The sequence below is a fragment of the Piliocolobus tephrosceles genome, chromosome 9 (genome assembly GCF_002776525.5).
Source record: "Piliocolobus tephrosceles isolate RC106 chromosome 9, ASM277652v3, whole genome shotgun sequence".
Lineage (NCBI taxonomy): Eukaryota > Metazoa > Chordata > Mammalia > Primates > Cercopithecidae > Piliocolobus > Piliocolobus tephrosceles.
Window position 1 is genome coordinate 14167531 of NC_045442.1, and position 70803 is coordinate 14238333.

General features: G+C 49.2%; 1 protein-coding gene across 1 annotated transcript; it reads left to right on the forward strand.

The window, feature by feature from the left end:
• Nucleotides 1–3452: 3452 nt before the first annotated feature.
• On the forward strand, nucleotides 3453–45331 carry RGS10 (regulator of G protein signaling 10). The gene is made up of 5 exons (XM_023224387.1): nucleotides 3453–3589; nucleotides 18472–18590; nucleotides 19779–19865; nucleotides 29252–29395; nucleotides 44941–45331. The coding sequence occupies exons 1-5, from the start codon at nucleotides 3541–3543 to the stop codon at nucleotides 45085–45087; spliced, it is 546 nt and encodes a 181-aa protein (XP_023080155.1). The 5' UTR covers nucleotides 3453–3540; the 3' UTR covers nucleotides 45088–45331.
• Nucleotides 45332–70803: the final 25472 nt, after the last annotated feature.

A 70803-nucleotide genomic window follows, 5' to 3' on the forward strand; every position in this document is an offset into this window, starting at 1 on the left:
TCCCTCTGAAATCTTGCATTACCAGAAGACATCCGGGTCTCTTGCTTCTTGCCTGATGTGAACGCCCTTGAACCAAAAGTGAGACCAGCAGGGGCAGAAAGGGGCTAAACTGCTTATCCTCTTCTTCTGCCACAGTTTGTTTGTGAAGGCTTGACTTAGGAGGCTAAGGAGGGAAGATCACTTGAGAGCCCAGAAGTCAGAAATCAGCCTGGACAACATAGTGAGACCCTTGTGTCTACAAAAAAAAAAAAAAAAAAAAAAGCTTCAGAAAGTGCACGCTGGACTTACAGGAAAAATGCCATTTGGATGGTGAGCACCTTCAATCCAATGCAAATCACGGTTGGAACTTAATCGTGTGTGTGTGTGCCTGTGTGTGTGTGTATGTTTGCGTTTGGCAAGTTTTAGGAGTTAGGAGGCTTTATACTTTTATACGTGGTTTTTTGCACAGTGCACTTTGAAAACTGGCTTCTGAAACTTTAGACACTTAAAACAGTTATTTACAGCAATTTCATGAGGACCATCTTTCAATGTCCCAGGCAAAAATTTTAAACTGTATAAATTAAACATTAACCATGCATTTTTTTTTTTTTTTTTTTTTTTGAGATGGAGTCTTGCTCAGTCACCCAGGCTGGAGTGCAATGGCTGGAGCACAGTTCACTGCAACCTCTGCCTCCTGGGTTCAAGCAATTCTCCTGCCTCAGCCTGCCGAATAGCTGGGATTGTGGATGCCCGCCACTACGCCCAGCTAATTTTGTATTTTTAGTAGAGATGAGGTTTCACCATGTTGGTCAGGCTGGTCTCGAACTCCTGATCTCAGGTGATCGGCCTGCCTTGGCCTCCCAAAGTGCTAGGATTACAGGCATGAGCCACCGTGCCCAGCCTTTTTCCCCTTTTTTTGGAGACAGAGTCTTGCTCTGTCACCCAGGCTGGAGTGCAGTGGTGAGATCTCGGCTCACTGCAACTTCTTCCTTCAGATCTTGGCTTACTGCAACCTCCTTCTCCGGGGCTCAAGTGATTCTTCTGCCTCAGCCTCCTAAGTAGCTGGGATTATAGGTGCCTGCCACCAGGCCTGGCTAATTTTTGTATTTTTAGTAGAGATGGGGCTTCACCATGTTAGCCAGGCTGGTCTTGAACTCCTGACCTCAGGCAATCTGCCTGCCTCCACCTCCCAAAGTGCTGGGATTACAGATGTCAGCCACAGCGTCCCGCCTTAACTATGCATCTTAATTTTTGTACTTACTATCTGATGTGCTAACAGGACAGTAAAAGTGATTTAAGGCTGCTATATTTTCCCTTTATTTAAGAGATGCCTGGGGTTCTCAGCTCAGGAGGGATTCATAGCATGTCTTAAGCCACACCAGTGTTTTTCAGGAGACGCTAGGGTGGACTTGGCAACTAGCATAACTTTGAGCTGCTGTGCCTAACTTTTACCCCTGTGTGCCAGTGTGCTTATTTCCTGTGTTAGGATTACTTGTAATTTCGTCTCAGGGAAGTTTTCTGGGTGGGTGCGTTGCACCAATTCCCTTGTTATTGTTATAAGAATGCAGTGATAGCCGGGCGCGGTGGCTCAAGCCTGTAATCCCAGCACTTTGGGAGGCCGAGACGGGCAGATCACAAGGTCAGGAGATCGAGACCATCCTGGCTAACACGGTGAAACCCCGTCTCTACTAAAAAATACAAAAAACTAGCCGGGCGAGGTGGCGGGCGCCTGTAGTCCCAGCTACTCGGGAGGCTGAGGCAGGAGAATGGCGTAAACCCAGGAAGCGGAGCTTGCAGTGAGCTGAGCTCCAGCCACTGCACTCCAGTTTGGGGGACAGAGGGAGACTCCGTCTCAAAAAAAAAAAAAAAAAAAAAAGAATGCAGTGACCTCACTTGGATCCAGGACTCTGCCAGCATTTAAAATCCTGCTCTTACGAAAGGTGAAACTCTTGCCTATAGTTAAGTATCACAGCTTGATCCCATTACAATGAGATGGAAGTTTGTCTGGGCCCGGAGCAGGAGCAGGCCAACAACAGCAGTTTAGAAGCAGAACGCCCCCCGCTGGGTCTAACCCTGTTCTTGGTCACCGCGTTCGCTTCAGGAGCCTGGAAATCCTCTTGTGGCAGAAGTGGGAGAGTGCTTGGAAATGCCCTGAGGAAAACGACTTTTAAGGGGGAATAGCGGGGAACAAAACAAGAAGCAACCACCGGACACACTTGGGGTGCAACTGGGGCTGTGGGGTGGGTAGACGGAGAGGGAAAGTGAGCAGAACTGGAAGCTCAGAATAGAAGATACAAAAGAAAGTGCCAAGTAGTGAAAAAGCTGCAAAAGGACGGGGGGGAGGGGGGGAGGGCGACTGGGGAACAGTTTAGAAAAATAGCAATTAGTACAGCTAAAAATAAAGACCAATTTAGAGACAAAGCCAGACACACAAGGAGAAAAATAAAACTCGCCAGAAAGACAATTTCTTGCAAACCAAATGTTCAAGAAAATGGGGGCTAATGACATCCCCTCTGGGGATGATCTGTAGAAGAAATGAAGTAATAGGAGACGGTGGAGCGCGCAGCGCCCAGCAGGTGACGCCGTGGGGGCCTGAGTGGTCCCGGTCGTGGAGTCTGAAGGCCCTGCCAGAGGCTGTGCCCACGTGTCCCCAAAGTTCGAGAAGTGTCCCGAGAGTGCGGTATGCGGGACAGAGCACCGCCCGGCGCTGGAAGCGGGGGGTTCCTGCGGAATTCTCTCAGGTCTCCCCGAGTCCTGGCGCCCGCGCGGCACAGCCAGGGGAGAGGGCGCCCACCCGCGGCGGCTCGGCTAGCTCAGCGCAGCGGCCCTGGGGACGACCCACACGCATTCGCCTGGCGGGAAGGCGCAGCACCCACGAAGTCGGGGAGCAGCCAGGCCCCGGCAGGCGGGGATCCTGGTGACGAGGAGGCAAAGGCCACGGGCCGGGTCGCGCCTGAACTCTGTAGAATAGCGAGGCCTCGGTTTCCCGGCCTGTGACCCAGGAGGGGACTCCGCCTGCCACCTGCGAAGGCTCGCTGAGAGCCCCGAAGCGCGGTGCGCCCGCGGCGCCGTGCCCGTTTCTCCGGGGCTGCAGGGAGAAGGCGGGAGACCGCGATGGGCGCGGGAGCTTGAAGCTGGGCGGGGCCGGCCGGGGCGGCATCTCGGGCGAGGGCCAGGGACCCCGGGACGCGCTAACCGCTTCTGCTGGGCTACTAAGTTCCCGGCGACGCGGGCTCCCTCTGGGCCAGTGCACCCCATCCCAGGCGCAGGACAGACTCCCGGCGATCGGGGGTCGCCCCGAGCTGCCCTGCCCCGCCCGGGCACCCCGGAGCGGAACCGCGAGCCCCCACCGGCGGGGGCGGGCAGGACGCACGGAGAGCGCCACGCGGCGCCTGGCTAGGAGGAGGGCGGCGGGCGGGGACCTAGCGCTCCGGGGCGGTGCTGAGCCCGCTCCTCCTCCTTGCCCTCCTCCTCCTCGCCCTCCTCCTCCTCCTCGCCTTCCTCCGGCTCAGCCGCCGCGCCGCCGGGCTGCTCCTGCTTCCTCCCCGGGCGCCCGCGGCGATGTTCAACCGCGCCGTGAGCCGGCTGAGCAGGAAGCGGCCACCGTCAGGTAAGCGGCTCCAGGGGCCCACGAGCTGGGGGTCGGGGCGCCGCTTCGCCCGCCCGGCCTCCTGCCCTCCCTCCTGTGCTCGGGCGCGGCTCGGCGGTACCTCCCAGACTGGAGCCCGGGCCGACCGCACCACTTCTCCGCTAGGTCCCGCACCTTCGCTGTCCCAGCTGCGACGGGAGCGCAGAGCTCCTCCGGGCGTCCCGGGGAGGAAGTTTGGCTGAAAGAGAAACAGCCACAGTTTTCTTTTTAGTGATGGTCTGGGAGAAAAAGGAGCGCCCAAATTCCCCAAACTTTGGAGGTGACATGGGGCTCCAGATTCTGAAAGCAGAACGGCGCGCGGGCTTCTCCCTCAGTGGGCCTCTCCGCCTCCGCTGCGGGCGTGGGTGGAAGGGTGCCGAGCGCCCGGGGGAGCACGGCTGGACCCGGGCATCCGACTGGGCGCCTGGGCCTGGGGCGCCGGGGGCCTTCGCTTCTGCAGCAAGGAGCCGAAAGGTGCGGTCGCGAGGGTGACGGAACTCCAGGATGGAGAAGAGCACCTCTGCGGTCCGTGCCAGCGAAGTTCTGACGTTAGGAAGGATTCGCCTTGGCTGTCACTCTGGGCCAGCCTGAGCCACGATCTGGGGCAACTTGATAGGGCAAAGACCCCACGGTGAAGGTGGAGCCATGCCCTTGGTTCTGGTCCTTCTACCCTTTGGCTCATCACAATAGCTACGACCTGTACAGGCCTTCGGGTGCGCCAAGGGCTTTCTCCACCGCGTTGGGTGAACTCTCCCTTCACCCCTAGGACAACCTGGTGCGCGAGAAGGGAACGGAAGCCAGGCGCTGTTAGGTAACTTGCCCCAGTCACACCCAGCAGGTGATGGGGAGGCTTTCAAACCCAGGTGCACCTGACTCTGGAGTTCAGAGGCTTTGCAGGGCTTCCCACGCCAAGATTCACTTCTGCTTGGCGCTCAGAGTCCGAACACGTTGGTGCATTTCATTTCTGCTCCTGATATTTTATGAGGGACATTGTGGTTTAGAGACTGGGACCAGAGTGGCTAGATCCGAATCTCACCTTCGCCATATTCACCAGCTGTGGGACCTCTCTGCAGAATAAGGGTCTGCAAGATGGGAATAACAGTAGCTACTCGCCTTTTTAAGCACTTAATTGGAACCTGTCTCCCATCCATCAAGTTTTCCAAATTATTGTATCTAATATGTAGGATTTCGTAGGGTTGTAATGATTGTTGCCCGGCACGTACTAAGTGCTCCATTAGCGTTAGTAGTCATGTAACCTTTTTGTGTTGCATGTGAGTCAAAGAATTCCCTTGTGGGTGTTAATGTTAACTATTCTCTATGGTTGGCACAGGAGGCCTGTGGAGCGCTGCTCAGAGCCTGGACTCGAATTAAACTCTGGGTTCTAACCTTGACTCTGTCATTCAGCAACACTGGGCAAATTACCTGATCTCTCTGTGCCTCCGTTTCAATGATGTGCTGGAACTGGCTCAAACTGGCTTGCAAGAGCCAGTTACTAAATATTCAGAAAGTTTGGGAACTGGTTGCTAAACCTTAGGTAGCTTGAAAGTAGTTATGTTGGGATATTTACATCATGAAAATCAACAAAGCTAAAAATGAAGGCTTCATTTTGACTCAGGAGAGCTGATTTCCAGCACACCCCTGAATCACTTTCTCCATCTGCAAAGTGGGTTTCATAGGATTATGGGGTTAAATACTCAAAACCATATGAAGCCCCTAGTACAATGTGTGGCACTTAATAAATGTGTAATAATTATTAGTTTTTCTCCCTTTTGCCTGTTATAAATAGAGCTGCTATGAATAGCCCTGTACACGTTACTTATTACTTTAGATTACTTTTGGGTTGAAGACTGACAAATACAACCATTGTATCCTGGGAGATACATGGATTTGGGGTGATTTTGCATGTAGCCATGTTGCACCCCAAAAAGACTGAATGCAGTTTTAGGGAATAAATTGTTTCAGGGCAACAAATTTTAAGCCTCATGAAATGTGGTTACATCACTGATAAAAAGGCAGTCTCAGGCCGAGCATAGTGGCTCACACCTATGATCCCAGTACTTTGGGAGGCTGAGGCAGGAGAATTGCTTGAGCTCAGGAGTTCCAGATAAGCCTGGGAAACACGGCAAAACCCCGTCTCTACAAAAATAAAAAATAAAAAAATTAGCCAGGCATGGTGGTGCGTGCCTATAGTCCCAGCTCCTTAGACGGCTGAAATGAGAAGATGGCTTGAGCCTGGGAGGTTAAGGCCGCAGTGAGCTTAGATCGTGCCATTGCACTTTACCCTGGGTGACAGAGTGAGACTCAAAGAAAAGGAAGGAAGGAAGGAAGGAAGAAAGAAAGAAAAGTCAGCCACTAAACATCGTGGATTGGTACTGGATGCCTCGACTCCAATAGCCTGATTTTCTTTGGAATTGTAGGTATAGGGTCTTTCCCCATTATGGAAAATAACAGAAGTTCTTACCTCACTGGTCATCACCACCAAGCCGTGGGCAAAGAAGAAGCCTAGTGAGAAAGGGGTCGTTTGGGCCTCGGGGCGGAGGTACTGAGAAGACAGCCAAGTGATTTTTGGGACCCTGTACTGATTTTTTTTTTTTTTTTTTGTAATTTTGAATTATTTTTCTTAAAGAGGATTCTCAAATTGTATGAACTTCAGGTTCCACAAAAGTCGGAGCTGCTCCTGCAGGACCCCTGATTTGGACCTGGTTGTGGTCCTGCCTCCCCCAGCACTTTCTATTTTACACTTTTCCTACCTTTCAGCAAAATCTCACTGGAGACACTGTCTTTCCGCGGAGGATTTGGAGTTCCTAACCCCTCCTTCCAAGGTTCGGAGTGGGATTTCCTTCTTCTTCTTCCTGAGGTTTCTCAGAGTGTGTTCCACCCGTCCTGTGGGTTCAGGAGGGCCTGGATAAAGTCCAGCTTCTCAGGCCTCGCCCAGACCCACTGATTCGATCTTGGGGACGGTAGGTAGGTGGGAGGGTAGGGTGCGTCTTTGACAAGCACCCCAGGGAATTCTCAGGCCAGTGAAACGTGAGGGTTCCCAACAGGTTTCTGTCCACTCACCCTGCCCAGTTATCAACCTTGCATTGTTGGTAACTGAAATATGCCCATCTGAGACGCCAAGCTGAAGCCACCTGACTCCCTACCCCTCAGCTGCACCCAGGGGTGACCTCTCAGGGGAACTCCCACCCTGCCAGGCGGGCATCAGCCTTCCCCTCAGGCCTGTCATGCAGGATCCCATTAAACCCTTGGGAACAGTTTTAAGTTTATGGCTGGGCTTGTTTTATTTAAAGATGACAGTTTGCATAGCAATTTAATGTCTTTGTTTTAACAACCCGGCTGCAGGGTAGCCTTGGCAGCTGGGGCAACTTTCTCTGCAGAACATCACTGGCCCAGGCCTGCGGGGAAAGAGGTGCCGGCTGACGGTGTTGTTTGCTATAGGTATGGTCAAGCCCATGAGCCAGCTGAGCCTCTGGGACCTGCTCTGGTCACCACCTAGTGCAGCCCAGAGCCTGGTGGGTGTGAGGTGCTCACTGTGTTTTATCTGCGTTGGCTGATTTGTATTTGAGGTGATGCCGCCTTTCTTCATGGTTAGAAAATGTAGATGCCTGGCATGGCCATTTCCTAGGGCTTCCTGGGTGAAGTGAGTCATTTCCCTCCCTGGGTTGAGTGAGTCCCCGGACGCTGGGCTCTGGGAACCTACTGCTTAAACTGCACTAAATTTATGCCCCCAGGTTTCTTCTGCTTCCCCCAGATAGCTCTTCGCTGCAGCAGCCCGGGGGTGGCAGCAGGAGCGGAGGAGGCCCTGGCAGGCAGAAGCAGTGGCCCCTTGATAAGAGCTGTCAGGCGGCATCCGCTGGAGTGAGACAGTCCCTTGCAGACTTGTGGGGACAAAATTTCCCTTCCAAGCAAGTTCCCATCTGTCTAGAGCCCTGCTAAGCACCCTCAGGTCCACCTCGCTGCCCCACTGCCCAGTGGGGGGCCACTTATCTGACTGAGTCCTTCCCAGCCCCATTTTTCTTGCTCCCTAGTCTACCCTGGAGGGACTGGACAATACCCGCTCTGTGCCTTTGCTCCCCCAGATGTCCTTTGTCCTGTCCCGAAGCCTGGGTCTCCCTGCTCCAGCAGACCCACCCTTCTAGGCCTCGCCGTCTCCCACCCTTGGCACTTGACAGAGCAGCTTGTCTGAGCAGGAGGGAACCTTTCCATTTCTCCCTGGAGGGCTGCAGAGGCCACTAAGGGGCAGGGACTTGTCCGGAGTCACCCATTGCAGAGGGGCAGAGAACTCAAGTCTTGGACCCAAGTCCACGGCCACCTAAACACAACCACCATTTAGCGACTTCGCTAAAATATATTTAAAGAATGAATGTGGAGCTGACGACTTTCCTCCCTGCCTCCATCCCTCTCTCCTTTCCTTCCCTCCCTCTGTCCCTTCCTCCCTCCCTCCCTTCTTTCCTCCCATCCTTCTTTTCTCTAGTCAGGACGTTAGAAACAAACAAAGCAATCATCAAACACCTTTATCATTTCACATAGAAAAGGACATTTTAACACCCCCAATAGTAGGAAAGATACAATCTCAGGTAAAGAGCTGTCCTGATCCTCTAGAATCTGGAGGATTCTAGATCCTCTAGAATCTTCTAGAGGTTGTCGCTCCTGGGGAGAGACACTGGGCACCTGAGGGACAGAGGTGTGAGGAAGACTATTTCACCACACTCCCTTTTGTATGTCCTGAACTGTGATCTTTTTCAAAGCAAAAACAAAACAATCAACCCAAGACTGTCCTTACTCTACCAGCACGGCTCGCTTGGTAAATATTTCCTTGTCTTCCTTCTCGTTTATTCGTGGACTAGTGAAGAAAACTTCCGACCAGCCCGTGGCACTGTGGGCAGGCGACCACCTGGGAACTTCTGGCCTCCACTCAATTCATTTTAAGTTCCATGAGAAAATGGGCCCCACCTTTCATTTCTGGCATCTTTCTCTGTGTTTTTCTCTCCCGCCAGACAACCTGGGGTTGAATCCCAGCTCATCCACTTCCTTGCTTGCTTCTTTGTAGCAAATTTTTTTTTATCTCTCTGTCTCAGTTTCCTGATGTATAAAATGGGGCCCATGAGGAAACCAGCTTCCAAGGATTGTTGTAAAGTTTCGATGAGACTTGTAAGTGCTCAGTAAATGTCAACTTTTTTTTTTTTTTTGTGATGGAGTTTCACTCTCATTGCCCAGGCTGGAGTGCAATGGCATGATCTTGGCTCACTGCAACTTCTACCTCCTGGGTTCAAGCCATTCTCCTGCCTGAGCCTCCTGAATAACTGGGATTACAGGCATGCACCACCACGCCGGCTAATTTTGTATTTTTAGGTTTCTCCACACTGGTCAGGCTGGTCTCAAACTCCTGACCTCAGGTGATCTGCCCCCCTCGGCCTCCCAAAGTGCTGAGTTTACAGGTGTGAGCCACCACGCCCGGCCTCAACTATTTTTAATAGCTATCCATCCTCCTTTCTGTGCCCTCTACCCTTAGCCTGGTGCCCGACTTTGCTCATTCCTTAGCAAATACTTATCACTATAAAATATATACTTGAGTACCAGGCATCATGCTGACCCTGAGGAAGACACAGCCCTTGCTTTCAAGAAATGCACCATCCACCTGACTGACCTTGGAGGAAAAAGGCATTTACTTTGCCTCCAGGGAGGGTGCAGGACAGATTGAGCAGAGTAGGAGAGTGAGGGCAGCTTTATGCAGAAATGTCAGGCCCCAGAGGACACACAGGGGCTTCTGGAAGTGGAGAAAATCGATGACAGGGTCTTTGTTTTCAGGCTAGGGCTGCTGGGCCATTTTCATTTTTCTGGCCTTTGCCTAGAAAGTGGAGAGTCTAGGGAGACTACAAATAACAGTTTGGCGTTCTTATTTCCTTCCCTCTGGTAGAAACTGGAAACCAGTGGCCATCTGTTGTTTAGTCCACTTAAAAGAGGATGTTGAGGCTTGTTTTTTCGTCGGACCCAAGGGTGCTCGGGAGCCCTCCAGTCTCTGCCTTTCTCACACGAGGCATCTCTGGCAAGGCAGTGGATTGTTGGTCTGCGTGGAACTTCTCAGGTGGACCCCAGAGCATGGAACGTAAGGAATGGCCCCTACCCCTTTCCATGTCGGCAGTCGCCGTGGCCCTGGGTGGGGCAGGGGCTGGGAAGAATGTGCTGTGAGGACACAGAGGTGCACAGGTGACTTTGGAGGGGCCAGAAGGAACACTTGGCTTTCTGTGAGTCCGGTGCCCTCGTGTGAAAATGCCACGATGCCCTTTCTGAGTGGAGACAACCCTCTTTCATCTGCTTTCCTTCTCCTGACTTGGATGCTGGCAATTACTGTGATTATTGAAAAACTTTTTTCACTTTTGATGTTATTTCCTGCTAACTGCGGTTCAATCACATCTCCCCAGCAGGGGAATTGCATGCAGGCGGGGTAGTTATTCTCAGCAGCTAGATACTAGAGCCGATAAACACTTAAGTAATATTTAGATACGATGTTTCCATGACCCAGTTTCTCTGGAGCCTTACACAGATCACCAGTTGTAACAAAATGACTCTCTGATTCTTAATTGGGAGGACTTTTTAAAAAATGTAATACACTTGATGTGGCACAGGTGACAAGAGGTTTTAAATAAGTTTTGTGGGGTGTGTACTTTCTTTGAAACTTCATTACAAAGTAGAGTATTTTAAAGGTGCACGCCTGTGCATGTGAGTTGTACCAAACCACTTTGGAATTTAGGGTTCATATCTCTGCCTTTTCCTGGACTTGAATGTTTAATAGCCTGTGAGTTTGAGGGAGTTCTTAGGACAAACCTTCTGAGGATGTAAGTTGACTCTGCTGTTGAGGAAACTGGATAGTGAGATATTACTAAAATATTATTTGACTTGGAGAAATTGTCTATGCAGGATAATTACATAGACCTTCCTGCAGATTAACGGCAGAAATCCATGCTGTGAGCATTCATCTCTGATGAGTGTTACAGATGCCTTTTGAGTATGGATTTCCAAGGAATTAATGTCTGGAGAAGGTCTCTGTTAGATGTGACATCATAGCATCTATAAATAATGCATCATAAAATAAGCTCCAAGCAACCAGCCCCAGCCATCTGCACCGTGATGCTTCACCCATCCTTGAAATAATGGCTTTTACTGACGCCAGAAGCCACATAGGACAGCATAAGCATAAATGGAAAACGGATATACATTGTGTTTGTGTGCTAGATGATTCCACCTGGTCTTATGTGACTTTTTTTTTTTTTTTTTTCCTGCATGGATTGGACTCTAACCCAGTTTTCTGTTTTTTTTCTCCAAAGTGTGATTGTTCTTGGTCTCTTAAAGGCTGTTGTGTTCTGGTCTCTTTGAGTACAAAGATCAGCAGATATAAAAACTAAAAATGGCAGTAGAGCCTTTGGTAAAGAGCATGTACTCTGGAGCAGGAGTACCTGGGTTTGGGCCGTGATTTCCCATTTTCTAGCTGGGACCCTTGTGAGTTACTGTGCTTCAGTTTCTTCATCTGCAAAGTGGAAATAATACTAACCACATCAGTAGGTTATTGTGAGAACTGAATTATTTAATTCAGGTAAAAGCCTGGAACAGTACCCAGCACGTTGTAAATCATTTGCAAGTTTTTCTTTTTTCTTTTTACTTTTTTGAGACAGAGTCTTGCTCTGTCACCAGGCTGGAGTGCAGTGGCATGATCTCGGCTCACTGCAACCTCCGCCTCCCGCGTTCATGCAATCCTCCTGCTTCAGCCTCCCGAGTAGCTGGAACTACAGGTGTGCACCACCACACCTGGCTAATTTTTTGTATTTTTAGTATACATGGGATTTCATCATGTTGGCCAGGATGGTCTCAACCTCTTGACCTCGTGATCTGCCTGGCCTCTCAAAGTGCTGGGATTACAGGCATAAGCCACTGCGCCAACCTTTTTTTATTTTTTTTTGAGACAGTCTCGCTCTGTCATCTAGGCTGGAGTGTAGTGGCACAATCTTGGCTCACTGCAACCTCTGCCTCCTGGGTTCAAGCGATTCTTCTGCCTCAGCCTCCCAAGTAGCTGGGACTATAGGCACCCACCACCATACCCGGCTAATTTTATATTTTTAGTAGAGACGAGGTTTCACCGTGTTGGCCAGGCTGGTCTTGAACTCCTGACCTCATGATCCGCCCGCCTCAGCCTCCCAAAGTGCTGGGATTACAGGCATGAGCCACGGTGCCTAGCCTTTTTTTTTTTTTTTTAAAGACAGATTCTTGTTCTGTTGCCCAGGTTGGAGTGCAGTGGTGTAATCTCAGCTCACTGCAACCTCTGCCTTCCAGGTTCAAGTGATTCTCCTGTCTTAGCCTCCCGTGTAGCTGGGGATTACAGGAGTGCACCACCACACCTGGCTAATTTTTGTATTTTTTTGTAGAGACATGGTTTTGCCATATTGCCCAGGCTAGTCTTGAATGCCTGGCCTCTAGTGATCCACCCACCTCAGCCTCCCAAAGTGCTGGGATTACAGGTGTGAGCCACCATGCCTGGCCCATTTGAAGTATTAACCATTATTATTAGCTAATGACAGATTAGTCTGAAAATAAATTTGCTGAAAAATATGCATTTTGCATGCAAAAAATTTGAAGATCTAAAATGATTTAAAGAGCCTAGAAGCTAAGAAAACAAAACAAAACACCAAAAACTTTTATTCAAAAGTTTTATTCGAAACTTTTTTTTTTTTTTTTTTTTTTTTTTTGAGGCGGACTCTCGCTCTGTCACCCAGGCTGGAGTGCAGTGGCGCAATCTCAGCTCACTGCAAGCTCTGCCTCCCGGGTTTACACCATTCTCCTGCTTCAGCCTCCCGAGTAGCTGGGACTACAGGTGCCCGCCATCTCGCCCAGCTAGTTTTTTGTATTTTTTAGAAGAGACGGGGTTTCACTGTGTAGGCCAGGATGGTCTCGATCTCCTGACCTCGTGATCCACCCGTCTCGGCCTCCCAAAGTGCGGGATTACAGGCTTGAGCCACCGCGCCCGGACTATTCAAAACTTTTATTGCAAAACTGTTTTATTTTTTTTTATTTTTTTTTTTTTGAGGCGGAGTCTGGCTCTGTCGCCCGGACTGGAGTGCTGGAGAGCAGTGGCCGGATCTCGGCTCACTGCAAGCTCCGCCTCCCGGGTTTACGCCATTCTCCTGCTTCAGCCTCCGGAGTAGCTGGGACTACAGGCGCCCGCCACCTCGCCCGGCTAGTTTTTGTATTTTTAGTAGAGACGGGGTTTCACCGTGTTAGCCAGGATGGTCTCGATCTCCTGACCTCGTGATCCACCCGTCTCGGCCTCCCAAAAGTGCTGGGATTACAGGCTTGAGCCACCGCGCCCGGCCGCAAAACTGTTTTATAGCTGAACTAAACAATGACAACAAAAATCAAACAGCATGATAAAATTGAAACAAACAAATATCACAAGCAGGTCTTCCCTAGCTGGAGAGATCGTAAAACTGCTGGAGAACATGCTTGACATTTTTTCCACCTATTCATATCAGTCCTGCTTTCTTGTGTAATCTGTCTGAAACGGAAGCTTTTATCAATAAAAAGGGATAGAAGAATATTGGAACTTTGTGGATCCAGGTACCAGAAGTTGGGCACCTGGGAAATCTTGGTTTTGCTTTATTCTTAAGTTCAGAAGTAAACCTGTTTTGCTATTGAGAAAGAGTATTTATTTCTTCTAATATTACTAGAGTGGTTGTAACATTTATGTATGTATGTATGTATGCATGTATGTATGTATGTATGCATGTATGTATGTATGTATGTATGCATGTATGTATGTATGTATGTATGCATGTATGTATGTATTTACTTACTTACTTTAACCTGCTTCCCCTTCCCCCTTGGTTGTAACATTTTTTTCTTTCTTTTTTTTTTTTTTCCCTGAGACAGAGTCTCTCTCTGTCACCCAGGCTGGAGTGCAGTGGTGCAATCTCAGCTCACTGCAGCCTCCGCCTCCCGGGTTCAAGCAATTCTGCTGCCTCAGCCTCCTGAGTAGCTAGGATTACCAGCACGTGCCACCATGCCCAGTTAATTTTTGTGTTCCATGTTGGCCAGGCAGGTCTTAACTCCTGACCTTGTGATCTGTCAGCCTCAGCCTCCCAAAGTGCTGGGATTATAGGCATGAGCCACTGCGATGGGCCTCTTTTCTTTTTTTATGATTTTGTTTGTTTGTTTTTTGGTTTTATTGAGACAGCGTCTGGCTCTGTCACCCAGGCTGGAGTGCAGTGATGCAATATCGGCTCACTGTAGTTTCTGCTTCCTGGGCTCGAGCGATCCTTCCACCTCAGCCTCCTGAATAGCTAGGACTACAGGCCCACACCACAATGCCCAGCTATTTTTTGGGGTTTTTTTTTGTTTGTTTCTGTTTTGTTTTGTTTGAGACAGAGTCTTGCCTGTCACCCAGGCTAGAGTGCAATGGCACCGTCTCGGCTCACTGCAACCTCCACCTCCTGGGTTCAAGCAATTCTCCTGCCTCAGCCTCCCTACTAGCTGGGATTACAGGTGCGCACCACCACGCCAGGCTAATTTTTTTGTATCTTTAGTAGAGACAGGGTTTCACCATGTTGGCCAGGCTGGTCTCGAACTCCTGACTTCGTGATCTGCCCACCTCATCCTCCCAAAGTACTGGTGTGAGTCGCCATGCCTGGCCTAATTTTTGTATCTTTTGTGGAGACTTTTTGTTCAAATGAAAACAGACACATAAACCTAATATGCAAAAATGATTAGAGTATGAAATAAAGGGTGGGGGTTGGCGATTGTCTAACAGTGAGGTCAACTCTCTTAACTCTCAGACATTCTGTTGGCTAAATGGTAATCTACTGTGTGTATTTATTTGCAAGACGGTGTGACAGTGAAAACCCAAACATGGTCTGGTTTATTATGGAAAAGAGTGTCCAGAGTTTTGGAATCCTTTCAGACCAAGGTTGAAAACTTATGGCCACAGTGGTTCTGCCATGGCAAGAGAAATTTGCAGCTGCCTAGATTGTTCCTGGAACAGTGAACTTGTGTCTCTAGATTTATTTACTTAAGAGAAGATCTGCTGGGGAAATGGAGTAAATTGTCAAACTGTTCTCTGGGCAAAGAGCAGAAGAGTAAATTAGTGGAATGCTTGGCAGAATGAACCCTGCTGCAGAAATTTCTTGTAATAATGATCTTTTAATTGGATTTATACTTTGTTGGAAAGAAACTCAGTGTTCAGGAGCTTGCCACTGCGGCATTTACAAAGAGAACAGGGAACTAATTTAATATCCACGAACTGGAGGGTCACTTTAGAAAAGCATCAGCTCCATTTGGTGATGTGTTTAAGTGAGTTTGCTTCATGGTTAGAGGAAAGGATTTGCCCAAAATAATTCTCTTATGTACTCTATTGCCAATGAGCACTGAAGCATGGTCCCTGCCGGGTTTCTGCTTTATTGATGACTGATTGATTGATTAAGACAGGGTCTGTCATCCAGGCTGAAGTACAGTGGCCCGGTCATGGATCACTGCAGTCTTGAACTCCTGGGCTCAAGCTATCCTCCCGTCTCAGTCTGTTAAATAACTGGGACTAAAGGCGCATGCCACTATGCCCAGCTAAGTTTTGTATTTTTTGTACACACAGGATTTCACTATATTGCCCAGGCTGGTCTCAAACACCTGAGCTCGAGTGATCTGCCCACCTGGGCCTCCCGAAATGCTGGGGTTATAGGTGTGAACCACCGTGCTCAGCCTAGTTTTTAAATATTTTATAGGGATGGGGTCCCACTATGTTGCTCAGGCTGGTCTTGAACTCCTGAGATCAAGCCATCATCCTGTCTCAGCCTCCCAAGTTGTTTGGATTATAGGCGTGAGCCACTGTGCCCAGCCAGCCTGGTTCTAATTTAGCTCATGTCATCTGGTGAATGTCTAAAATCCTGGTAGTTTCCCCAAGTGCTTGGATTCAGAGTCCCAGGGGATCAAGAAATCAACATGTATTTTGACCCCCCATAGAACATCAGAGATCACAGGAGCTGTCACTATTAAGTCAGTCCAGTGTGCTCTGATACAGATTTTCTCCAAAACCATTTTTAGCTGTGTGGCTCCCTAGCTGTTTGCAGCAATTAATATTTAGGAGACTTTATTTTTTAAAAAAATATCATGTAGAAGTGATTTACTTTGCTGATTTATTTATTTATTTATTTATTGAGACAGAGTCTTGCTCTGTCACCAGGCTGGAGTGCAGTGGCGCGATCTCAGCTCACCACAACCTCTGCCTCCCGGGTTCAAGCGATTCTCCTGCCTTAGCATCCCAAATAGCTGGGATTACAGGTATCCACCACCATGCCTGGCTAATTTTTGTATTTTTAGTAGAGACAGGATTTCACCATTTTGGCCATGATGGTCTCGATCTCTTGACCTTGTGATCTGCCTGCCTCGGCCTCCGAAAGTGCTGGAATTATAGGAGTGAGCCACCATGCCCGGCCTTGCTGATTTCTTAATTAAAAGTTTATTTTCTCCTAGATTCGAACTTTTTTTTAATAGAAATATGTCTCTAGTTTAAAAAAAAAAAAGTCAATGGGGAAAAAGTGTTAGTTATGGAAGTAGTTTGCTTGATGTATGGTTATTTTAGGGATGGGGAGAAAGGAACTCACATTTGCTGAGCGTCTGCTGTGTCCCAGGTGTGCTGCTAGGTGCCTAATGAGCTTCCATTTTTGAATCCTTATGATAACCCAAGAGATGGGGGATGATTTTTCAAATACACACAAGAATTTTGCCCAAGATTCTATAGTTTTGAATCGAGGAAACTGGTTTTGTTTTGTTTTGTTTCGTTTGAGTCGGAGTTTCGCTCTTGTCGCCCAGGCTGGAGTGCAGTGGCACAACCTTGGCTCAGTGCAACCTCTGCCTCCCAGGTTCAAGTGATTCCCCTACCTCAGCCTCCCAAGTAGCTGGGACTATAGGCACCCACCACCACACCCGGCTAATGTTTGTATTTTTAGTAGAGACAGGGTTTCACCGTGTTGGCCAGGCTGGTCTTGAACTCCTGACCTCAAGTGATCCACCCGTGTCAGCCCCTTAAAGTGCTGGGATTACAGGCGTGAGCCACTGTGTCTGGCTAGGAAACTGGGTTTTGAACCTGGCCCCATCTGAAGTGACATTCCATGGTTCTTCCTTGACTCCAGGAAGGGATCACATGACACAGAATGAAGCATGCTTTCATTGTTCCCTCTCCCACAGGCAGGCAAGCAGCTGAAGTGTGTTATTTGGAGATTGCCCGTCCCCCACGGGAGACTTCTCAGTGTCTTGAGTCAGAGAGTGCGGTGGAAGATGTGCAGATGCAAAGAGTTTTCATCCATTTTCTCTGTGTACCGAAATGTAAGAGGGTTGCCAAAAACCTCAGGCATCAGGATAAATGATATTTATTTATTTATTTGTTATCATTATTTTTATATGGAATCTTGCTCTGTCGCCCAGGCTGGAGTGCAGTGGCTTGATCTTGGCTCGCTGCAACCTCCGCTTCCTGGGTTCAAGCATTTCTCCTGCCTCAGCCTCCCAAGGAGCTGGGATCACCAGTGCGTGCCACCACACCCAACTAATTTTTGTGTTTTTAGTAGAGATGAGGTTTCACTCCTGACCTCTGGTGATCTGCTTGCCTTGGCCTCCCAAAGTGCTGGGATTACAGGTATGAGCCACTGCACCCAGCCTATAAATGACATTTAATGCAGTGTTTTAAAAGATCAAAATGAATGCAGAAACATCCGTGATGAACAAAATATCGAAGTTTAAATAAAGTCAGGAAAAAATAACAGTGTAATGCTGAGCCATACTGGACCCTGAAGCAAAAGGAAAAATCAGTATAACTCATCCTGCCTTTATTTAAAATTTGGAAAATTTGGGTATTTTGTTCATCATGGATTTTTTTAGCACAAATTTTGATTTTTAAAAAAAGTATTGCCTGAGGAACCGGGCGCGGTGGCTTATGCCTGTAATCCCAGCACTTTGGGATGCTGAGGTGGGCGGATCACCTGAGGTCAAGAGTTCGAGACCATCCTGGCCAACATGGTGAAACCCCGTCTCTCTTAAGAGTACAGAAATTAGCTGGGCGTGTTGCTAATCGCCTATAATCCCAGCTATTCGAGAGGCTGAGGCAGGAGAATTGCTTGAATCTGGGAGGCAGAGGTTGCAGTGAGCTAAGATTGTGCCACTGCACTCCAGACTGGGCGACAGAGTGAGACTCTGTCAAAAACAAACAAACAAACAACAAACAAGCAAACAAAGCTATTGCCTGAAATGACATTTCTCTTGATGCCTGGGTATTCTGGCAACCCTCTGACATTTTGCACCATCATGTGGGTCCAATCCTGCAATGAGTTTTTTAATCTCTATGCCAGGTAATGAACGAGGTGCTGGAGGTACAAGATGAGGACATATAGGAGCCTTCAGACTAGTGGGAGTCAGTCATGTAAATAGTCACAACAGAGCATCATAATTGTAAGTCTGTGCACAAAGCGCCATGGGGAAGCAGTTGCTGTTGAATCACGGTTCTCTGGGAGGAGAGTTTGAGGGCAACTTGAGGGCTGCCTCCAAATTGGCCAGTGGACACGAGAGTAGGGGAAGGATTTGGTGGGAAATGGCAGGTCCCTTCATCCCTCTGAGCCTCAGTTTACCCCCATCTGTAAAATGGAGGAAATAGTAGTACCTGCCTTACAGGGTTGTGTGACAAGAATGAGTCCATCATGTTAAGCACCTAGAACAGCGCCTGAGACATAACTTGGTTTATATCAGCCGTGATGGTGATGGCAGTACCGACCATTGCATGCAGATTTCTTAAAATGACAGTGTATTTTGGCCACATACGCAGTCTGAACTTTGCTTTGCAGACATCCACGACAGCGATGGTAGCTCCAGCAGCAGCCACCAGAGCCTCAAGAGCACAGCCAAATGGGCGGCATCCCTGGAGAATCTGCTGGAAGACCCGGAAGGCGTGAAAAGATTTAGGGTTTGTCTTTTTCATTGTTAATCGGGATGGATGCCGTATGTGCAGAAGTTCTGATGCATGCAGGGGAGAAATAGGCCATTTCAGCATTGTGTATCAGCTTAGCACTCTCTATGCCAGCTTGAGAGTTTAGTACTGTCAATCCCAGCTTGAGGGTGAGACTTTCTCATCTGTCATGACTGTGTTGGCAACGCTGTCACAGATGGGCAGCGTGTTTCTGGTTTTTGTGTAGTGAGGTGGGAGGGGTACAGGGTGGAGGAGAGAGAAGATACCGTGCCCATTGGTGGAATCTGTATGAGAAATTCCCAGCTCTGGGTCTCTCTGATGTGAAGGCTTGTTCTCTCGTGCTTGGAGGATTCTCAGAATGCATTGTTGACAGAGTGAGAGAGACTGGCAATGTGAACTTGGCGAAGGGACCTCTGAGAGCAGGGCTGATGAATGGGGAACTGTTGATGCCATCTAGAAATAACTTTTCTGACCAGCAGAAGCCCCCAGTGCCAGATGGAAGACCACATGTATATTTCAAGAATGAGTCCTGGTCACTTCTGTCTTTAAGTCTTGGGTCAGGAATAGGATGAGTCCTCATGCAGTTGGTCCCTGTTGGGGCTCCCTCCGCATGTGGTACTAGGCTTCTAGTTCCTGGTCACCAGGCCACTGTGAGCAGTGTTTGCAACTCAGGAGGTCTCTGCACAGCAGAGTAGCTGGTGGTGCCATGGACTGCCCAAGATCGGCCGTAAGAAAACACACATACCTCCAACTTAAAATAGTTTGTGTCGTGGTGTCTTTACACATGCTTAATGAGTTTTCTTTTCTTTTGTTTAAAAAAAAAAAAAAGAGCCTGAGTTTAGAGGCATGTACTTTGTTTAAACACTCTCTGGAAGGAACCAATATATCTTCCACTTTAATTTACTTTTTGGTAATTTATTGTCAACTTAGAAATATGAGTAAATTCCTGCTTCATTTGTACTCTTCTTTACAACGTCAAAACCATTAAGGTCAAATGCATATGAAATTATAAGCTTTAACGTTAAACATACTCATTTGCTTTTCAGAGTAGAGTTTTCAATGGGTAATTGGACCATGCTCCTCTGTTGAATTTTGCCAAATCAGTCTTTGAAGGGAAATGCCATTTGTTTTATTATTTTTTTTAGAAGTAGAATACTGTGTCACTCTTTTTCTTTGTATCCACAGGAATTTTTAAAAAAGGAATTCAGTGAAGAAAATGTTTTGTTTTGGCTAGCATGTGAAGATTTTAAGAAAATGCAAGATAAGACACAGGTATTTCCTCCACTCTGTAATCACTTTCTTGATAATCTTTTACCCTTTCCTTACAAAGTTACAACTGCCTTTCCAATAAATTCCGAAGTTGCCTAAAGAACCCCGATTCGTATTAGTTTTGGGGGACGATTTAAGCTTCAGATTAGGTATCTTGTGTTGATCGAATATTAATCTTTTTAAAAGGGTGAGTTAGCCGGGCGCGGTGGCTCAAGCCTATAATCCCAGCACTTTGGGAGGCCGAGACGGGCGGATCACAAGGTCAGGAGATCGAGACCATCCTGGCTAACACGGTGAAACCCCATCTCTACTAAAAATACAAAAAACTAGCCGGGCGAGGTGGCGGGTGCCTGTAGTCCCAGCTACTCCAGAGGCTGAGGCAGGAGAATGGCGTAAACCCGGGAGGCGGAGCTTGCAGTGAGCTGAGATCCGGCCACAGCACTCCAGCCCAGGCGACAGAGCAAGACTCTGTCTCAAAAAAAAAAAAAAAAAAAAAAGGGTGAGTTAACCCATTTTTAAATGGAGCTGTTCAAATGGATCAATATTTAAAATAAAAATAACAATTTATGTCATTTAGAGTTCCTCATTGCATAGAATTTTTTTTCATGAATAAGTTATGAGGATGTTTCCCCCAGATTTTGACATGTTATCATTTTTGGACATGGTAAAACGATACGTAGATGCGTAATGATAAAAGCACAAGGTGCATCAGAGGGATTGTCAATTATTCAGTATATCGTACTGAGCGTCCCATAGTTGGCGAGCATCCTGTGGAGAAAGTCTCTGACTGTTCTCCTGGGTAGATGCCTCCTCTTTGCCTTCATTCCTAGTGTCAGCTGGTTGAGTATAAGGGAGGGTAGATGAGATTATGGGGAAGGAGGCCTGTGCCCTGGGTGGGTTTATGAGGCCTGGCCCTGCATCTTTCTAAGAGGCTGCTGGCTAAATGCCTGCAGGAGCCAGTAAGTCATGTGAATGAAGGAGGCTCCTGGTGTGAGGCTGGAGGGAATGTTGGGGACTGGGGCCAGCTAAGGACATTCTGTCTGCCTGCACAGGCTGCGGCTGGTGGTTTAGGGCCTGTGGCTGTCTGGGCTTCCCCTGCTTCAGGTTCTGTCTCCGCCAACTTACTGACAGCGATCTCCTAGATCTTTGCTTGCCTTGGGACCCTGGGGCCTTTCTTCCCAAGGTATCTCTTATATTCCACCTAGTGCTGCCTGTTTTTCTAAAGAAGCTGGACATTTGGATCCTTATGTGAAACCAGATGATTTTTAAATGTTGGAACTAATTTTAAAAAAATTTAAAACCTTGCCTGCCAAACAAAACGTACCCACGGGCAGATGCGGCTTGTGAGTTGCCAGTTTTTGAGCCTTCGTCTCCAAAAGCTGGAATCCATGGGCCAGGAGCTGTGAGGCGTTTGCAGACAACTGCTTGGAAAATGTACATCATGGGTTTATTCAAAGGCCTTTCAGGGCGCAGACACACATCCCCCCAGATGGCACAGCACGGCCTTTTCTCTGCCACCTTCCTCTCTGGAGGTGGCAAGGGAGGATTCTAAGATGGATTCTCTTTGACTTGAATTTCCCAGGCCCACCTAGAAAGCCATTGCTGGGTGTGACCCTTGGGTTTGGCTTTCTGACTTTTTCTCTCCTCAAGGTCTCCTCTAGATGACGTTGGCCAGAGCCTCCTGGGTGGAGAGGGGCCTCAGGGGAAAGTGAGAAGCAGGTGGTGGGAGATGCTTTGGAATGCTAGGATTCAGGCTGAGGGCCTTCAGAACAAGAGCCTCGTCTTTGTCCTTTGTCCCCAGCACCGAGAACAGGGCCCGGGGACCACCATCGATAAATGCTAGACTGTGCCACTGCTGCGACCAGCCTCACCATAAAATCCTAGCTCAGAGTCAAGCAAGCAAACAGATGTCTATTCCCCTGCCTTGTTCTTTTGAGTATTAGAGGTAGGAGGGGCCTGTGGGTGGGCCAGTCCGCCCCTGCTGTGTAGACAAGGAAGTGAGGTCCTTGCACCGTGGCAGAGCTAGGACTTGAACCAGCTCCCTGAAGTCACCCATTGTTGTCTGCACCACCATGCTGCTCTGTGCTTCCGTTCAGTTGAATTCCCCAAATCTTTGTGAAGTGCCTGCTTGGTGCCTGGCACTGAACAGGAGGCAGCCCAGGGACAGACAGGTAAGCGGCTCCAGGGAAAGGGTGCCTCGAGTGGAGCAAGCCTGTGCAAGTGCGATGAGTATAGTAGAGATGGGAAGCGCTTGTGTCATGGGAGCAAGGCCGGGGCAACGGGGAGGGATCCAGGGGAAGTGGCTTTTTAGCTGAGACTTGGCATGGAGATCGGGAGGGCGTTCCTGGGAGCAGGGACAGTGTGTGGGCAGGCAGGGCTGGCGAGAAGAGCTGAGGGAAGACCACAAGGGATGAGTGGCATGTTTGAGAGGGAGGCAGCTGTGCTGTGTGCTTCAGGCTGACAGGGCAGCCACACCTGGGAACCTGGGTGCCAAGGTGAGCAGGACTGGAAAGCCCCTGCAGGACTTCAGTGGAGTGGTTGGAAGGAGGGGTCAAACTTTCCATGTGCCGCTTCCAGCCTTTCAGGTCAGGCAGGTCTGGTGCTGGGTTGCTCTGCCCTGTCCACATCCTGAAGAGAGAGCTTCCAGAACGGGCAGTCCCTTTCCATGCCTGTACCCCTGACATCCAGCACAGGACTTCTCTTCTTTTTTTGAAACAGGATCTGACTTTGTTGCCCAGGCTGGAGTGCAGTGGTGCGATCTTGGCTCACTGCAGCTCCTCCTCCTGGGTTCAAGCGATCCTCCTGCCTCAGCCTCCCTAGTAGCTGGGATTACAAGCGTGTGCTACCATGCTTGGCTAATTTTTGTATTTTGAGTAGAGACAGGGTTTCACCATATTTGCCAGGCTGGTCTCGAACTTCTGACCTCAAGTGATCCGCCTGTCTTGGCCTTCCAAAAAGCTAGGATTACAGGTGTGAGCCACTGCGCTTGGCCCAGCATAGGACTTCTTGGAAGTCTGTGTCCTTAAGCCTGGAATGTACCTGGCAATTGCTTTGGTGCAGTGAATGCCACCCTCCTGTCACTGCCTGAGAATGCAGATTGGGTGGAGGCATTGGTGACACCTGGGGTGTTTGGCCTGGAGTGTTTGGGCTCCAGTGTGAGTCACTGTTCCCATTCGAAGATGCAGGGATATGATCTGAGTGGCTAAGCAGCAGCTCGCCCGAGGCTGGGCACAGTGGCTCACACCTGTAATTCCAACACTTTGGGAGGTCGAGGTGGGTGGATCACTTGAGCCCAGAAGTTCGAGACCAGCCTGAGCCACATGGTGAGACCTTGTCTCTACAAAAAAATATCAAAAAAAAAAAAAAAAAAATTAGCTAGACATGATGGGTTGTGCCTGTAGTTGCCTGGGGAGGTCAAGGCTGGAGTGAGGTATGATTGCGCCACTGAACTCCTGCCTGGGTGACAAAATGAGATGCTGTTTCAACAACAACAAAAAATAATTCAGAGCCACATTTCTGATTCCAGGCATTCCCTAGTGAGTCCCACTGCCTAGGAAGTAAAACCAGGCAGTAAGCTCTAAATTACTACAGAAAGTGTGGGGCAGCATAGGCACCGGGAGAAGCTGCCTAACTGAATTTCCTTCTTTGTTTTTGTTTTTGTTTTTGAGATGGAGTTTTGCTCTTGTCGCCCAGGCTAGAGTGCAGTGGTGTGATCTCTGCTCACCGCACCCTCCGCCTCCCGGGTTCAAGTGATTCTTCTGCCTTAGCCTACCGAGTAGCTGGGATTATAGACGTGTGCCACCACGCCTGGCTAATTCTTGTATTTTTAGTAGAGACGGAGTTTCACCATGTTGGCGAGGCTGATCTCAAACCGCTGACCTCAGATGATCCGCCTGCCTCGGCCTTTCAAAGTGCTGGGACTACAGGCGTGAGACACCATGCCTGGCCAGTTGTTTTTAATCCTCTGTTGTGCACTTAACCTAACTGGATTTCACAGTCAAACTTATCACATCTGTTCCAGCAGGGAGACTGTGGGAGGATTTTTCTCTCTCCATCAACTAAGGCAGTTGAGGGGTCGATACAAATCCCACTCTCGCCTCCGTTGTTTTAACACCAACTTTGCGTGTCCATGTCATTTACTTGCCTGTCTTCTGGGTGGTTTGTTTTCTGGGATCTGGGGGTGGGGGGCCTCTTCTTCCCCACTGTCTCCGAGAGTCTAGACCCATGCCTGACACATGGTGAACTTCCTTCCTCTTTGTAGGACGAAGGCATTCCATTTCCTGGATCCAAGTCCTCTTCTCTCCTGAGTCATTCCCTCATTTTGGGAACAGCACACGAGAATGACTTCTTCCCTCCAGAATGACTCACAAGAGAAGAGCCCAAAACACAGCCGGCAATAGCTTCCAGAGAAGGGGGTCTGACAGGTAGATATGTAAAGACCTTGTTGAGTGAAAAATGTTATTTTTTCCCCTACTCTCCTACTTTACTGATAATCTGACAGAGCGTAGAATTCTGGGGTGAAACACACTTAGAAGTTTGAAGACATCGTCCCTTAGTCTTCTACTTTTGTTGAGAATCAGTAATTTGTATGTAAACTGTTGTGTTTTTTTTCTTTTTTTCCCTCTCCGGGATAGTACAGGATCTATTTTCTTTTCTTTCCTTTTCTATTTTTCCCTTTCCCTCCCTCCCTCCCTCTCTCTTTCTCTGCCTCTCTCTTTCTTTCTTTTTTTGATAGAGTTTTGCTCTTGTTGCCCAGGCTGGAGTGCAGTGGTATGATCTCGGCTCACTGCAACCTCTGTCTTCCAGAATCAAGCGATTCTCCTGCCTCAGCCTCCCAAGTAGCTGGGATTACAGGCACCCTCCACCACACCCAGCTAATTTTGTATTTTTAATAGAGACGGGGTTTCGCCATGTTGGTCAGGCTGATCTCAAACTCCTGACCTCAGGTGATCCACATGCCCTGGCCTTCCTAAGTGTTGGGATTATAGGTGTGAACTACCACACCCAGCAATTTTCTTTTCTTTTTGAGACAGGGTCTCACTCTGTCACCCAGGTTGGAATATAGTGAGGTCATGGCTCTTTGCAGCCTGGACCTCCTGGGTTTAAGCAGTCTCACCATGTTGCTTAGGCTTGTCTCAAAAGAAATCCTCTCTCCGGCCGGGCGCGGTGGCTCACGCCTGTAATCCCAGCACTTTGGGAGGCTGAGATGGGCGGATCACGAGGTCAGGAGATCGAGACCATCCTGGCTAACACGGTGAAACCCCGTCTCTACTAAAAATACAAAAAATTAGCTGGGCGTGGTGGTGGGCGCCTGTAGTCCCAGCTGCTCGGGAGGCTGAGGCAGGAGAATGGCGTGAACCTGGGAGGTGGAGCTTGCAGTGAGCTGAGATCGCGCCACTGCACTCCAGCCTGGGCGACAGAGTGAGACTCCATCTCAATCAATCAATCAATAAATAAATAAATAAAATTTGAAAAAGAAATCCTCTCTCCTCAGCCTCCCAAAGTGCTAGGATTACAGGTGTGAGCCACTCCACCTGGTCAGGATCTTTTCATCACTAGTATTCTAAAACTCTTCAGTCAGGGGCTTTGGAGGCAGAGGCGGGGTTCATTCATTGTGTGAATTCTTTGTGGAGCCTTATAATCTGGAAATTTGTAGTTCTGGGAAATGGTCTTATGTTGTTATTATTATTATCATCATTTTGGTAACTTTTTTTCCTTCCATTGTCTCTGGTCTCTTTTCCAATGATGACCTTTCACCGATGCATTGAGCCCTTAATTTCATGTTTTATTCTTCCTATTTAAAAAAAATTTTTTTTTTTTTTGGCTTTTGGAGATTTTGACTGTCTCTTCAGATCCTCCTATTGAGTTTTTCCTGCTTTTTTGTTTTCTCCAGACAAGGGCCCTCTAGTCTGTTCCTGGGGGGGGGCCACAAGGCTGGTATGTTCCTAAACTAAACGTATTTCTAATTAACTGTGTCAGGAGAAGTTTCCTGGGGGGTCTATACTTGGAATTTCCCTGAATCTCTTTATTCTGTTTGGCATCTCATTCTTGCCATCCTCTGTGCCTCTGTTCTGGAGCCTCCCTGGGTCTGTTTCTTTAGAAAAGAAAACTCGACTCTTCTGTTGAAGGTGGGGAGGGAGCCACCTGACTGCTCAGGGTTCGTGGTCGGGGTGGAGGACCTGGAGGTCTGATGGCTTCTTTCTGCCGCCCTCATCAATTTCACTGGGCTACCCGATGCCCTCGAGCTCCTGCCGTCTCTGGACGCGCTTCTCGTTGGCACCCCCTCCTCACCCGTGCAGGGGCTTGGGCTCATTCTTCTGGGTCTCTGCAGAGTCATCTGCTGTTCCTCCGACTGCTTCCCATTTCCTGAGCCAGTTCTTGAAAATATTCTCGTATCATTTATTGGATATTTTCTTTGCCTCATTCTCTTTCTGAAATTGGTATTAGTAAAGTTAGTGTCTTGATCTTTTCATTTTCCTAGGAATTATCTCCCACATTCCATCTCTGGAAGAAGACGGGGTGGAGAGGAACTGGAGGCCAGCAGATGGGATGGGAGTGGGGTTCGAGAGCTGGCGTCTGGCTGAGCATTGTCACAGCTGAGGCACTGCCAGGCCTCGAAGAAGGGCCCCAGCCTTGTGGGGTGCCTGGAAGGTGCTCACTGGGGTGCAGGTGCTTCATGGGCAGTCCCTGAGTTGATGAGCCCAGGTGGGACCCTTCTCTAGTGCCTGCCAGGACAGCCTCAGATGCTGGACACTTTGGGTCTCCCTAGGGAGAAAGGGGCTCTCTGGTCCAGGCTGTGGCCAGCCACGTGTGTCAGGGCCGTGGAAGAGAAGTCGGCCATCCTTCCAGGCCATAGACACAGAATCAACTCCACCAGCTCTGTTCCTGCCCTGACAGTAGCTAGAATAGGGTTAACAAAGCTCTGGAAAAATCTACCAAAATAGCTCCAGAGACTGGTTCTTCTTTTCTGCTCATGTTCTCGGTCTGGACACCAGGCCTTCCCGTGACTGGCTTGTGGTCGCCGTCTCAGGGTTTCCCTTTTCAGTCACACTTCCTAGCTCCGCCGAGATAAGCTGAGCCCTGCAGCCACTTATGGTCCGCATCTGGTCAGCCAGGGCCTCGACCCGACACTGTTCTCACACAGACTCGGGAGGGACAGCTGGTGGGAGAGGGCAGGGCTGAGATCCTCAAGGCTTGTATACCTGCAGTCACCGGAACCTACTTCCTTTCCCCCGGCCCCTTCTGCCCCACCTCAAAGACTCAAGCCATTCATTGCACTTTTCTATTTCAGAATCACTCAAGATATCCTGGATTCATGTGTGTATTTGTGTGCATGTGTGCACGTGTGTGCGTGTGTGTGTGCGTATGAATGTTCAAGGGGCGGGGAGGTCTAAAGTGATTTCTACCCCCAGACCTCTGCATGGAGTTTGCTCATCTGCCTGGCTGAAATTCTCCTTTCATGAAGTGGCTTTAAAACAGGAAGTGGTTTTCCAAAAGCGTCGCTTCCTGACGGAACGGGGGTGGTGGGAGGGAGGCTGTGGCTTCATGGAGCTGGTGGGTCTTAGAGAGGACCAGGGCCAGCTCCTAAGTGCCACCCCCTTGGGTCTCGAGGATGGCCCCCAGACCTGTCCCTTAGATAGCCACGCTTGTCTGGAGAGACTCCTGTGTCACTGAGTCTGGCATCGATTCATTGCTCCTATTGACAGTAAAGGCAGGGTGGACAGCATGGCTTTCCGTGTTCACCCAGCTGGGCCATCTCCCTGCAAGTGCTGGCGAGGCTTGCTTTCTCGCAGAACAGGACATGGCCAGGCCACGGCTTCTCAGGATCTTTTGTCCTCAGTGCCCTGAACTGAAAAATGGTTCCTCTTCCTTCCTTTCATGCACCAGCTATCAAAACCTTCTGGTGGTTTCCTCAAGGGCAGAAGGTTTGCAGAGCTTGGGATTTCCCAAACCAAGCGCCACAGCACATGTGGAGCCCCAGGTGGGCTCTTGGAGAGAAAGGCAGTTTTCCAGGCCCCCCCGCACACATATGTCATAGCTGTGTGGCTGCATTTTAGAGGCATTTGTTGTCTGCCTTGCTCTGTAGGATAAGGTCATGCTTTAGAGTCTAACGTTCAGAGAAACAGCCCCATTTTTGCTGTTGGCGAGGTATGAGCACAGGAAGTCTCCTTTCTCTAAAAGAAAATTGAGCCCTCAGGGGAAGTTCTGGACAAGGCTCCTGCGCCTGCAGCCCTGCCCTGAGGCGTGCTGTCCTAAAGACACAGTTCTTACTGTGAAGTCATCTCCTTACCATCCGTGAGTGCTCCTGAGCCCGCCTCAGTTAGTTTCGGGTGAAACAGGAAGCCGGTACCTATCAGGGCTCCTGCTTCCCAGCAGGACTGCACTCCGGACTTGAGGGCGGGCAGCGAGTGTTTTCTCCACTGCCTGTGCTCGGTATCTCGTTACCTAAAAGGAAATCACCCTGCCTCTGAAGGCCGCAGACCGCACAGCCTGGAGGGGCCAACGTGTCTTGCAGAAGTGGAACTGAGCAGAATTCAGAGGCCTTGGAGCCAAACAGTCCTAAGGCTCCCAGAAGCTCTCAGATAAGCCACGCCACTTCTCCTGACCTCTGTGTCCTCGTGGGTAAAGTGGCACTAACAGGAAAATGCCCTTTGCTGCATGTCCAGGGGATTAAGGAAATGGGATGCCTCCAAGCAGGTGTCTGCAGCCTAGTGGGCACTGGAAAACTGGTAGAGATAGGCGTACGTACTTTCACTTGATTTTTTTTTTTTTTTTTTGAGATGGAGTCTCACTCTGTCACCCAGGCTGGAGTTCAGTGGTGCAATCTCAGCTCACTGCCACCTCTGTCTCCTGGGTTCAAGCTATTCTCCTGCCTCAGCCTCCCAAGTAGCTGGGATTACAGGTGTGCACCACCATGCCTGGCTAATTTTTGTGTTTTTAGTAGAGATGAGGTTTCACCATGTTAGCCAGGCTGGTCTCGAACTCCTGACCTCAGGTGATCCACCTGCCTTGGCTTCCCAAAGTGCTGGGATTACAGGCGTGAGCCACTGTGCCTGGCCACAGGATGGTTGTAAATGGTACCGAGTGCTCTCTGTGGGCCAGGATTCTTTCTGTCATGGCTTCTGGATGGTTAATGCAGCAATTTTGTTCCAGGAGATGTGGCTGCAGGGTAGGGGCTTGGCAGTGCAAGTTATCCCATATAGAAATTCTCTCTGGAGTGGCCTGAGAGCCCCTGGGCTGTGGGGGGTGCCTTTCTCTTGCCACAGCAGCTCCTGTGGGCCTGGCTGGATGGGAGAGCAGGGCTCAGGCTGGGCCATCTCCCTGCAAGTGCTGGCGAGGCCACTATCTGTGTGGGCAGATAGCACACAGGCCCCATCTGTCTCCTCCAGATGCAGGAAAAGGCAAAGGAGATCTACATGACCTTTCTGTCCAGCAAGGCCTCATCACAGGTCAACGTGGAGGGGCAGTCTCGGCTCAACGAGAAGATCCTGGAAGAACCGCACCCTCTGATGTTCCAGAAACTCCAGGACCAGGTAACCTGACTTCCCTGCCTGCGCCTTGATTTGAAAACCTACATTAATTCCAGGCCTGGAAGAATTTAGTGAAACACCCAATGTTAGACTCCCGGGAAACCGTCTCATCTGGCCAGGGAGACCGAGGTACATTGAGGGGCCGTGGTTGGGGACAGTGGGGACTGGAATCCTAAGCTCGAGATTTGCCCCCCAGGAGTCTCCCCAGGCCTGTTTACTCTTGGTCTACACACAGTTTGGACCGGCAGGTGTATCTGCCTTCTCAATCCAGATTAGAGCGGGGGCTGGAGCTATTTGAGGAGCCTGTACTGAGAAAGCAACCTATAATTGCTGAAGGTAAGAATAGATGGAAAACTCCAGAAAGCAAGCAGGAGAACTCAAAGTGGCAGGAGAAACAGGCTGTTTCTGTGCAAATATCCAGACACTGCCACGTACTTTTAGTGGCCCCATACTGTAAGCTGTTAATAGTTCGTCATGTAGCCCGAGTCATGATGAAAAGGTTAGCATCGGGCAGCATGTTCTATGTGAATTCTGATTCACGTTTGGCTATTAAAGGGGACTTGCAGCGGGCCTCCTGGAAGTGGTGACTTTGAGCCAGTAGGAAGGATGCATGGGCATTGATTTGCCGTGGCAAAGGGAGTGGAATGTATGGTGAAAAGGCAGTTTTTGTGGCTGTAGCCATATGGGAATATCGACGCCACCCTGGTCCTCAGAATCTTTTCAAAGCTCCCTAAGACACTCTAAAGTGCAGCCAGGGTTGAGAACCTGTACAGACCCCTGTGCTCTCGGTATTCTCAATAGTGACAACACTAAGTACCATTTCGTTTTTGGTTTTGTTTTTGTTCTTTTTTTTTTGGAGACAGTCTTGCTCTGTCGCCCAGGCTGGAGTGCAGTGGCACAATCTCCGCTCACCGCAAGCTCCGCCTCCTGGATTCATGCCATTCTCCTGCCTCAGCCTCCCGGGTAGCTGGGACTACAGGTGCCCGCCACCACACCCAGCTAATTTTTTTGTATTTTTAGTAGAGACGGGGTTTCACAGTGTCAGCCAGGATGGTCTCGATCTCCTGACCTCATGATCCGCCCACGTTGGCCTCCCAAAGTGTTGGGATTACAGGCGTGAGCCACCGCGCCCGGCATTTTTTTTTTTTTTTTAGACCAAGTCTTACTCTGTCTCCCAGGATGGAGTGCAATGACTCGATCTTGGTTCACTGCAATCTCCGCCTCCCAGGTTCAAGCGATTCTGTTGCCTCAGCCTCCTGAGTAGCTGGAATTACAGGTGCCCGCCACCATGCCCAGCTAATTTTTATATTTTTAATAGAGACAGGGTTTCACCATGTTGGCCAGGCTGGTCTCGAACTCCTGACCTCAAGTGATCCACCCACCTCAGCCTCCCAAAGTACTGGGATTACCAGTGTGAGCCACTGCGCCTGGACTTTCTGGGTTTTTGGTTTTTTTTTTTGAGATGAAGTCTCACTCTGTGGCCCAGGCTGGAGTGCAGTGGCTCCATCTCAGCTCACTGCCACATCCGCCTCCTGAGTTCAAGTGATTCTCCTGCCTCAGCCTCCCTACCAGCTGGGATTATAGGCCTATACCACCATGCCCGGCTAATTTTTTGTATTTTTAGTAGGGATGGGGTTTCACCATGTTGACTAGGCTGGTCCCGAACTCCTGGCCTCAAGTGATCCACCTGCCTCGGCCTCCCAAAGTGCTGGGATTACAGGCGTGAGCCACCGTGCCTGGCCCTAACTACCATTTAGTACTGCCCATTTGAGCCTGATGCCACACATGGTGTGTACTGTCTCATTTTATCTCCAGTGAGTATTATTATTCTCATTTTGCTGATGAGAAAAGCAAGGTTCAGGGAGGTTAAGTGGTTTGTTACCATTAAGTCATGCAGGGAGCAGAAAGTGCTGGAAGCCAGATTCTTTCTAATCCAACTGCCTTCAAAGACTGTGCTCCCTGTGACCCACGTGGTCTGTGTTGCTCTGCCAGGCTCCTGGGCAGCCTCCTGATGTTTCTCAAAGCTCAGAGAGGCCCCTGGAGCAGAGGGATTGGAAAGACTTTGTGAATGCAGGTCATCCGACTTCCCAGGACTGCGGGAGCCAAGGTAGGATGAGGAATGGGAGAGTTCTGACTCCAGGAGGTAGCACTGTAGGCTCTGAGAGATCCAGCTCGCCTGCCCAACAGCTCAGAATGGAGCTGGATCTTATGACTAGGCATGCCCCTTCGACTCATTCAGTGGGAGGCTTAGCCAGCACAGAAAGGAAGAAACACAGGGGACACAGGCTGATTGTTTTTTTTTTTTTTCTTTTTTTAATGACAAAGAATTTTATTTATTTATTTATTTATTTTTGAGACAGGATGTCCCTCTGTTGCCCAGGTTGGAGCACAGTGGCATGAACACAACTCACTGCAACCTTGGCCTCCCAGGCTCAAGTGATCCTCCCACCTCAGCCTCCCAAGCAGCTGGGACCACAGGTGTGCGTCACCATTCCCAGCTAATTTTTGTATTTTTTTGTAGAGATGAGCTCTCGTTATGTTGCCCGGGCTGTTCTTGAGCTCCTGAGCTTAGGCAATTCTCCAGCCTTGGCCTCCCAAAGTGTTGGGATCACGGGCAAGAGCCACCACGCCCAGCCTCAGAAAAATTTTTAAAAATAATTTTTATTCAACTGTAAACATCACACATGCTCAAGAAAAAAGACTTGGAAAACAAAAATATAAAGAAGAAATCATTTCTTTATTGCATGATTGCACACTTGGAGATAACCACCAAATAACATTTGATCTGTAGACTTTCCATCTTTTTTTCTATAAATAACACGTATGCACATGCCCCTAACAGATGTGGCCTAATAAATGTAATAATAATGTATGTGTTTATGCACACCAAACAGATGTGCAGTCCAAACTGTTGAATGTAAAGCAAGTACTGTTATACTCTGTTGTTAAAAACCTTTTCTTGGAAGGCTGGGCTCAGTCGCTTATGCCTGTAATCTCAGCACTTTGGGAGGCCAAGGCGGGTGGATCACCTACGGTCAGGAGTTCCAGACCAGCCTGGACAACATGACGAAACCCCTTCTCTGCTAAAAATACAAAAATTAGCCAGGTGTGGTGTTGGGCGCCTGTAATCCCAGCTAATCCCAGCTACTCGGGAGGCTGAGGCAGGAGAATTGCTTGAGCCTGGGAGGCTGAGGCTGCACTGAGCCAAGATAGTGCCACTGTACTCCAGCCTGGGCAACACTGTAAGACTCCATCTCAAAAAAAAAAAAAAAAAAAAAAAAAGAGTGTTTTAATTGGATAGAGAGAAAGAGCCACGAACTTTCCTCCTAAGGCATAACTGGGTGAAAACAAGGTATTTGGAATCAGAGCCGATTTCACAGTGAGTCTCCAGGTGAAGGGCCCCTGGGTTCCATTTTGCTTTGAAAACTGTCTCTCTCCTGGTCCTTGCTGTAACTGTCAAAATGCGTGCTCAGCACTAGCCCCGGTTTTTTTCTTGCAAAGGCTCCCTTGAGAGCTGTTTTCCTGAGTGAAGGAGATTGAAGCTGAGGGGAACATGTTTGGAGCCACAAGATTTCACGGAACTTTCAAAAGCCTCTCCTGCGGCTTTGGCTTTGCTGAGCGCTGCTGGGCTTCATGGTGGAGGCACAGAGCAGCCCCTTCCCGTGTGTTCAGCACCACGGCCCTGGGACTTAGCTCCTCATCACCACGTGCGTGTCGGGCTCCGCTGCTCTCTGAGCTTCTAGGAGGGCAGCTCTGACTTTGTAGGGCACAGCTGGAACCTAGAAGGACTGGAAAATCTTCCCTGAGCCCCAGGCTGGATGAGCCCACTCCATGCACCCTGTTTAAAGGAGAGCTTCAAGAGTTTTCAGTCAGGTCCTGTTTATTCTTGCTTTGCACACAGTTCTAACAGGTTTTTCGGTTCATAGCAGATTTGAAGTTGTGGTAGAGACTATGGAGGGATGAGCAGCAAGAGGTGACCACTGACAGCTAGGGAGGACACAGAAATGACACCGAGCACAAGCACGGCACCGAGGCCTGAGCCCCTGGGCGTGGGGACCTCCAATGCCACACGCCACACCATGGGCATCCCTGTGCTATTGGACGGTGACATGATAAGTGAACCTGGTGACCCCAAACCATCCAGTAGAAGTTAAATTGAGGTCAGCGTATTATGTGAAGAATGCATTATTCATTTTAATGAGCACTTCATCACAAACTTTTTTTTTGTGATGAAGTCTTGTTCTGTCACCCAGGCTGGAGTACAATGGTGCCATCTCTGCTCACTACAGCCTCCGCCTCCCGGATTCAAGTGATTCTCCTGCCTCAGCCTCCTGAGTAGCTGGGATTACAGGCGTGTGCTACCAGGCTAGGCTAATTTTTGTATTTTTAGTAGAGATGGCATCTGACCATGTTGGCCAGGTTGGTCTCAAACTCCTGGCCTCAAGTGATCCACCCACCTCGGCCTCCCAAACTACTGAGATTACAGGTGTGAGCTACTGTGTCCAGCCAAAGGCATCTTAAGAGAAGCTTGAAGGGCTTAAAACTTTGCTACCTGGGAAATTCATGTAAGCAGCAAGATGATTCTCTGATTTAATTCAGTTCTGCAAGCTTGGTGTGCCCAGCCCTTTGGTGGCAAAGCCAGGAGAGGCAAAAGGTGGTACTGTGGGTATTTCCCTAGTACGTTAGCCTAGAGTCAGAGGTTGCTGTTGGACAAATTTAGTTTGGAGGAAGCAGGAAGGAAAGGGGGCTACCTTACAAAAAAATTCTTCAGGGAATTGCAGTTCCTTACAGTGTCTTTTCTTCTTTAAAAACATCTATTCCGGCCGGGCGCGGTGGCTCCTGCCTGTAATCCCAGCACTTTGGGAGGCTGAGTTGGGCAGATCACGAGGTCAGGATATCAGGACCATCCTGGCTAACACAGTGAAACCCCATCTCTACTAAAAATACAAAAAATTAGCCAGGGTGGTGGCGGGCGCCTGTAGTCCCAGCTACTCGGGAGGCTGAGGCAGGAGAATGGCGTGAACCTGGGAGGCGGAGGTTGCAGTGAACCGAGATTGCACCACTGCACTTTAGCCTGGGCGACAGAGTGAGACTCCGTCCCAAAAAACAAACAAACAAACAAAAACATCTGTTCCTGGGAGATTTGATTCAGTCCTGGTTGGTCTGCTGGTTTGTGGATTTGTTGTTTTATTCATTCCTTAATGCTACAATTATGAATTGAGGCCCTACTCTATACCAGGGACTGTGCTAGGAACTGTGTGTACAACAGGGAAATTAGCATCCACCACACCAAGGAGGGCAGAGAAAGATCAATGCTAAGAAGGAAATGCAGCAGGAGATGGGCTGAGAGGGACTGGGAGGGGCCTGCTAGGGTCGGTGCTCAAGGAGGGCTCCCTGGAGAGGTGACTGGGACCTGAATGGCAAGCGGGATCTGGATGAGAGGACCTGGGAGCCAGGACCTTCCAAGGAGAGGCAAGCGCAAAGGCCCCCAGGCAGGGGCAGCAGGTACGTTGGGGGTCAGTGTTGTCATCGGAATGCAGCAAATGAGGGGGTGGTGGAAGCTCAGTTGGGAGGGACTGGCTGGGTCAGGCCCCAAGGCTGTGGCAGACAGTTTAATTGCAGGGATGTGAACAGTGGCTGTTTATAGAATGTGCTGGTTGAGCTGGTAAGTCTTGGACCTCTTAGAACCTGAGCACCTTGGCTCAGGTCCCTAGCTCAGGGCTGTGCCTGTCCCACTCCAGCTGGGCAAGAGAAGGTGGATGGCTCAGTGCAGAGCCAGCTCTATTACTAGAAAGTCAGCTGTGAAACCCTGACCTCCTGACCTTGGCTCACCATTTGTATGGTGGGTGGGAGTGGCCTGACCTCTGCCCCTCCCCACTTTCCCCTTCCCCCTCTCCCCCATCCAATACTCGCTGGATATGGAGCTGCCAGATTCATCACCGTTATGACAGTGCATGAGCTTGGCCCTGAGCACCAGAGGCAGAAGTGGGGGCTTCTAGTCCAGCCTTGCCTCTGTCTGACGCCAGGAGGGTTCTGTTTCTTACTGTGGCTTCCAAGTCCTCGTCTGTAATATGGGGCTTTGAGCAAATCCTCTGCTACCTCTCTGAGTTGTGCTGCAAAGCAGCGTATGAGCGTTCAATGCCCTGGTGTTAAAAAGTCACTCTCTGATAACCACAATCTTATTTCCTTAGATCTGACTCCCCCTGCTGCCCCTACCCCAACTTCTTTGACTTTATTTATTTATTTTTTTGAGTCAGGGTCTCACTCTGTCACCCAGGCTGGAGTACAGTGGTGTGATCTTGGCTCACTGCAGCCTTGACCTCCTGGGCTCAAGCAATCCTTCCACCTCAGCCTCCCAAGTAGCTGATACTGCAGGCAAGTGTCACCAGGCTCGGCTATTTTTTAATTTTTATTTTTTGTAAAGATGGGGTCTCACTATGTTGCCCAGGCTGGTCTCAAACTCCTGGCCTCAAGCAATCCTCCCGTCTTGGCCTCCCAAAGTGTTGGGATTGGAGGCATAAGCCACTGTGCCCAGCCTTCTTTCACTTTAGAATTTAGTTACTGTGAGATTGCGGGCAAGACTTGCTCCCTCTCTGTGCCTGGCTTTTCTCATTTGTGAAGCGGGGGTATTCATGAACTGACCTCAAGTGATGTGCCCACCTCAGCCTCCCAAAGTGCTGGGATTACAGGCATGAACCTCTGTGCCCTGCCTATTTTAATTTTTTTTATGCTGGGGCTCCCCCTGTCATCCAGGCTGGAATACAGTGGCACCATCATGGCTCACTGTAGCCTTGACCTCCCAGGCTCAAGCCATCCTCTAACCTCAGACTGCCGAGTAGCTGGGACTATAGGCGTGTGCCACCACGCTTGGCTAATTTTTAAAATATATTTTTCTAGGGGTGGGGTCTTACTATGTTGCCCAGGCCAGACTTGAACTCCTGGGCTCAAGCAGTCCTCCAGCCTTGGCCTCCTAAAGTGTTGCTATGATTACAGGCGTGAACTTGACAGTGTCTGGCCTAAAATTATCTTAAATTGTTAAATTAGTACATGCTCATTGTTAAGATAAAAAAAATTCATGTGTCCAGGAGGGTATGAAGTGAAAAGTTAAGATCCCCCAGTGTTGCCCCTCCCTCTCTCTCCCTAGCGGGAAATCAATGCCATCATTGGTCCTTTCAGGCTCTACTCAAACATTGAAGAATGGAACACATTAAAGTCTGCTCAGTGACTTACAGTTGTTCCATATGAAAGATTTAAAACAAAATTCTCCTCTGGCACATTTCTTAGCCCCAGTTTACACATCTTTCTTGCTCAGAAGCCTTTGGTTTAAGTTCTATAGCACAGCATGGTCTGGAACAGCCATGAGCTTGATGAAGATAAAAAGGTCCAGATCATTGCACATGGCAGCTTCGTGGCTTTCTCAGTCCATGGAAGAGAAGGGCACAGGTTTGGGGGAGTGAGGTGCTCATTCTTCTTCCATGAATATCACGGGTCCCCATGCCTACACTTAAAAGCAGATTTTGGGCCAGGCGCAGTGGCTCACGCCTATAATCCCAGCACTTTGGGAGGCCGAGGCAGGTGGATCAGCTGAGGTCAGGAGTTCGAGACTGGCCTAGCCAATATGGTGAAACCTCGTCTCTATGAATAATACAAAAAAATTAGCTGGGCTCAGTGGTGCACACCTGTAATCTCAGCTACTCAGGAGGCTGAGGCAGGAGAATCACTTGAACCCAGGAGGCGGAGGTTGCAGTGAGCCGAGATCGTGCCATTGCACTCCAGCCTGGGTGACAAGAGTGAAACTCCATCTCAAAATACATAAATACATAAATAAATAAATAAGCAGATTTTGTGTCTATTAGGATGCCTTCCCCAGGCTTTGGGTCTGGTGCTAAACTCTAGCCTGGAAAAGCAGAGATGAGGTGGACTTCTCCACTCAAAAAGAAGTCCTTAGCCTCTGGTGCTTACAAAAAAAATGGAAAACTAGCACTTTGGGAGGCTGAGGTGGGTGGATCACCTGAGGTCAGGAGTTTGAGACCAGCCTGGCCAACGTGGTAAAACCCTGTCTCCACTAAAAATACAAAAATTAGCTGCACATGGTTGCATGTGCCTATAATCCCAGCTACTTGGGAGGCTGGGGCAGGAGAATCGATTGTACCTGGAAGGGAGAGGTTGCAGTGAGCTGAGATCACGCCACTCCACTCCAGCCTGGGCGACGGAGTGAAACTCTGTCTCAAAAAAAAAAAAAAAAAAGGAAAAGGCTTGGGTGAGATGCCAGTGCTCCCAGCCACATCCTTGACAGAGAAAGGAGCCATGAATGGGGTCCCTTTTTAGCAATGCAGTTTCTTTTGAGTTTCCCCAGAAAGTAAGAGGTGAGAAATGCTTCCTTTTTCAACATAAGTAAGAGGGGTGGACCAGCTATTGAGGGCCTAGGAGGGTGAAAGAGGGGCTGTCCGGCCTGTGGCGGACATTTGGGGGCCCATTCTCTACCCTGCTCTATTATTTCTCCAAACGGGACCTGGGCCTGAGTGCCCCTGCATGACCCTGGTCCCCTCTCCTGGGTGGTGGCAGAGGCTGTGGTGGTGGCCAGAGCAAGGGACTTAGGATGTGTCAGTCTTATGGGTACCAGGTGACATTTGCTCCAAAAGATCAAACGCAGGGCAGAAATGGGTATTTTCCAGCATGCTCCGCCAGAAAAGGCAGGTGTGGTTTTTTTATTCAAACGGAAGGAGGGTTGGCTGTCTGCGTACACCATAGCCATCTGCCTCACAAGGGTCAGGGCGGGAAGGGCAGTATTCGAGATACTTTGAGATGTTTCTTGCAACTTTAAAATGGTATTTGGTGCTGGGCACGGTGGCTCACGCTTGTAATCCCAGCACTTTGGGTGGCTGAGGCAGGAGGATGATGAGGTCAGGAGATTGAGACCATCCTGGCCAACATGGTGGAACCCCATCTCTACTAAAAATACAAAAATTAGCTGGGTGTGGTGGCACATGCTTGTAATCCCAGCTACCTGGGGGGCTGAGGCAGGAGAGTTGCTTGAATCAGGGAGTTGGAAGTTGCAGTGAGCCGAGATCGCGCCACTGCACTCCAGCCTGGTGACAGAGTGAGACTCTGTCTCAGAAAAAAAAAAAGGTATTTGGGGGAAGAGGAGGGGAGAGTGGCACTCAGAGGAGCATTCAACTCCCCTTCTGATAGCAAAAGGCAAAATTAAAATGCCTTCACCCCCAGCAGAAAGTGAGTCATGTCATTTGGGCCTGGAATTTGAGTCCTATGGACTGCAGGAAAAAGCGAACAATCGGCTCCACCCGTGTGACGGCACTGAACCCGTGAGCTTGGGAGGGGATTTCATCCAAGCAAGGTCTCTCTGATCCTGTTGTGTCCAGACTCCTTGTGGATTTCCAATCCCACCCCTGGCACACTGTCGTCTCTGGCTGGTCTGTCTATGAAGCTGGAGCGCCATGTGAGACAACAGAACCTTCTGTGTGGCCCGTCCTGGCGCTCTGGGGCAAGGGCTGACTTGAGCTGCTTCGTCTGCTCATCTGCTCTCTGCCAGCTGCCCTCAGACCTCCTCCTGGGTGCAGCCCGTTCCCACTTGAAAGGGAGGTGGTCTTTACTTGAGGGGGTGCGTACATGCCTGTTTGCGCCTTGCCCCACAGCCTTGTCAATGCCCAGCCACTTCTGAGGGCTGGAGGGACAGGAGCTTCCTTTTTTCTGCCTTTGTGTCTCCTCGCATGGGTACACAAGCCCGTCTGTAGTCCATGTGTGTGGAGAGAGGACACATTCTAGAGCCACAATTCAGAGACGGCGGTGCTTCCACCTTCTTTCAGCGATTTTCATGTAAAAACGAAACCAAGTTCTTAAAGCAAATATGATATCCACTAATTAAACTTGCATTGCCTTAGGAATGATGTTTTCTTCTCGTGCCTGAAATAACACGGCGGAGGGTTTTGAAGAGAAGAGAGGATGCATGTTTTGTTTAGGTCTTCTGTACTCGACTTCTGAGAAGTGTTAGAATATTTATTAGGCTTGAAATGCAATGAATGGAGACAGACGCAACATTCACAGAGGGGACTCCAAGGCTTGTTGAGCTCCTCGTTTCTGCACAGCTGAGTATGCGTCAGGGGGACGTCCTTTCCTGGAGCGGCACATTTTGAACAGTCTGAAGTTGGAGCACTGCATGGATATTTTTCTTTCAGGAAGGCAAATCCTGCTTAGTCATGGCCATGTCTGGGATCTGGAGAGGAGGTGGTTTGGTGATATAAAGACCTGGTTTTGCAGGACGGTTGTACAGAGTTGCACATCTGCAGGAAGCCTCCCTCCTCGTTTTTGTCCGAATCTCACTTCCAGCAGCCTGTAGGATTGGATCCCAAGGCAACGATGCTAAACAGTTTACAGTCTAGGCCTGCAGCTCGCAGATGTGGGGCTGCCAAAACCCCAAACCTTGCTAAGCCGCAGCTGTCTTGGCCAAAAAAATTTTAAAAAAAGATACAGAATGCAGCTCAGCTGCCAACTTGAGTTTTCCACTTCACCAGCAGCCGCTCGTTGGACGGATGGCTGCCTCAGCTCTGCTCCTGTGTCTTCTAGTCACCTGCAGCCTCCCGCTTAGCCCAGATGGCTCCATTTTCTTCTTTCTCTTCCTTATGGACACTTAAGGAGTCTGACCATGTTGTTCAGGTGCCCATCACAGTCCAACCCTGGTGAGGTCATTTCTCCCCCTCAGGGAGCCCTGCTTGTTGGAACTGTCTGGGACCCCTAGGCCCATCTCTTTTTCTGTGTTTGAGCAGGGGTGAGGTAAAATCAAAAAGATGACTTGATGAGCCTCCTTGGGCTGTCGTAAGCAATGACCCCAAGCCAAGTGGCTTCAAACAGCAGAAACACATTCGCTCAGCAGAAACATTGAAAATCTGACATCACGGTGTTGGCAGGGCCCTGTTCTCCCAAAGGCTCTGGTGGGCGGTGGGGGGGGGGGGGTTGGGGGGTACTTCCTTGCCCCTTCAGCTTCCAGACTGCTGGTGGCTGCCGGCACTCCTTGGCTCATGGCTGCATCACCGATGTCTGCCTCTGCCTTCACATACCTTCTTCCCTCCGTGTGTCTCTCTGTGTCCCCACCTCTTCTGATAAGGACACCCAGTCCTTGGATTTAGGGCCTACCCTAAATGCAGTGTGATTTCATTTTGAGACCCCTTTCCAACCCTCTTTGCAAATGAGGTTAATTCTGAGAATCCAGGTGAACATAAGTTTAGGGAGCACTACTTACCCCACTACTGACCTTTAGGGACATTTATTTCTCACTTAGACACATGGATACACTCTTAAAGAATGTATTTGGAGCCAGGTGCGATGGCTCACGCCTGTAATCCCAGCACTTTGGGAGGCCTAGGAGGGTGGATCACCTGAGGTCAGGAGTTTGAGACCAGCCTGGTCAACATGGTGAAACCCCGTCTCTACTTAGCTGGGTGTGGTGGCGCACGCCTGTAATCACAGCTACTCAGGAGGCAGAAGTGGGAGAATCGCTTGAACCCGGGAGGCAGAGGTTGCAGTGAGCCAAGATTGCGCCACTGCACTCCAGCCTGGGTGACAGAGTGGGACTCCATCTCAAAAAAACAAACAGCAAAAACAAAAAAGAACATATTTGGGATCATTGTTTTTAGACAGGGTGTGTTTTTAAAATTTAGTATCAGTCATTTAACATTCACGGGCAGTTTTCCATGTTACTCTCTTTGCAGCCCTCGTTTTTTTTTGTCCTGCCATGCGAGTGGCAGATGGCCTCATGGTCAGGAGTAGGGGCTCTGGAGCCTGCCAGGGCTGGCCTCCCGCCCTTCTCTTATGCTCACTGTTATGAGCTGACCTGTGCTCCCCTCCCTAATTCATATGTTGAAGTCCTAATCCCCAGAATGTGACTTTATTTAGAGATAGACCTTTAAAGGGGTAATTAACATTAAACGAGGACATGGAGGTGAGCCCTAATCCAGTCTGACTGGTGTCCTTGTAAGAAGAGGAGGTAAGGATACACATGCACCGGGGAGACCCTGTGAAGACGCAGGGAGAAGGTGTGGTCTACAAGCCAAGGAGAGCGGCCTCAGGAGAAACCAACCCTGACCGCATCTTGACTTTGGACTTCTAGCCTCCGGAACTGTGAGGAACCCCTAAGCCCCTCATGTCCTCCTCTGTCAAATCAGGGTCTTCAGAGTGCTGGAGGGAGGATTGAAGGAAAGAATGCCCACACGCTGCCCAGCACGGGGCTGGAGGGCACAGCGGCCGGGTACTAGCTGGATTCATTTCCCCAGCCTCTGCTGCTGCGCAGCGAACAGTTTCTGTTCAGTCAGTGGTAAACATTTACTGGACCCCAGTTACAGCTCTTTTCCCTATGACAGATGAGGTTCTGGCCAGTACCTGGGCAGACTATCTCTGGCCGCTTTCTTGGAAGAAAGTTGTAGGTGCATTTTTTTTTTTTTTTTTTTTTTTTTTTGAGACAGGGTCTGACTCTATCACCCAGGATGGAGTACAGTGGCATGATCCTAGCTCACTGCAGCCTCAACCTCCCCAGGCTTAGGTGATCCTCCCACCTCAGCCTCTTTAGTAGCTGGGACTGCAGGTGGGTGCCACCAAGCCCCGCTAATTTTTATATTTTTGGTAGAGACAGGATTTTGCTATCCCCTGCTCAGCCTCCCGGAGTGCTGGGGTTTCAGGCATGAGCCACCGCGCCTGGCCTTAGTTGCATTCTCCATCCTCTAAGTCACCTTTGCTGAGCCCCGTCCCAGGAGCACCCTGTTACTGCATGCTCCTGAGCCAGGCCCAGGGGGTCCTTGGCCGGTGGCAGTCAGAAGTCTGCCTGCGCACCCCATGTAGAGCAGTTGGGCTTCCCACAGCCCAGGCACATGCAGGCTTTGGGGCTGACATCCTCTCTTTCTCCAGCCTGTCTGGGTCCAACGGCCACAGCCGCCTCCCAGTCACTGCAGCAGCATGGGAGATGGGCAAGGGCTCTCAGAGGACAAAACTCTGCCTGAGGGACTTCTGTACTTGTAGGGCATTTCACACCTGCCCCAGTAGGGAGTGGCCCTTATGCTCTTAATAAATAGTTTGCAGCCCCCTCCCCTTAGGCTTGCTGGCAGCCTCCGGATCTCAGGGTCGAGTCCTGCCAGCCCAGTGCAGTCCCTGAGCTTCCTCCCAGCTGAAGCAACCTCCTTCCCTCCCCCTCCTCCTCTGCCCTGGGTGCCCCCAACGCCAGCCTTTTTTCTTCTCTGCTTTGAAGTCTGAGCCTCAGAGCCACTACAGGCAAACAGGATGTTCCTCTCCCACGTGCAAAGACTTCACACGAGACGCCTGGGTCGCACCGCATCCTGCTCAGGGTGGCGGGTCCCATCTGCGTGGACCTGGGGTGGGAGTGGGCACAGGACTGAGGCTGGGTGCCAGCCGGGACCCTGGTGCCACTGGTTTCATTAGTCACATTTGGGCATTCATTGCAAACTTTGAACTAGGTAAGCCTCGAAAAGTTTTCCTTGGGGGCTCTTGTGCTTGGAAGGGCTGAATAAGGCAGATGGTGATGCTTGCTTAGCACCTTGGTGGGACACCCTGAAGGAGTAATGGTGTTTCTCATCCCCCATCTCACCCCTGGCTATGATTTTTGTATCTTCTGGGATTAAATTTTTTTGTGTGTGTGTAAACCTCAGAAAATTACAGTCATACCTGGAATTACAGGATGGCTACAAGATAGACGACTGCTCTAGCGTGGCATGGGACAGGGCCTTAAGGAGGCAGGGCCTTGCTGAGCAGCTGGACGACTCGGGCAATACTAGAAGGGCACCAGGGGATGGGCAGGCGCTAGTTTAACAGTTTAAAGAAAACCTAAAGTCCCAGGTCTTTCTCTGGGTTGTGGACTCTGTTTATAGCACAGTGACTCAGGCGGTTCTGCTATGGTTGAAGCCATCTTGGGAAGATGAAGGTGTAAAATTTGAGGGTTCCAGTTCCCTCCTGAAGCACTTCCTATCTGCCAAGCAGATGTTCCGAGTCCTTTGAGTCCCTCTGATGTTTATTTATTTTTTATTTTATTTTATTTATTTATTTTTTTGAGACAGAGTCTCGCTCTGTTGCCTAGGCTGGAGTGCAATGGTGTGATCTCAGCTCACTGCAGCCTCTGCCTCCCAGGTTCAAGTGATTCTTCTGCCTCAGCCTCCCAAGTAGCTGGGGTTACAGGCATGTGCCACCACGCTCGGCTAATTTTTGTATTTTTAATAGAGACGGGGGTTTCACCATGTTGGCTGGGCTGGTCTTGAACTCCTGACCTCAAGTGATCCACCTGTCTCCACCTCCCAAAGTGCTGAGATTACAGGTGTGAGCCACCGTGCCCGGCCCCCTCAGATGTTTCATTTATATAATAGTGTATGTGTGTTGGGAGAGGGCAGCCTTAAAATATGTCAGGGTTTTACCATCCACTTGACAACCGCGTCTGGCAGTCAGCGACATTCTAGACATCTCTGGAACTTTCCACTTGGTTGTTCCGTGTACCAGGGTGAACTGTGTGGGTTTTTAGTTGCAGAGTATACTGAAAGTTAAGTGGAAAGGTCTGAGAGAGGGGGAGAGAGAGAGAGAGAGAGAAAGATGAGGGGTGGGAAAGAGATCATACTCCTCAACAGCTGGAAAAGGCTTTGTGCTTCTCCTTTCCCTGCCCCTTTCCTGGGACAAGGGAGGAGGGCAGATGGCACAGGATTGGGTAGGAGTGGGGGCAGATGAATGCTGGTCACAAGGACCATGGCCCAGAAGAGGTTCAGTGGCGGCCAAAGGAAGCTACTGTGCCTGTGGACAGCCTTCTGGGTGTCTGCTGTACCGGCAGGGCAGCCCTCTAATCTGGGGCACTTCAGCTCTGTCCGGCGTCTTCTTCGCTCACCTGACATACCTTAGACTTGTTTCATTCTGGGGATGTGCCCCCCAGCCCGTCTGATGGCACAGATGTTGGCCTGCTGCAGCTGGCTGCTCTGTTCTTTATTTGGGGCCTGTTCCTGTGCTGAGATCATAGTTTGACTGTCCTGCCCTGCAGTGAGCATGCCTCATTTTGACTCTTGGCACAATAATAGGTTTGTTTGAGATCTCGGATGCCAGACTTACTGGGAGTCTTAACAATACTGGCATCATGTGATATATCAGTGATCTTTTTAACACCACTGCCTCTACAGAAGTGGTTTCTGTCCGGCTGCCTTAAGCTCTTGGAGAAATACGTCCTTGTGTTATCTAGGCAAATAAAGGGGAGAGTCTTGAAGGACTTCTTAGTACAAGGGTCCGAATTAGTGCTGTGTGAATCTATATTTCCGTGGAAAATAAAGGCATATTTGTTCATGTGACTGTCTATATATTCCATTGAGATTATTGCATAATGACCAAAAATCTCCAGGAGATCTGCCTTGTCTAGCAGATGGCTTATTTGAGCTTTCTTAGTGTGTTCTTTGCACGTATTAGTATTCTTTGGCACATGGTAGGTATCTAATACTTACTTGATGAGATGATTTATGACCTGGATTAGCCTCAGCCTTCAGACTCTTTCTTCTTTTCCTCCGTAGATCTTTAATCTCATGAAGTACGACAGCTACAGCCGCTTCTTAAAGTCTGACTTGTTTTTAAAACACAAGCGAACCGAGGAAGAGGAAGAAGATTCGCCTGATGCTCAAACTGCAGCTAAAAGAGCTTCCAGAATTTATAACACATGAGCCCCCAAAGAGCCAGGACTGGCAGCTTTAAGAAGCAAAGGAACTTCCTCTCAGGACCGTGCAGGGTTTATCGTTGCTTTGTTATTTGTAAGGACTGAAATGTACAAAACCATTCCATAGGATATGTGTGTTTTATTAACTGCTTCACCAGTAAATTTTGCATGATGGCTAAGCTAACATAAAAAAATAATAATAATAACTTGGAAGTTTTAGTTCACAAAACAGAGATTCCTTCAACACTGGACACATTGAGCATTTTGTAGCTTAATTAAGCCTCATGTAAGGCCGCAGGGTGAAACACATCACTACCTTTTACCTTGTAAGTGTTTGCTCTACCTCTCTGGTGAGTGGATGCATGTCCACACGTCACTTGGTAAATTAACTCAAGCATGCATTGATCCGGCAAACCCAGGCTCCCAAGGGTATTGTCTGCCAGTCGCCTTTTGGGTTAAATATTTCTCGAGAGCAAGTTCAGTGCTGGAAAAAGAAAATGAATCACTGACAGCCTCTAAAGATTTGGGAAACTTGTGTGTGAGTTTCATCAAAGGGTTATTATTTCTTGTGTGTGGGTTGGTCCCGGTTTTGACCACAACCCGTGACATTTCATGCAACGCAGATAAATAGTTCATCTTGACAGAAACAAGATCTCAACCAGGAGGGAAAAGAAACACAAGTGGGAGATTGTTCAGGGTCCCCCTGGAGAGTCAAGGTGTTGTCGAATGGCATTGTAACACAGGTACGTGCTGAGGATGGAGTTGGTGGGGCTCTTCCTTTCTCCTGTACCCATCGTGGACACATCATAATCCTTTCCTCTCTGCTCCCGCAGAACTTACTAACTCTGGCTTGAGACTAACTCTGGCTTGAGACTTCAACAGGAAAAAGAAATGCTGCCTTTCAGCCTGCTCTTCTTGGGTGGGGAGGCTGCGAATGGGCCACGCTTGGGCCAGGCTGTCCCCGCCAGCCCAGGAACTCCACTTTTAGAGCAGAGCCTACCAGAGCCAAGGTCAGGCTCAGTTCCCTTCGGTGAATTGTTCCTGCTATTTGTAGGGGGTTGGGTACTGCCACCAGGCCTTTTCCAGGATGTTTGCTAAGCCCTTTCTATTTGTACAAAGTGACCAGCTTCTGTTGCGTGTGAGTCTCCCAACTCAGACTTTCCTGTTTGCAAAATTCCCTAGTGTTGAAGGTGGCTGTATAATTTATCAATCAAACTAGGATACTTTTCTGAGAGAAGAGGGGTTGAGCTTAATAATTAGACTGGGATAATGCCTATTACAAGCCCTAATCTGGTTCTATTCTGGGTCGCAGTTACCCTACTGATGGCTGTCCCCCACATGAGCTCTTGGGCAGCCCCCCGGATTCCCTACCCTCGCTGTCTAGACACTGTGGTCAAATGTTTCCTGCTCTTCCATCCAGGGCCTGGGAAAGGGATGGCCTTCAGGGAGCCGTTCACCGCCAAGCACTAAATAACCCAACGACATTCATCAGAAACAGCAAACAGAGGCTTCTCCACCCTCCTCAGGTACTTCCCAGACAGGCCTACTCTGCACCTGTCTTCTCTCTGCCTATTTCCAGAACCTAGGAAGGAGACGGTGATACTGAGAATGACACCCAAGGGCCCTGTGATCAGAGAAATTCAGTTCATTGTCAAGCAGAGCAGATTGGCGCTTTATGTATGTATGTGTGTATGTATTTATTTATTTTTGAGACAGAGTCTTGCTCTGTCACCCAGGCTGGAGTGCAGTGGCACGATCTTGGCTCACTGCAATCTCTGCCACATGGGTTAAAGCGATTCTTCTGCCTCAGCCTCCTGAGTAGCTGGGATTACAGGCACATACCACCATGCCCAGCTGATTTTTGTATTTTTAGTAGAGACGGGGTTTCACCATGTTGGTCAGGCTGGTCTTGAACTGACCTCATGATCCTCCCGCCTTAGCCTCCCAAAGTGCTGGGATTACAGGCATGAGCCACCGCACCAGGCCTATTTTTTAATTTTTGAGATGGAGTGTCACTCTGTCTCCCAGGCTGGAGTTCAGTGGCATGATCTCAGGTCACTGCAACCTCCACCTCCCAGGTTCAAGCGATTCTTGTGCCTCAGCCTCCCAAGTAGCTGGAATTACAGGCACCCACCACCATGCCCAGCTAATTTTTTGCATTTTTAGTGGAGTCGGGTTTTCGCCATATTGGCCAAGCTGGTCTTGAACTCCTGACTTCAAGTGATCTGCCCCCTCAGCCTTCCAAAGTGCTAGGATTACAGGTGTGAGCCACTGCACCTGGCTAGATTGATGCATTTTTAAAGAGTAAAGATTAAAAACAACACAGGTTCTCTAACTTAGCTTTCAGTTTTTTTTGTTTGTTTGTTTTTGAGACGGAGCCTTGCTCTGTCGCCCAGGCTGGAGTGCAGTGGCCGGATCTCAGCTCACTGCAAGCTCTGCCTCCCAGGTTTACGCCATTCTCCTGCCTCAGCCTCCCGGGTAGCTGGGACTATAGGCACCCGCCACCTCGCCCGGCTAGTTTTTTGTATTTTTTAGTAGAGACGGGGTTTCACCGTGTTAGCCAGGATGGTCTCTATCTCCTGACCTTGTGATCCGCCCGTCTCGGCCTCCCAAAGTGCTGGGATTACAGACTTGAGCCACTGCACCCGGCCAGCTTTCAGTTTATTAACCGAATGCAGTTCGGTTATTCAGGGATGCAGGGGCAACTCACTGCACCACTGCAGACGTAGGGAGTCTTCAGGGTGACCTGACTGGCTGCCTTTGGAGAGCCTGTCGTGGGCAGATCTCAGAGACTGGTGGGCTAGGAAGCCGCTCTCTGGCTTTTCCCCTTTTACCAATGGGCGCAGAGACCCTTTGAGATGGCCGTCTCTTTCTAAGAGTTTGAATAAAACAAATAGCCAGTGTTAGCCAGAAGATCAGCCATTAAAAGAATATTCTTCCCCCTGCCCCCACTTAGGAGTTGCCTGAAAAGCTGAAAGGCAGCGGGGTGGTGAGCCTCAGAGCTTAATCACTGCTTACTCCTACTAGTGTGAACTCATGCCACTCTGTCTGGCTTGCTCCTGCCTGATCGCCTACATCTATGCCAGTTGCAGCACTGAGGCATATGCAGAATTTAGTGTCCTGAAGCAATTGCAAACATGAAGCTGAAGTGTAGGGGATCCACATAGCCAAACAAATGCTTCTACCCAGCCCTTTGCTTTCATCCCTATGCCCATCCATTCATTGATTAGGGTTGAAATTGTGTCTTCGGCTGGGTGTGGCGGCTTGCACCTGTAATCCCAGCACTTTGGGAGGCCGAGGTGGGTGGATCACCTGAGGTCAGGAGTTTGAGACCAGCCTGGCCAACATGGTGAAACTCTGTCTCTACTAAAAATACAAATATTAGCCGTGCATGACTGCACATGCCAGTAATCCAGCTACTCAGGAGGTAGAGGCAGGAGGATCACCTGAATCGGGAGGCGAAGGTTGCAGTGAGCTGCACTCCAGCCTGGGTGACAGAGCAAAACTCTGTCTCAAAAAAAAAAAAAAAGAAATTGTGTCTTCAATGTGCCAGGGACTGTGCTAGGTGCCAAGATTCAGGGGGGCAATAAAGCAGCAGTGGTGAGCTGTGCTCCGGCAGGGTTTACAGATGTATGAAAATACAGGTTTTCTTACTGTTCAGGCCTAATGAGGCCAACAGATCAGGAGACAACTGCCATTGGAGAGACAATTTGTTACTCACAGTTCCTAAGCAGAGGCGGCATGCAATAATCATGCAGGGCCACATGGGGGAAGCACCAGGGTCAGGAGGCAGCCCAAGGGGAAAACATGGGCAAGAGCCTTTACTGTGGTTTCTTTGGAAAAGGCAAGCAGGGTAAACAGGCTTCAGATGGGCTGGTTTGAGTCATTTCAGCAGGTTCTGGGGTATAGGGACTATCCCTAGTTGTCTGGCCAGACTCTGGGGTGCTTAAGGCAGATGGGTAATGGCCTCCAGGGTGACAGCCTGATCAAGGAGGCATCTGGGTTACATCTCTGGATTCATGGCTTTGCACATTAAAGGCACACTCAGTTGTTTACTATCTCCAGGAATTAGGGGGCCCTGCCTGGGAGGGGCAGTGTCTCCAGTGTCAGCAAGGCCCCGAGTGAGCATTGGAATAAAAAGACGTGCTAGAGGCCCGGAACAGTGGCTCACGCCTGTAATCTCAGCACTTTGGGAGATCAGGGCGGGCGGATCACCTAAGGTCAGGAGTTTGAGACCAGCCTGGCCACCATGGTGAAACTCCGTCTCTACTAAAAATACAAAAATTAGCTGGAGTGGTGGCACACACCTATAATCCCAGCTACTAGGGAGCCTCAGGCAGGAGAATCACTGGAACCTGTGAGGCAGATGTTGCAGTGAGCCGAGATCATGGCACTGCACCCCAGCCTGGGCCACAGAGCGAGACTCCATCTGAAAAAAAAAAAAAAAATGACATGCTTAATACAGCCATCTGCAGGGGTCTCAGACTCCCAGTCTGCAGGCCGTAGATTCATTTTGCTGTTTCATGGGGTGTAAATTTTAAATCTTTTTGCAAATGCCTGAGGCAGAGCGTGATTGTAATCTCTAGTTGGCTGCAGGTCCCACCGTTCCCTATTGCCTTACCTTAGACCACTCCCATATTTGTGTTATCTGCTGGCTCCATAGTTTGTACTCTGATTTCTAGTTCTCATGTGCAGAGAGCACAGCCTGGGTGGCCTTTGCAGTCATTCATTATACCTTCAAATCCACTCTGCTTACTTGCTGGCTTTCTGAGAGTAAGTTGCACACCGTTTCTAACCTTGGTCCTGCACTGCCCCACCTTCTCAATTGCAGAACTCCCCTCTGAGGTGTGAGGGGAATCACATCACACTTGTGGAACCCCTTTCCAAGTGCTTCTTTCCCATCATGTCATCGCAAACCCTTAAAAAGTTGGGGGACAGCTATTCCTCCTGTTTTAGAGATGGGAACACCAAAATGGATGACATGACTCATCTGAGCACATGCTTGTGAGTGGCAGAGGCTGCGACAGGAGCCAAACCTTCTGTCTCCTACCCAGCTCCCTTTTTGGTCCATCCTTTGCCTGGACAGGGCCCCTGAGAAGTCCAGGGCTGGGGTGAACATTGGCCTTTTGGGAAAGATGCTCATCCACTCACACAACAGATATTTAATGTGCACCTACTATATCCAGGTCAAATACTAGACACAGGAATGTAGGGGTGAAAGAATGAGGCATTAACCCTGCTCTTGGAGAGCAACTGGCCAGGAGAGGACATGAGGTCTGCATCAACAACTGCCATCAGAAAGAAAGTGACCAGCCCCTGGGAGAGGGACCGATGGCTGGTTGGGCTCATCTCTTCAGTTTACGAGTGGGGTTGTTTTGCCTTTCCCATAAATGTCAGGATGTTAAGCTTCATGTTGACACTGGCAGTGAAGTGATTCTTTCAAACAATGTGAGCATGAGTGCTCTGTTCTTCAGGGGATAAGCTTTTTACTTCAGTTTTAAGTGAACTCCAGACAATCAAGTGACAGTCAGTTAGCTAAGTTCCCGTCATGGCTTGCTAATGAGGACACGTGTCCTTTTGTGTGTGATAGAACTAAGGGCTGATTAATTGGTACCCAACTCTCAGGCCATGGCTCTGAATTTGGGAGGATGCTTTGTTTACAAGCTTTGCAAACTACTCATGACTCACATTCTGTCATTATTTACTTTCATTTTGGCTGCAGATGTTCTAGAACTTGCATTTATTTAAGTGCGAAATGGTCTTGTAACATTAGCTTCCAGGGTTTTAAAAACTGTTTTCTTCACCAGGTTAGTTGTGTCCAATGCAGTGAGTCCTGTAAAAAGTCTGGTGCCTGGGCAGGGAGGGAAGAAGCTTCACGCACAGCCGGAGCCAGGGGTAGAATCACTGTGTTGAAATGGTCCCTAAACCTTGGGCAGAGCCCAGGCCTACCCTTGGATTGCCACAGACACTACAAGCTTTGCAAGTCCAAAGTTGCCCAAGTCTCTGAGTGCGGATCAGGAGCTTGAACAACTTTGCACTTGCAGGTGAGGGTCTCAGGGTGAGCGTCTTGCACGGGTGCCCTGTGCTGCACGCTTGTCCAGAGGAGCCCTTTTCCTGATGCCCACAAGGCCACTGGGTAGGGGCAGCTGGAAGTGGCCTGATAGTCTCCTCTGTCCTGCAGTTCGACATCTGATCATCAGTAAGTCCTCTAGATTCTTCTCCAAAATATAGCTTCACCGTGTCCATGCCTCCCGTCTCCATGGCCACGGGCCCTGACCAGGTCACCTCATCTCTTGCTCGGAGGATCCTCCTCCTAGCTGGTCTGTCCACCTCACTCCACACCCCTGCTCCTCATCTCCATCTAGTATACTTTTTTTTTTAAGAGACAGAGTCTCAGTCTGTTGTCCAGGTGGGAGGGCAGTGGTGTGATCGTAGCTCACTGCAGCCTCAAACCCCTGGGATCCAGTGATCCTCCCACCTCAGCCTCCTAAGTAGCTGGTGCTATAGGCACACACCACCACACCTGGCTAATTTGTTTTATTTATATATATATATATAGATACACACACACACACACACACATATATATATGTTTGTTTGTTTGTTTTTTATAGATGGGGTCTCCCTATGTTGCCCAGGCTGGTCTTGAACTCCTCACCCTAAGCGATCCTCCAGCCTTGGCCTCCTAGAGTGCTGGGATTACAGATGTGAGCCGTTGGGTCTGGCCTAGTATCCAGCTTGTAAAAGAACAAACCTGGCCATACTGCTCACTCTGCTTAAGCCCCTTTTGTGCCCTTTTCTTGTTCTCAGCATAAAAATTCAGATCATAACCGAGGCCTGGGAGATGTAGCTCAGCCCCACCTCACCCTCCATCCTCTGCAGTTGGCCCTTTGCAGCCTCGCAGGCCTGAAGCCGACCGGGAGCAAGGCAGGATGTTGCTTCCCGCAGCCTTTGTCTGGGCCACAGCCAGTGCACAGAGTGGCTTCCTCCTGACCCTGGTGTGGCCAGCCCCTTCTCATCCTTCAGGTCTCAGGCTGTGTGTTAGCTCCTGAGGAGGGGACCAAATCCCTCGAGGCAGCCCCTCCTCCCTCATGCTCCTGCACAGCCCCTTCAGAGCCCAGGTCTGACTGTTAGCAGTTTGGGCCTCTCCCCACAAGAACAGGGACCAGGTCTCTCTCCTGTGCTCCCAGCAGCCAGCCTGGTGCCTGGCCCAGGGTAGCCACGAGCAGGCACTCCAGAAATGTTCCTGGAGTGAGCAAATTAATACCACATGGGTCAGGATCTAAAATTTTGGTTGACCTCATTCACAGCCTGCCACACCAGGGTTGCCCATTGGTCATGGCCAATCCATGTCATTGTCACAAAAACACAGATTGGAGGCCGGGTGCAGTGGCTCATTCTTGTTATCCCAGCACTTTGGGAGGCTGACATGGGCAGATCACTTGAGGTCAGGAATTCTAGACTAGCATGGTCAACATGATGAAACCCCGTCTCCACTAAAAATACAAAAATTAGCTGGGAATGGTGGTGGATGTCTATAATCCCAGCTACTCGAGAGGCCGAGGCAGGAGAATTGCCTGAACCTGGGAGGCAGAGGTTGCAGTGAGCCAAGATTGTGCTAGTGCACTACAGCCTGGGTGACAGAGCGAGACTTTAACTCAAAAACAAACAAATAAACAAACAAACAAACAAGAAAACAGATTGGAGGGAGAGAAGCCCACCCTTTCATGAGCACCTCCCCTGTGCGCAGGAGGTGTGACTTCCACTGTGTCAGTGGAGAAGTGAGCTCCAGCAGCACTGAACCTGCACTAGGTCACCACAACTCATAGTCAGTGGGGCTAGGACTGGAACCCAGGTCTTTTGGATCCCCACAGCCCACTATCCATCACTATGCCAGGCTGGGCTTATCCAGCTCAGGAAAATCTTTGGTCATTACAGCTAGAAAATGTGACTGTGTCTCTGTTCTCCCAGGGAGAAGGCTGCTACCCAGCCAGTCTCATCCCATTCTAGCCTTTCTTCTATGGATACACAGAGGGCCCCGGCCCCAGTCAGGGAGGCAGAGTCAATGCTTCTTTAAAAAGCCTGGTTTGTGTTTGCAACCAGTTTTGCTTTTTGTTTTTGTTTTTGCCTTTAGGAATATATCATGGGCATCTTTCCAAGCCAATAAACATAATTATATACAATCCAAAAAAAAGTCCTGTTTTGAGATTATCTAGGAAAGATAAATGTTTCCCTTGTGCTAATTCCAGCACCGTTTATATGCTGCTTTGCAACACAGGCAAACTGTTTTCTTCTTCTTTAAGCATTTAAACTCTGTTTTTTAAACTGTTATGGCATGCAGATCGCGAAGAGTAACAGATGTCTGCCTGGTAGACTTGTTTCCCAGGAAAAGAATCTGCTGCTTCTTGGTCTCCAGAGGAAGGATGACTTTGCAAGTATGTGGCTTTCGGTCTCCTGCTGCCCCTCTCACCCCCATAAGAATGGGGGAAGAAATAGAGCGCCGCAGGCTGCCTCATAAATATCTGTGTCTACAGATCCTGGCTGATTGCAGAGGCAGAGGCGAGACTCCGAACTCCCAGGAGGCTGTCCCCGTCCCTCCCAGAGGGGTATTTCTCTCTTTTTTCCTAAGGGAGCGGGGTCACTCATCATGACTTAAAAACATGAAAATATGGGTCCACCTTTACTAAATTTGCAGGTTTCCCCAGAACCTTAGCACTAAAAGAACTCTGTCAACTATCATCATTATTATTATTTTTGAGACGGAGTCACGCTGTATCACCCAGACTGGAGCACAGTGGTGCGATCTTGGCTCACTGCAACCTCTGCTTCTGGGTTCAATCGATTCTCCTGCCTCAGTCTCCCGAGTAGCTGGGATTACAGGTGTGCGCCACCATGCCCGGCCAATTTCTGTAGTTTTAGAAGAGACAGGGTTTCATCATGTTGGCCAGGCTGGTCTCAAACTCCTGACTTCAGGTGATCCGCTCACCTCAGCCTTTCAAAGTGCTGGGATTACAGACATGAGCCACTGTGCCTAGCTTCATTGTTTATTATTATTATTATTTACTGTTGGTTAGCATGAGAATTGTGGTTATGTTCATGTCATGAAGTTCAACTGCCTAAATTTTATCCCAGCTCTCTCGCTTATTAGCCCTGTGAGCTTGCATAAGCCACCATGGATGTTTTCAAGCTCAAGTTTTCTCATGTATTAGATGGGATAATATTGGTCCCTATGCCTTAGTCTGTTTCGGCTGCTGTAACAAAATACCTGGGTAACTTATAAACAACAGATATTTATTGCTCACAGTTCTGGAGGCTGGGAAGCCCAAGATTAAAGACACTGACAGATGAGGTGTTTGGTGAGAGCCTGTTTCTCATCAGTGGTGACTTTTATGTCCTCACATGCTGGGCACATGCTCAGCTAGAAAGGACAAGCAAGTTCCCTAGGGTCTCTGGGCACTGATTCCCATTCATTCAGGTGTCGACCCAGAGCCCTCATGACCTAATCACCCGCAAAAGGCCCTGTCCCTTTCCTTTCCTTTCCTTTCTTTCCCTCTTTCTTTCCCTCTTTCTTTCTTTCTTTCTTTCTCTTCTTTCTTTCTTTCCTTTCTTTCTTTCTTTCCTTCTTTCTCTCTTTCTCTCTTTTTTTCTTTCTTTCCCTTTCTTTCCCTCCCTCCCTCCGTCCCTTCTTGCTTGCTTGCTTGATGGAGTCTTGCTCTGTCACCCAGACTGGAGTGCAGTGGCATGATATGCGCTCACTGCAACCTCTGCCTCCTGGGTTCAAGCAATTCTCCTGCCTCAGTCTCCTGAATAGCTGGGATTACAGGCATGCACCACTACCCATGGCTAATTTTTGTATTTTTGGTAGACAGGAGGTTTTGCCATGTTGGCCAGGGTGGTCTCGAACTCCTGACCTCAAGTGATCCACCCACCTTGGCCTCCCAAAGTGCTGGGATTACAGATGTAAGTCACCATGCCCCAGCTGGCCCTGCCTCTTAATATCATCACACTGGAGATTAGGTTTCAACATGTGAATTTGGGGCAGGGGTGGGGGGGCGGCACTACATAAAATCCAATGAGATAATACATGCAATGCGCACAGCACAGTGCCTTGCACACAGCAGCTTAATAAACCTTGGTGATTATTATGAGGCCACCAAACCAGGGAGAGGTCGTGTGATCTGCCTAAGGTGCGCAGGGAAGGGTAGCAGATTCCCGGCTGGGTGTGACTCCTGGCTCCTTGCCTGGGACTCTTTCACTGTCCCCCCAATCCCCCGCACACACATACACACGATGTTACCCTGCGTTCGGGTCGCTGATGGATGGGCAGCCAGCTGGACCTGAATGTCATTCAAATGATTGCAGGCTCGAAACCAGGGGTGGGCGAGGGGGTCTCAGGAGAGGGTTAGGGCCCAGAAGGGGACATGCAGGCGGAAGCCAGAGAAGTGAGAGGGAAATCTGGGTGGTGGGTGCCCCAGCAGTGTAATATGGCTCCATTTCCAACCTGGAGCCAGGTTGTTGCCTCTGCAGACATTTTGCGTCCGAAGGAAGGGGAAGGGAATTCAGTAGACACTGTTTGGAGGAGCCTCTTGGACCTTCGTGACTTTTTCTTGACAAGAACCATGGTTTCCCAGGGCAGAGCTGCCCACATGCTTTTCTGGGAGGTCCTGGGCTCCCCAGGCTCCTTGGAGTAGAAGGAAGTCTGGGGACCCCAAGAGCCTGCCTGAAATTCCTGGCTTGAGCTCACGGGGGAGCTGGTGAGCTGTGGAGGGAGGGAGCTCCCGGGCTTCTCGCGGGTCCCTGCAGCACGGGAGGACCCCCCAAGGCCCTGGACACCCATCTGGTCAGACCGTTCCCCCCACCAGCTTTTCTCCTTCTCTCCCCCGGAAGGGTGCCCTGGGGAGACCCCTTCCCCAGAGACTGGGACTGGGCAGGAAGGTGGGGCAGCTGCTCCCATCCTTTCTGGCCCCCACGGTTCAGGCAGTTCATCTTCCCGCAGGAAGGTGAGGTTTTTGAGGTACTTCCTGGGCTTGCACTGACGTTTTCGTCCGCCTCCTTTCATTGGTTTTCGACTACCACCCCCGCACCCACCCCGCCCCACTCTCTACTTTGGCCTTTGCTGGCTCCAAAACCCTCTCAAATATCCCACGAGGGCCATTAGTGGGAGACCTTTGTTCATTTCATTCATTTTTTAAATCAGTGCTATGTATATATTTTTTAATGCTCAGAAACAGTGTTTTGATATGAGTTTATTACTTGAAGAACTGCAGGGTTTTGGGCAACAAACTGCCTGGTACTAAAGTTGTATTAACAAAGAGATCAAGAAATGACTGGCGATGTGCACAGAGGCTTAAAGGTTTAATATGGCTGAGTTACTAAACTTCTCTTTCACACCACTCTATTTTATTTTTATTTTTGAGTCAGGGTCTTGCTCTGTCACCCAGGCTGGAGTGCAGTGGCATGATCTTGGCTCACTGCAACTTCCACCTCCCGGGTTCTCATGCCTCAGCCTCCCGATTAGCTGGGATTATAGGAGCACACCACAATGCCTGGCTAATTTTTGTATTTTTAGTAGAGATGGGGTTTCACCATGTTGGCCAGGCTGGTCTCAAACTCCTGACCTCAGGTGATCCGCCCAACTCAGCCTCCCAAAGTGCTGGGATTGCAGGCGTGAGGCACTACGCCCAGTCTCCAATCACTTCATTTTAAAAGTGTATCTCCAAATCCTTGTCTTCTACCTCAGGGTGGTCGTTCCAAAATGTTTTATTTCTGAAACTTCCCAGATAAGAGGCTACAATTTCACTCGTTCCTCCCTAGCTCACTGAGATGCATTTTCTTCTTCTTCTTCTTTTTTTTTTTTTTTTTTTGGGGGGAAGGTTTTTTTTTTTTTTAAACTAAGACATATCTAATTTCAGTAAAGTACACAAATCTTAAGCTCCATGGATGTCTCCATTTGTCTACACACTCATAACTACCACTGCATTCAGCTATGGAATATTTCTAGCATCTGGGCTGCAGGGTATTTTTGTTGTTATTTTTTGGCTTTTTTGAGACAGAGTCTCATTCTGTTGCCCAGACTAGAGTGTAATGGCACGATCTCGGCTCACTGCAACTTCCGCCTCCCAGGTTCGAGTGATTCTCCTGCCTCAGCCTCCCAAGTAACTCCTGACTTCAAGTGATCTGCCGCCTTGGCCTCCCAGTGGGCTGGGATTAGAGGCATGAGCTGCTGCACCCAGCCTGGGGTGCAGTGTTTTTTTGTTGGTTTTTGTTTTTTTGAGATAGAGTCTCACTCTGTCACCCAGGTTGGAGTGCAGTGGCGTGATCTTGGCTCACTGCAACCTCTGCCTCCCGGGTTCAATCGATTCTCCTGCCTCAGCCTCCTGAGTAGCTGGGATTACAGGCACATGCCACCATCCATGGCTAATTTTTGTATTTTTAGTGGAGATGGGGTTTCACCATGTTGGCCAGCTGGTCTTGAACTCCTAACCTCAGGTGAGCCACCCACCTCAGCATCCCAAAGTGTTGGGATTACAGGTGTGACCCACTGTGCCGGCAGTTTTTAAGGGACACTGTGTTCTATTTGGGCTGCGGTAACAGAATACCTTAGATTGAATGGCTTAGAAGCAATGGACATTTATTTCTCACAGTCTGGAAGCAGGGAAGTCCATGACCAGGGTGCTGGCAGATTCAGGGTCTAGCAAGGACCAGCTTCCTTCACAGATGGACGTCTTCTCCCTGTGTCCTCACATGGTAGAAGGGGTGAGGCAGCTCTCTGGGGCCTCTTTGATAAGGGCACGAATTTCACTGGCGAAGGCTCCAGCCCCATGACCTCCCAAAGGCCCTACCTCTTAATACTTTTGCCTTGGCTTTTAGTTTCAACATGAATTTGGGGGTGAGGACACAAACATTCTGATCATAGCAAGCATCTACTTGAGAAGTCCACCCAGGCAGAACATTCGACGGGAGCCGGGAGCTGTGGTGATGCTGGGGGCGGGGTATTGAGGGTCCTGGGCCTCCCACTGTGCCGTCATCCTGCCGTCCAGCTCTGGTGTCTCAGTTCTCAGCAGATGGATAATCCACAAACCCTGTCCTCACCTCTTCGTCCAGCCATGTGGAGTGAGAAGAAGGCAGCCCCTTGTCCTCCACGCATGAGCTTTTTGAGGTTGTACTCTGATTTTTCCCGTTAGGGAGATTGGTTACTTCACAAAACCTTCGGCAGCCAAGGTGCCATTTTGCCTATGTCCAGTTCTGTGGCAGAGTTGGGAGGAGTTTCGGTGGAGTTGTCCATATTTTTGTATTCCTACCTATTCAGTGCTGACAAATCATTTTGCTCAGTTTGCCACTAACCCATCACTTTTAACAAACTTTTTATTAGGACAATTTCAAAATATTCCGAAGAGTAAAAATACAACCATAACAAAAGCATTGCTTTGACTTAATAATGAACACTTCACCATGTTTCGTTTCTCTGCTCATATTTTGCTGGCAAACTATTTTAAAGAATATCAGACATAATGCTTCACCTAAAACAAGGACATTAGGAGTCAGTGGGAATCTAAAACAATCAAACAAGGAAGTAAAAAGCAGAATGGCTGTCCTCAGAGGCTGGGAGGTGGAGAGAATAGGGAGACATTGGACGAAGGATACACGGTTACAGTTAGAAGGAATAAATGGTAAGTATTTAAGGTGATGGATGTGTTAATTAACTTGATTCAATCATTCCATGCTCTACACATATATCATATCGTCACTGTTTACCACATGATTATATACAATTATAAAATTGTACGATAAAATGAACAAAATGAACAATAATTCCCAATATCATCTAATGTCTACTCAGACTTCCCAAGCTATAGAACATTGTGAAATGTCCTTTTTTAAAAAAATTATTTATTTATTTTGAGACAGCGTCTCACTCTGTCATCCAGGCTGGAGTGCAGTGGTGTGATCTTGGCTCACTGCAACCTCCACCTCTTGGGCTCAAACAATTCTCGTGCCTCAGCCTCCCGAGTAGCTGGAATTACAGGCGTGAACCACCATGCCCAGCTAATTTTTGTATTTTTAGTAGAGACAGGATTTTACCATGTTGGCCGTGATGTTCTCAAACTCGACCTCAAGTGATCCACCCACCTCGGCCTCCCAAAGTGCTGGGATTACAGGCGTGAGCCACTGTACCCGGCTTTTTTTTTTTTTTTAAATTGAGGATCATTCACATAGGTGTGGAACATCCATGTGGCTGATCTTAGTGACTCAGTCTCTAGCTCCTCCAGAGGTCAAACTGATACCATATGGCCCATGTCTCTAACCATAAACTACACTGCCTGCATAAACTATCTGGCATGGCCCAGGCCTCAGCATGAAAAGACAGTCTGATTAGACTGGATATTCTGAGGGCCTAGATGTCATCTCCCAGGAGCCTGTCAAGGGCCAGACCAGTCTATGGAATGTGCAGGGTTTGAACGCTCCATGTTTTCTGTGTTCAAAGCCATGCACAACAATGTTTTGGGAAACCCTGATAGACACCCAGGCTCTAGGGCTGCATTCAGTTAGATCCTCAGAATGTAAAGGGGGCCAGGCACGGTGGTTCACACCTGTAATCCTAACACTTTGGGAGGCCAAGGCAGGTGGATCACTTGAGGTCAGGAGTTCAAGACCAACCTGGCCAACATAGCAAAACTCTATCTTTACTAAAAATACAAAAATTAGCCAGGTGTGGTGGTGGGTGCCTGTAATCCCAGCTACTTGGGAGGCTAAGACAGACGAATCACTTGAACCCAGGAGGCGGAGTTTGCCGTGAACCAAGGTTGAGCCACTGCACTCCAGCCTGGGCGACAGAGCAAGACTGTATCTTGGAAAAAAAAAAGAACATAAAGGGCCCCGGAGGCCAGCCTTCCTACAGTCTGAGTAAAGATAGACCACCTGACTAAGCGCCATTTTCATGTCTCCAGTGGTTGGAGACCTTATTCGTGGCTCTGTTAGAGGCGGGCAAGTACAGATCCAGGAAGTAAATCTTTGAGAATGTTTCATTCCACAGGAAATATGTAACTCAGCAAGTTTTTTGCTTTTGTTCCCCGCCTCCCCCACCAGCTTAGCTATTAGAAAATAGAGGCCAAACTCTCTGCCAGTGCCTGACTTGGCTTGGGTGCCTGGAGCTGTTCACACCCTCCCAGTCCCGTGGCCATCTCTGCTCTGTTCCACCCATGTACGTCTGACTTTACAAGTTATTAACCCTCAGGCCACCTCAGGGATTTTCACCATCAGCTTAATGACCGCAGAGGTGGATGAGATCTTAGGGAGCAGCCCTGGCCAGCCCTCCTGGCATAGATGGGAAGCAGGCTGAGGAGGGATGGGGATGCCCATCCTAGCTGACAGGATGGAATGAGGACTGTCTTTGGACTCCCAGTCCAGTACTCTGTACTCCTCAAAGCCCTTTCTTGGTCAGGAGCCCCCACCCTCAGGCCCTGGTACCTTTCCCTCAAGCACACCCCAGATAAATCTTGTTGGGGAATAAGGGGCTATTGCAGTTTTAGGGCAAACACAAATGAGCTGTAAAATGTCTCGTCCTCAATGTCCCCATATGCGTTAGGACAAATCCTCTTTGACAGATGTATTAGTCCGTTTTAACACTACTAGAAAGAAATACCTGAAACTGGGTAATTTATGAAGGAAAGATGTTTAATTGACTCCCAGTACTACCTGGCTGGGAAGGCCTCAGGAAATGTACAATTATGGCCATAGGGGAAGCAAGCACGTCTTACATGGCGGCAGGAGAGAGAAGAGCGTGTGAAGGAGGAACTGCCAAACACTTACAAAACCATCAGATCTCGTGAGGACTCACTATGCCGAGCACAGCATGGAGGAACCACCCCCATGATCCAATCACCTCCCTCCCTCCACACGTGAGGATTACAGGTCCCTCCCCTGAGACGTGGAGACTGCAATTTGGGATGACATTTGGGTGGGCACACAGAGCCAAAGCATATCAACAGAGTCCACTCTCAGGGAAGACAATGGGAAAAAGCAGGAAAAGAAGGGCTCAACCGCTAATGAGAGATTCATTTCAGTGGCCACTGAATGCCCCTCACCAACGCCCATAGTTGCTGGCCAAGGACATCTCATGTGACAGTCACTGAGCTCCAGGCTGTGCCCCACCCAGAGAGGAGCAAGCCCAGCCCTGCCCTCAAGTTCCTCCAGCAGCTGAGAGGGGAGAGGAATAAGTAACACATCTTCAGGGCATGACTTGCTGCCAGGGTGAGTTTAATGGTGTTACTGCAGTTTTTCAGGGATATGGGGTAACACTAATTTTTATTCCCTACTCCACCCCACACACATCAAAGGAGGCCATTTTCCCCAGGTCTTGATAGGTAGGAGGAGTTTGGGGCTCTTTTTCTATGAAAAATCAATATCTCCTTGGATAATTATTAAAATTATCAATTGAGGCCAGGTACAGTGGCTCACACCCATAATCCCAACTTTTTGGGAGGCCGAGGCAGGAGGATTGCTTGAGCCCAAGAATTTGGGACTAGTCCTGGCAATATAGTAAGACGCCATCTCTACAAAAATTAGCTGGTTGTGCTGGCATGCTCCTGTGGTCTCAGCTACTTGGGAGACTGAGGCGGGAGAATTGCTTAAGCCCAGGAGATCAAGGCTGCAGCAAGCCATGAGCACGCCACTGTACTCCAGCCTGGTCAACAGAGCAAGTCCTTGTCTCAAAAATAAATAAACAAACAAACAAATAAATAAATGAATGAATAAGATTATAAATGGAGACATTGGGACCATTCTATGATCTTTATTCCTTAATAATAGGAAGAATAATAAGAATAACCCTTATGTTTATCAAGTCCTTTCTAGTTCACACATACATTGTTTCCACTAAAACTGAAAATGGCCTGTGGGCCCACAGAGCAGGGAACGTTAGCTCCACTGTCGAGGCGAAGAGGTGGGGTCACAGGCCGAGTGAGTTGCTCAGGTCCCTGGGTGGGAGGTGCTGGCAGAGCCACACCCTGTACCCAGTTTTTATTGGCAGGCCTGGTGAGCAGCGTGTGTCCCAGTTGCCTCCATATTCATGCCTTTCCAGCTCCCTTCTTGAAAGTAACTCGCTGATCAAGTTTAAATCATTTTCCTTGAGATAGTTATCTGCTTAAACATTTTGGGCACCTGCTGAACACCAGGGACGGTGTGGACACTTCTGTGCCACCTCCTCTGACCTCCCAACACCACCACTGACCACTGGGTGTTGGGTTTGTGGGATGGGAAGGCTAAGGTGCCCTTCGGGGAAGGTTTTCTTGGAAAAAAGTCAAACATGGTCTGCTCAGCCTCAGGGGTTAGGAAGGGGGTTCCCGCTCACAAGAGGCATTCCAGCAAAGGCTGAGTGGTCACCTGCCAGGATGTTGTAACGGGAATTCAGACATCACCGGGAGTTGGGCTAGCTGGACCCTGAGGCTTCCTCCAGCTCTGAGAGGCTGTGCATTTACATTTTGGAAGACGCTTCTCAAGAAAGATACGAACTCCGCCGGGCGCGGTGGCTCACACCTGTAATCTCGGCACTTTGGGAGGCCGAGACAGGTGGATCACCTGAGGTCAGGAGTTCGAGGCTAGACTAGCCAACATGGTGAAACCCCGTCTCTTCTAAAAATACAAAAATTAGCCAAGCGTGGTGGTAGGCGCCTGTAATCTCAGCTACTTGGGAGGCTGAGGCAGGAGAATCGCTTGAACCCAGGAAGCGGAGGTTGCAGTGAGCCAATGTTGCACCTCTGCACTCCAGCCTGGGCAATGACAGCAAAACTCCGTCTCAAAAAAAAGAAAGAAAGAAAGAAAAAAGAAGTATAGGAACTCAAATCTTCATTTTCACTCTGAGGGAACATAGGAAACAAGCTTGAAAGAGAGATCCAGGAGATTTAAAAAAAATACTCAAAAAGGCACGATTTGTTTTGATGCTTGTACAGGCGTTTAAGTTTGAACCCAGGAGAGCTTTGAGGACACCATCAAATGAAACAATGGCAGTGGGGTAATAAGTATTAGGCTGTGAGCCTTCCTCTGTTACCAGCTGCTTTTGAAACCCTCATCTTTGCCAGCTGGCTTACATCATCCCCGCCCATGGAAGAAAGGCCAGATAAAACTAAATGATACAGGAAGGGGGAGAAGAGGGAAGGGTGAAGTGAAGGGGGTGCCAGGGTGGCTGCCAGGGTGAGGGGCATGGATAGGAGAGAAATGAGGATTTTAATAAACTCCCAAACCAGGCGCAGTGTCTCACGCCTGGAATCCCAGCATTTTGGGAGGCTGAGGTGAGAGGATTGTTTGAGCCCAAGAGCTTGAGACCAGCCTGGGCAATAGTATGAGACCCCCATCTCTACAAAAAATAAAAAAATTAGCCGGGCATGAAGGCACATGCCTGTGGTCCCAGCTACTTGGGAGGCTAAGGTGGGAGGATTGTCTGAGCCTGGGAGTTTGAGGCTGCAGTGAGCCATGATTGCACCACTGCACTCCAGCCTGGGTGACAAAGTGAGATCCTGTCTTTCAAAAATAAAAATATAGGCCAAGCCAGTGGCTTGCACCTATAATCCCAGCACTTTGGGAGGCCAAAGTGGGTGGATCTCTTGAGGTCAGGAGTTTGAAACCAGCCTGGCCAACATGGTGAAACCCTGTCTCTACTAAAATACAAAAATTAGCTGGGCATGGTGGCACACGCCTGTAATCCTAGCTACTCAGGAGGCTGAGACAGGAGAATTGCTTGAACCCAGGAGGCAGAGATTGCAGTGAGCTGAGATTGTACCACTGCACTCCAGCCTGGGCAACAGAGTGACTCCTTCTAAAAAAAGAATAATAATAAAATAAAAATAAAAATGCACTAAAAATAAAAAAGTTAATACATTATCAGAACTTGGTATTGAGCTGTCCTTCAGAGTGTTGGGAAAACAGAAGAAAAAAACACTGGACTGTGCTTTTCCAGCTCACAACTGCTCGAGACTGAACCATGTGGGTGGTGGAGCATAGAAGGGTTACTTCATTGATCCTTGGGCTACGTGAGGAGAGAGGCCTGGGGAACTGCCACTAGGGAGGAGTTAGTGCTCGCTGCTGTAGGAGGTGGGGTGAAGAGGCTTCTTATTCCCTTAATTTACCTTAGGAATGGCACTGTCTTTGTGGCTGCAATTCCTGAGGCTCTTCCTTAACGATGACCCCGCTCCTTAGATCACAAAGACTTCCCCTTCCAAGTGGCCTCCCTCCAGCCTCACAGCAAGTCTAGAAATAGACACACCAGTATCAATGTGCCCATTAAGCAGACGGAAAAAGTACGACTCAGAGGCATCATGTGACAGCTACGTCAGGAACACGGTGGCATCTGGGCTCGCTTTATCTGACAGTGAATCGGGCGCCACTGCCTGCCCCATGGATGCCAGGCTCTGTCCATCTGAACTTGGATCAGATTGAACTTGGAGCTGGTTTGGCTTCACTGTTCCCAGAGCAACTCTCAAGTAACTTTGGAACTGGGGCTGAGTTGTCACTCTGGTTTCTTTCTGTGACTTTCTTTGCTTGTTGTAGGCACTTTTAAAAGACCCATTGGATTGTTTGTGAAAATGAGCGACAGTACATTTGCCAAAGCATGATGTGGGTGGCGGCATTCTGCTCTCCATTCTGCACAAACAAAGAAATGATGCTGCTAATTACATCTGTCCCGGCTGGCTGTGCCCGTCTGCCTCTCTGCCTGCCTCAGCACTGTGGCTGTTGACGGTGTTCCCAGCTCAGACGTGAGAGGGAGGAGGGCCAGGGAGTTAAGGGCTGTATTCTTTCCACAGTGTTCACACAGAGCCAAGAAAGGCTGCTGAGGCTGAAGTTCTGATTTCTCCTTTTTTCAGTTGTTGATGGGAGTCGGGGTAGAAAGAGAAGAAGAGGCTGCTTCTTGGAAGCAAATGGCGGGGGAAGGCACCTGAATTACAACTGAGAAATGAAACCTCTACAGTTTAACTTGCAGCAAGTTCAAAGGATGTGTTAGGAAAAATTGCAGGTGCTGGTTCTGTGGTATGTGGGGTTTAGATGTAAAAAATAAGTAAACAAACTAACGTGGTAGCTCATCTGAAAGACTGCTTGGCTCATAGATCACCCCTTCCAACAAGAACCCCCTTCTATGGGTCCAAAGGAGGCAAGGACGATGGGAAGACGCAGAGGGAGGGAGAGGGGACGATCACATCTATTTTTGGGGAGAACGTCAAAGGGAACTCCGTAAAGACCCATCCTGTTCACCCAGCTTTCTCTGTAGAAACAGAGCTGAGGACCGGATCGATCTGCCATCACATCAGAGATGGGGCAGGAGGAAATAATTTTCTGATGTTCCAGTTTTGCTCAAGTTCAGGCTCTAGAAACCACAGTTTCTTAAGAGGTGGAACCAGTTCACTGGACTTTTTTTTTTTTCTGTGATATAGGAAAAAAGTTTCCAAGAGGCTACAAACCCTGCAATACTTAACTTTAAGTATCCCAGAGGTCAGCAGTGGGAGAAGGCTGACTGACCTCTTTACTTCTTCAGTTCAGATGCTTAGGGGCAGAGGTCATGTGACACCTGACCACAGAGAGACCTGCAGTGAGCAGGGGACTCTGGTGCCCAGTCCTGTGACCTTTCCTCTGCACCTTTGGGTCTATGTAGATTGCAATTTCCTGCTCACCCTGTCTGGGGCATCCCCTGCAGTGCCGACTTGTTTAACCGTTGGCTGGTGTGGCCAAGCGTGCAGCACACAGGCTCTCCTGCCCTGAGCATGATTCTACATGAAGCTTTCCAGTGACCTCCCTTTCTGCCATTTATTCTGTGTCTTACAGAATAGCTTTGATTCACAATGAGTGACAAGGATCTAAAGGAATCTGGAATCTGTGGCAAAGAACAACAGGGCAGGGGACAGCATCAAAGGTTAAAAAGACTGGAGGTGCCTTTTTGAGATGGTTTAAGGAATGGACTAGATCCATGTCCTCGTAGGGAGAAGTGCAAGCCCTTTGTCATCATCAAGGTATCATGACCATCTCCAAAGTGTGTAGGATGAAGCCGCCTGTAGGAAAGGTGGTGGGAAGAACTGGGAGCCGGAGATGCAATATGCCCATGGGTTTGAAGAGAACCAAGGGCTGGAAAAGACAGGCTTGCAAAGGATCTCAGCTGGAGTAACCTAGCACCGTTAACCTGCCCAGCTGCCTCTCTGCGGAGGCACCCTGCCGTTTATGAAGCCAGATGGTGTGTATTATACTCATAAGGAAAACTGCAGAACAGGGCTCGAAGGCGTCAACCACTCACCACAACAAATATAGCAATAAGGGCTAATATCTAGAGAGTGTAAAAAATGGTCAGACTCTCAAACAACAAGCCAAACAATCCAGTTCGAAAATGGGCAAGAGACATGAAGAAACATCTCATTGAGGAGGATATGCAAATGGAACTGAGCCCGCGAAAAGATGTTCAACATCATCAGCCATTAGGGAAACGCAAATTGAAACCACAGGGAGGCACACCTATCAGAGTGGCTAAAATAAAAAACAGTGACAACGCCAAATGCTAGTGAGGATTTGGAAAAACTGGATCACTCTTACATTGCTGGTGGGAATATGAAATGGTAGAGCCACTCTGGAAAATATGTTCACAGTTTCTTTAAAACCTGAACATACAACTACCATGCAACCCAATGGTTGCTTTTCATTTATTCCAAAGAAGTGAAGATATATGGGCTGGCAACAGTGGCTCATGCCTGTAATCCCAGCACTTCGGGAGGCTGAGGCAGGTGGATCACTTGGGCTCAGGAGTTAAGAGACCAGCCTGGGCAACAGGATGAAACCCCATCTCTCCGGAAAAAAAAAAAAAAAAAGAAAAAATATTAGCTGGGTGTGGTGGCACACACCTGCAGTCCCAAGCTACTCGGAAGCCTGAGGTGGGAGGAACGCTTGAGCACAGAAGGTCAAGACTGCAGTGAGCTATTGCTGCGCCCCTGTACTCCAGCCTGGGTGACAGTGCAAGACTTTGTCTCAAAAGAAAGAAAGAAAGAAAAAGAAATTAAGATGTATGTTCACATTGCTGGGGTTCAGAAACAGATGCTTCAAAATATGGCGTGTTGTACATGCTGAACTGAAAAAGGAGTTTCAAGGTCTCTCTGACTGCCCCAGCCCAACCGTTCTCCAAAGCATTGGATTCTCTGAAGTTCCCTTATCTGCCTGAAGTCCGGACCTACCAAAGGAGCAAACAGTGCCCTCTGATCCTTTCTCTGAATTTTCACGAACTAAACCCATATTGCAAGGAAGGAATTCTCTTTTAACAAACCTGGGCAGACTTTTGTCACAAACCGTTGTCTGCTCTGTAGACCCAACAGACTTTGCCCCAGATGCTTGTCTGTTCCTCAAGCTCATTGAATTCTCCGTAGGAATCCTTTGTTGGCCCTCAGAAAGTTTTTCCTCTCTCCCTTTCCACAACCTACTTTGCCAGCATCCGAGCCTCCATTCTTTCTGTAACCTCAAGATGGTGTCTAAGCTTCTGCACTCTCCTGGGGGTTGGAGAGTGCAGGAGCTTTCCAGTGACCTCCCTTTCTACATGAAGGCGCCTGTGTCCCATAAAACTATGATCAAGTAAATTTGTACAACTCTTCTCCAGTGAACCTGCCTTTTGTGAGTTGATTCTCCAGAGGACCTACAGAGGACAAAGGGGACGTTCCCTTGGCCCCAACAACACAAAACCCTGTACGCAAATGCTCACTGTAGCTTTATTTGTTAGAGCCAAAGACTTGGAACAACTCTGATGTTCTTCATCACATGAATGGTTACACAAGTTGTGTCCATCCATTCCACGAATACTATACAGCAATAAAAAGGAACGAGTTATTGACATGTGCAAAAACCTGGTAAATCTCCAGAGAAAGATGCTGAGTGAAAAAAAGACCATCCTTACAGAGTACACATTGTATGATTCCATTTCAAGAGCTTTCTTTTCTTTCTTTCCTTTTTTTTTTTTTTTTTTTTTTTGAGATAGGGTCTCAACTCTGTTGCCCAGACTGGAGTGCAGTGATGCAATGATGCTCACTGTAGCCTCTACCTCCCGGGCTCAAATGATCCTCCCACCTCAGCCTCCCTAGTAGCTGGGACCACAGGCATGCCACCATGCCTGGCTAATTTTTTGTGCTTTTTGTAGAGATGGCGTTCAAGGGCATTCTTGAAATGACAACATTTTAGAAATGGAGACCAGATTAGTGGCCACCAGGGGTTAAGGAGGCAGTGGGGGCAGGAGGAAAGTGAGCGTGGTCATGAAACAGCAACAGGAGGGACCCTCGTGGTGACGGACGTGCTCTGTGTGTTGAGTGTCCGTGTCAGTATCCTGGTTTGGTACACATGATGTTGCACCAGAGTTTGGTGAGATGTTGCCCGTGCAGGGAACTGAGTGAAGGGCACAGAGGATTGTTCTCTATTACTTCTTACCACTCATGTGTTGGGGAAAGAGTGGGCATCAAGTTCAGGGGCCCCAACTTTTCTAAGGAGAAACTAAAATTTTTATTTCATCAGAGGCTTAAGGCCGTCAGGTGGGGAGGGGCCTAAAGCCTCAGTGAGGGTTGGGTAGAAGTGGGGGTGGCTCCCTCTGGAAATGCCCAAGATACTCACCCAAGAACCTCCAAGCAGGCACGCTGGTAGTACTGGTTTATTCTCTTTATGGGCAAGGTGAGGGCCAGCCTGATGGTGACGTTAGGTCAGCTCGGAGCAAACTTTATTCTCAAGCCATGGAGGTCCCACTTCCAAGAGCCTCACCACTTCCTCTCCCTGCTCCCACCACTCCTGGCTAAAGGACAGAGGAGATCCTTCGTCATGGGCTGAGGTTCTAAAGCCTTGCATCAGGCATGTACCTTGCTTCACGGAAATTTCCCATGGACACGCCCTAGGCAAACACTCTGGTGCAGACCGGCGTGACTGGTTTCCCTCTGCCTCCCCGGCTCAGGGGACAGATTCTTGGGTCTTAGGGCAAGGGCCTTGCCCAGTTGGCCTCTGTGGAGGGCCTAGGCTGGGTGAAGAACACGTATGGGTAAACATCAGAATGACATGCAGTGATGAGACGTTTTCACCAAGCAGAGCAGTGAGAGTAGCCGACTGGACTCACATCTCCAGTTTTTACTCACTTAGGGGAAATGTGCTCTCTGTGTGGGATGGGATATACAATTGTCTGGACCATTAAGACAGGCATTTCTCTTTCCGTAAAGTAGGTACAGCTGAATCTCCTAAGTAGCTGGGACCGTAGGCATGCAACACCATGCCCAGCTAATTAAAAATTTTTTATTTTTTAGAAATAGGGTCTCACTATGTTGCCCAGGCTGGTCTTAAACTCCTGGGCTAAAGTGATCCTCCTGTCACAGCTTCTCAAAGTGCTAGGGTTACAGGTGAGAGGCCATGGGGAGGGGATGAAGGACTTTGAGAAGCTCGGGGATGCCCAGGTTACCTCCAGCCCAGTCATGCCATCTCCCACCCCAAAATGCCTCTCGGGTGCTTCCCAGAAGGAAGCAAATCTGGCTGTAGGTGACATTTCTCCCCCACTGCCGTCTGGTTCTTTCACTGATATGGGGTGTGTTCCCTCCAGGCCCTGTCCGAGCCCCTCCAAGTATGATGTATTAATCCGTATTCATGCTGCTGATGCCCTAGACTGGGCAATTTATAAAGATCCACGTGGCTGGGGAAGCCTCACAATCATGGCAGAAGGCAAGGAGGAGCAAAGTCACACCTTACATGGATGGCAACAGGCAAAGAGAGGGCTTGTGCAGAGAGACTCCCCGTCATAATAACCCCAGATCTTACTATCACGAGAACAGCCCAGGAAAGATCTGCCCGCATGATTCAATTACTTCCCACTGGGTTCCTCCCACAACATAAGGGAATTCAAGATGAGATTTGGGTGGGAGCACAGCTAAACCATATCATATGGGGACATACGAGTATTTCCCTCAGGGTTTGGTGGGGTGTCAGGCAGCACAGCAGGGATGTGGCTCCCAGGGTCCTACTGCACCCCAGCCTTGTAATCACTGGGGAAGTCGAGGCTCAGAGACTCACCTGAGGGGGCCTGGTAGGGGCAGGATCAAGATGGGGATCAGGCTTTTCTTTTTTCTTTTTCTTTTTTGAGACAGAGTCTCACTCTGTCACCCAGGCTGAAGTGCAGTGGCATGATCTCGGCTCACTGCAGCCTCTGCCTCCTGGGCTCAAGCGATTCTCCTGCCTCAACCTCCCAAGTAGCTAGGACTACAGGCACGTGCCACCATGCCTGGCCAATGTTTTGTATTTTTAGTAGAGACAGGGTTTCACCGTATTAGCCAGGATGGTCTTGATCTCCTGACCTCATGATCTGCCCTCCTTGGCCTCCCAAAGTGCTGTGATTACAGGTGAGAGCCACCATGCCCGGCTGGGTATCGGGCTTTTCAATTGCCAAGGCAGCAGTAGACACTGGACCACCAACAAACAGAAAGAGAAAGTAGCAGAGGTAGTCCCACCTCCGTCTCTCGGGGGCCATCTGCACCAGCTTCTCTCACTCTCCTGCTTCCCTTGGTGAGTGAGGAGTTCTCCACTTCTGCAGAAAACAGCCTTCCTCTTGGGGCTAAAGGTCCCCTTGCCAAGCAGGTGCTCAGAGCTTTACATTTTTCCCATTAGCAAATCAGTTTATTAGTTGAGGAAACAGACTCAAAGTTAAGTGACTTGCCCAAGGTCACATCATCTAGTAAGTGGCAGAGCTGTGATTCAA

Coding starts and splice junctions, on each gene's coding strand:
- RGS10 (XM_023224387.1), top strand. CDS start 3,541: ATGTTCAACCGCGCCGTGAGCCGGCTGAGCAGGAAGCGGCCACCGTCA. Junction 18,591..19,778: donor AAGGCGTGAAAAGATTTAGG/GTTTGTCTTTTT, acceptor TTGTATCCACAG/GAATTTTTAAAAAAGGAATT. Junction 29,396..44,940: donor TCCAGAAACTCCAGGACCAG/GTAACCTGACTT, acceptor TTTCCTCCGTAG/ATCTTTAATCTCATGAAGTA.